Source organism: Peromyscus eremicus, chromosome 20 (genome assembly GCF_949786415.1).
Source record: "Peromyscus eremicus chromosome 20, PerEre_H2_v1, whole genome shotgun sequence".
NCBI lineage: Eukaryota > Metazoa > Chordata > Mammalia > Rodentia > Cricetidae > Peromyscus > Peromyscus eremicus.
This window is the reverse complement of record NC_081436.1, coordinates 30,405,694-30,476,384: the sequence shown is the minus strand read 5'-3', so window position 1 is coordinate 30,476,384 and position 70,691 is coordinate 30,405,694. Positions and strand designations below refer to the sequence as shown.

Genomic DNA, 70,691 nt, shown 5'->3' with positions numbered 1-70,691 from the left:
CTTCCTCCATTTGCCATCGCCTCCCGGTGACCCACAAAGGAGACAAACTGCTTAGTTAGTTCTCTGAAGTGTTCTGCAACCTGTAATTCTCCCTCCGCACAGAAAAGCTTTTCTTACCTCCCTTGTCTTTCAGAAAAGGTCCCTGGGAATTACAGATGGAGAAGTCTGAGTCAGCTTATTTGGGGGGGGGGGGTGAGGGTAGTTGGGGAGCCAACTTCCTTCCTTCCTCACCTTGGGGGGCGGAGGGCAGACTAAAGAACAGCTCAAAAGGCTTCCTGCTATGGATTTGAAGGAGAGCCAGGGAAGGGTATATGGGAGGATTTGGTGGAAGGGAAGGGAAAGGGAGTGATCTATAAGTTACAATTGTGAAGGGGCCCCAAAATAGCTTGACCACACAGCAGCCATTGACAGGCTTAGGGGCCTAGACATGGCTTCCAAGACAGGCTTACTGGCAGGCAACAACCAGATCCAGGAAAAGCCTTAAGCTGATACCACCCAGGGATCCACCCAGGGATGAGGAAATACCTAACATTCCAACCATTAGGTGGCCAGATGTCCTTGAGTCTAGCGCACACCTATTTTTGTGTTACTGATACCTTTAGACAATTGTCAGCCAATCAGGGTCCTGAACCCTGGAAATCCCCTCACCCCAACCTCTGCTATGATAAAAATCCCATCCTGCCTGGGATCAGGGCTCCCTGCTCTCACCACTGTGTCACACAGACAGAGGGACCACCCCGGAGCTTGAATAAAGGCTCTTTGCTTTTATATATGGGGTTTGGTCTCCGTAGTGGTCTTTTGGGGGTCCACAACCCAGGCATAACACAATCTCAAGAATAAGCAAAAAAAAAAAAAAAAAAAAAAAAAAGCCTCAACTCCCCCATAGTACCAGCTGAGGGAACTGGCTGCTGCTGAGCCTGGAACTGGGTTGTGAATGTATGCAGCTAGGACGAGGGGATATGTGCACAAGGGAGATTGGAAATCCCAGTGGGGTAGGATATTCCTGTGTTCACTTTAAAAGTAAACAGGGCTGAGCTGCCTCAAGAAGGGTCAGGGATGTCTTAATTCCATGGTATCATGATGGGGATGTCGCTTAGCCTATGCCCGGCAGGCACCACGGGGCTCATCTGATCCTTTATTTTGTTATTACTCCTGTTCCAGTCGTTGAGGATTAAATGAGGGATGAACCTGAGACCTTAAATGGAGCCTTTACGTAGAATCCCATTAAGCAAGTTAAATGACCCCGAAGTTCAGCCACCAAAATGGCACCTCATCAGCTGTGAATGATAAATGACCATCCATGTGGCTCCGTTCCCGTTAGTGCAGAGTTCGTTTGTAAGGGCGTGGCGTGGCTGTGACCAGGACACAGGTGATAAAGCTCACCGTGAGCACAATGGCTGCTCAGGACTCTGCAGTTCCCTCAACTCTTGCAACTAAAAGCCTCCAGCTCCTCAGATAGAATGACAGATAGCTTGTCACTTGTATCAGCCTGGGACCCAAAGTGCTGTGGTCTCGTTTGCTTGTTGTAAATGTCAGGCTTGGTTAATACTCTATGGTGCATCTGGATTCCTTATTTGGGAAACAAGCTTCAATCACTTTTGTGGCCTAATGGTTTTCTGTAATATCAGTTCATGGTATAATCCCAGTACTTCAGAGTAGCTTAATGAAATAGGTCCATATTCTCACCACCACCACCACCCCCATACCCTCTAAGAGTGAAGTACTGCTGTCTGAAGTTGAATCTGGCTTTGTCTGGTTGAGACTTGTTAAACCCAAGACTTGGGAGGAGAAAAAGCTAAGTCCATGATTGTCCAATTAAAGCAAGCTGTATTGTGGGGTGCACCAGAACTGACCAGCTGGATGCCTCACCCAAAGTTGGGATTTGAGAGAGCAGCCCCTGCGGGCCTCTTGAAGTCTCTCATAGGAGAAACAGGGTATTCACACAGGCTTAGAGGGTTGGTGGCTATGCACTGTTAGAGTACAATAGGAAGGGAGGGAATAAAGGCAAGGTATAGTGCTCCTGTTTGGTCTCATACTTAACTCCAAGCAATGAGAGGATATCATGGCAGGATCTGACCTTGTAGTCATACTTGTGGGTGCTGCCTTATGGATGAAATACCATTTGAGCTTAGCTTTGTTGCCTCTAGCCTTAGACATACTCCTATATTCTCTTCATTGCTTTCCTCTGTAGATCAGGGAGCCAAATCATTGAGGGCACGTGCATATGATGTCTGTTAGGGTCCTAGTTAATGGACTACAGTTACCGCATGGGCATTTTCTGATAAGGAGTCCCTGCACTCCCCATGGGTGGGTGGTGACTCTGAGGCCAGGGCACTTGTTGGAACACAGCCAGTGCAGGGCCATTCATAGTAGCCCTTGTTTCTATGCTCTGGAGAATCCTACTCATGGAGGGTTTCCCAGCTCATGCTTTCTGTAGAAGACACCCTATCATGACTGCCACTGGGCAATTCAGTTCTTTAGCTTCTGCTGGACTGGCCTCCTTAGTAGCTCCCGGTTCTTGATATCTCGTCCACACAGGTTTGCCTATTAGTCCCTTGATTTCCAGGAAAACACCTGGTCTCCAGGGCTTGAGCATGACAAAGGGGTGTTGCACTTGTGCCTAAGTGGCCCATCAGCACAGATGTAGCAAACAGGGGCTGCAATGTGGCATGTTGTTTGAGCAAGCTGGTAGAGTGGAGGCCAAAGCCTACAATGAAACATGGAGCCTCAGTGTCTACCCTCCCCCACATCTCTCCCTGGGTACTGAGCTTTGCTGTATACCCATTATCAGTGTATCGGATAGAACTCCACTGTGCTCAACAGGTAGCTTCAAAGAACATGGTTTCCTGTGCAGAGCCCTGATCGGCTTCCCCTTGGAGACACTGAGAATGGGGCCCAATGGCTGTGTAGACCTGTATGTGTGACAATCCTGTGCTTCTGTGTTGGCTCCTAGAGCTACTTCATAGTTTGAGAACAACGTTCGCAGGCCTGAGTGCATGACATTGCTAGATGTGAGGACTGGCTTTTCTTAGTGAAGACAGTACAGCTTCTTTCCAGGGGATGGATAGCTTCTCTGCATGGTTGCCCAGTGTTTGCCTTTCTAATTATAGACCCTGCAAGGAGACAGTGGCCAAGCTGTGACTCAAGGATTGGCTAGAACCATGAGTTTCTGGAAAAGCAAGATAAGAATGCGTGAGGCTCCAATTTGGACTCGAGTAATACCTACAAGAGGCAAACTTCCAGCACTTATAGGTGTGAAATTAACATGCCCTGATGCTTACTCTGAATCATGGAAACCTTAGGGCCTCCTGGGGGCGTAGTCATTTCAAAACACCCTGCTTACCCTTACCCCATTTCATGTTACAGCCCTGTGGGAGTCTCGTTATCTTGGAAGTAGGATCTCCACAGAGGAAAATCGCCCGATAGAATCCAGATTAAATATTCCCAGAGAAGTTGAGTAGAAAGAGTGGTTGTGGTAAGAAACTAGGTACATGGAACCAAATTTCTCCCAAGCCCTGAAGCAGCAAATGGCCTGCCGGGGTGAAGGACAACTTCACAGTACCACTGGTTTGACTTTCTGGCTCATATGCAGCTTCATTGCCTTTGATTAAGGCATATGTAGTGGGATCCTAAGTACGAATGTCCACAGCTGCCCAACAGAGTATGTAAAGGAGAGTCTACTCTCAGCCAGGTGGGGGATTATGACTGAGAGGAGCCAAGAGGGATTTAGAAGACTAGTGGACCCCAGTTAATCCCAGTGGCTCATGGTTACAGGGGCCTGAACATGAGACCTCTGGGGTGCGCCATTTCTGTTCACAGCGGCAAGGCTGAGGTGGGTGGGCTTACAGGATTTCATTCTCCCATCTTTGCTGCCCAGCCTGTCCCTTCCTACAGCTGCTGTACCAGCTGCCTCTTGTTCTCTCATCTCCTTGTGATCCTAGGAGTTTGTAGCTAGCAATGCATAGTTCTTTGAAAGACTTCATAGGCTGTGATTCTGAACTCGGATCTGCCAGAAAAGATGGCTTTAGAATTGCATTGGGAGAAATTTGAGTTGGCTTAGTCCATAGGGGAAAAAAAAGGAAGACCAGTTCCATGCTCACATTTTTAGATGGAAACCAGTTACCTAAGAAGCCTCAGCTGTCCACACAGAAGCAGATATGTTGCAGGCATATTCTGCTGCAGAGTCTGGAGTTGTTAGCATTCAGTGTGCAGCTAAAGGGGCGTGCAAGAGGGGAAAGCTCCCAGTTGGGTGGAGATGCTTGAATTTTATTTCCTGTTCAGTGAAGAAGCTAATCAGTGCCATTCTGCCTCTGGGTTAAAGGGACAGTAGTGGCTTCTGTATTTTGGAGGTTCAGGGATATGTCTGACTACAGGCTCTCCTCGGTGTGAGACCAAAGCTCCTCTATTTTTACAGGATAACAAGTTAATCATGTGATAGTGACTGTGTGACCACGGAATGGCCCAATTCTGGTCTTCATCATGATTGTTTAACCACAGAATGGCCCCACCTGAGGGGGAGCCAATGAGTAAAGGTAACAGGCAACCACCCCTCTTAGAAGTAAGATTAAACCACGATTTCTGGAAAGTCCCTGGAAATGAGCCAATCATAAATGTACATGTATGGAAATCCTCTGCTATTGTAATCTTGTAGTTTTTACCTTTAAAAGCTGTGCACAATTCAGGCTGGGCACTTCCTCCAGCCTCCACTGCATTGGATGTGTTGGATGAAGTCCCTGGCTAGGCTTGTATTGCTCCCAAATATCCTGAATTAAAGCCTGGCTTTTGCATTCCAGTATGCTCATCTTTGGTGGTCTCTCTGGGGGCCTTGATCTGGGCACAAACTCAGCCTGATGGAATGATAGCTCAATCTATACCTAGTGTTTGCAATTCTCTGATCTTTCCTCATCCATAATTAGCCTTAGTCTTAATACCTCCTCATAATGACTTATTGCTGTGAAACCAGGCAGGCTGAACCTGATGTGGTATGGTGGACTGTTGGGATGGAGCTTGTGTTGTATGTGCTAAGTTGCAAGCTGAAAGGGTTCTATACACCAATATTAAGTCTTTCTACCTTTCCACTGGTACAGTAATCCAAATCAAACCAAATTAAGAATGCTGGGTGGTGGAGGTGCACCCCTTTAATCCCAGCACTTGGGAGCAGAGTCAGGCAAATTTCTGAGTTAGAGGCCAGCCTGGTCTATAGAATGAGTTCCAGGACAGGCTCCAAAGCTTATAGAGAGAAACTGTCTCAAAAACAAAACAAAAAAGAATTAAAAGTCTGGGTTTAATGTGTAAAATGCTCCTGGATGAATTTTTTGGTCCTGAGAAGACTGAGAAAAGACTGAAAACCTACATGGCCCATTCTCCCAGGGGCAGTTTAACCTATAGGTATGGTCTTGAGCATCTCTGCAAGAGGTTTTCTGAGATGGGGCTGGGTTTGGAGACAGAGAGGGGGGAGAGGGGCTGAGGCAGAGATCCCACCTGAACAGAAGCTAGTTGGCATTCTTCATATGAGCCTTCTCTAGGAGAGGTTATTCTTCTGGCCATTCTTGGCAACATCCAAATTGATCTATGAAAGCACCTCATCATAGAATCAGTGGTGATGAGATTGCCTGCACAGGGAAGCATCATGTAGGCCTGAGTGTGTGCTCATATATATATGTGTGTGTGTATGTGTGTGTGTGTGTGTGTGTGTATGTGTGTTGCGGTAACGCCCGCGCTACCGCTACCTGTTCACCATGTCCGAGCGAGGGGCTGTGGATTAAAAAATAAGAGACAAGAGACAGCAAGTCATTCGCCACAGCAGAATGCTGAATGCCGTTTGTTGAAAGAGGGAGGAAACCTTAAATACAGGCTTACAGCACAATGGAGGATCCCCGGAGGGCAGAAGTTAGCTACCAAATGTTCTACATTCTTGCATCTAAGCTGTTTACACCAAATGCAGGATACAAAGAACCTCACGTGATCAGTTAGGTGAGAAGGAAACCAGCAGGGAATCAGAGGGAGGATATCTGGTCAAGGTCAGAAAGCAAGGCAGCAGCCACTCACAGTGGGGGGCCAGGGCCCACAGGTCCCCCCTTTTTACTAAAAAATGAGCTTCTGACTTAGGTTGCATGGGACATCAGCAGGTCACCTTACCCATCATGGAGACAACTGCCCAGGCCACACAGGCTCTCTGGCTTAGGTTGATGACTGCCTCCCAAGCATTACCTGTCTCTGAATACTCATTATTATACAGACTCAAACATGCGAGCTGTAGAGTAACTGTTGCTAAAGATCTCAAAGTGGTGCTGGGCTTGTAATCTGTGCGACACAGAAAAGACCAACAGAAGTCCTAACCCACCCATAGCCAGGAGGCTAAAGGCAATTGAGCCATTCTCTTCCTTAACGAGCCTTACTGTAAATTGGAGTCCTTGTAAAGTGGTATCCCATAGGCAAGCAGATCTTGAGTTTTATAAATTTTACAACCTTTAAAGCCAATTTAAATGTATAATTGAAGAATTAAATTTATCGTGCCCAATAGAATGAAAGATTAATTAACTGTGGTAGCTACTTTTGTTGTCAGGGTCTCCATTGTGCTAGCTGTAGTAACCAATTATGAAATGGCAATCCCAGAAACAATAGCAGCAGTGGCCACCACCGCTATAACAGCAACAAGGGCAACAGCGATGTCAGATTCTCTTCTGGAGCGTGTGAGCATCATCTGTGTCTAACTGCCACGGTCCACTGGCATGGACACAGTTCCAGGAACACGAACCACCAAGGCCCATTTTTTTTTTATCTCAGCACAACTTAGGCTGGCAGCTCTGTAAAAGAACAACTAAGAACCATAAAGAAAAAAAAAGGAAAAAAAAAAACAAAACAGCAAACAAGGAACAGAACTAATGGTCTCATAATGGCTACATTCAGGCTCACAAATTTTAAGGTATCTTCAAAAGAGGCTAGATGAATTTCAGGAGGCCAATAAATGTTGCACAGAGCCACTCCTGAAAAGTAGGTACTACACCAGCTTGAAGAGAAAATGAAAAAGGCTTAGCTGGCATGCTATTGTTAACAAATGAAGGTCATTGACCTTCAGAGTTATCCTTAATCTCCAAGGTGTCTGGGTGACACATTCTCAACATTTTTGAAAAAGGTTACCATACATTACATTTTGAAGAATCCAACGACATGGCTACAGTTCCTAGGCTTACATTAATGTTTGCCGAGGCTGGCCATATTGGGCTCTCAATCCCCATTGGCATCATAAGGGGAGAGTTTTTCATGAAGGCCCAATAGGTCTCTGCCATGTCGGGATTCAGCAGCAGCCACAGGGCGCACACAGCGCTCAGGAACCCAAAGAGGAACCTCATTGTCCTGCAGAAAGATACAAACAGATCCTCCGGGCCCACACCAACACCAGATCGGGTCCCCTCCAAGTGCCAGTAGAAAGATCCTTCCATCGCACCAGAGGATGATTTGTAACAGGAGCCCTCCAGTGCTTATCTGCAGCAGATACTCCAGCAGAATCCACCGATAAAAAATTTAAAATATATAAAACAAGGAAAAGAATAGAATGTGGAGAGGAGAGATGAGCCCATAGCTCCCCCCTTTTTACTTTAGCAATATATGTTTTTAAGGTACGATGGTCAAGGTCGGCAAGCAAGGCAGCAGTCACTCACAGTGGGGGGGCCAGGGCCCACATAAATATACACATAATGGTGTTGGTGCCTGTTTTACATGGGGGGTTGGGGAGGGAAGAGGCCCCTTTTTGAGAAATGGAAATCCTGAGAATGAGTTCCTGCTCACATAGGTCAACATGTAACATGGACTAGTTAGTGTTTTTCAGATGTATCACAGGAATAGCTTGTGACAGTTTCAGATGGCCTCTCCTGCTCTCTGCAGAAACAGCCCAGACTCCATCATTGAAGCACCTTGCGAAGGATGACTTTGGCTTCAGGATTTCAGTTCTGTTAACATACAGCTACAGTGTGTAAACACATCCTATACTGTGCAGATCTAATGGAACTGTTTAGAAGTGTGGGATGTGGGATCCAGGATCCCTTGGGCATCTTCAAGGCAAGATTCTTTTTTTTTTCTTTTTTCTTTTTTTTTTTTTTTGGTTTTTTGAGACAGGGTTTCTCTGTGTAGTTTTGCGCCTTTCCTGGAACTCACTCTGTAGTCCAGGCTGGCCTCGAACTCACAGAGATCCACCTGGCTCTGCCTCCTGAGTGCTGGGATTAAAGGCATGCGCCACCACCGCCCGGCATAAGGCAAGTTTCTTAACCATGTAAGAAACTTCTGAAATTCCCATCAGTCTAAATGAGAATGTATTAGTGAAGTATCTTTGCTAGTAGATGTTAAATGAATCTGTCTTTAGTCTACTTGCATGAGACAGGAACAGAACAGACTTGAATGTAATGAGTACCTGGCATTAAAAGGCTCTAGGAACTGCTTTAGGGAAGGCCAGTTAAATTGGCATCCAGCATCCAATAGGTTCACTCTTCTCAGACTCTTCGTTAATGGAATTCTTCTGACATTGAAAATTGGACAATGCATATGCTCTCCTAGGAACAGATTAACTTGAGTCAACAAAACAGGTTAAAAACTCATATATTATATTTATAATAAAATACTCTTAATTCTTATCAATTTAAGAAATTATGATTTTCTTCTTTATTTAAATAGGTATGTAAAAATGCCTCTATACTGTTCTTTAGACACTTTCTTCCAAAAAAAATTAAGTGCAGGGATGAACTGGTGGATAGAAGTTCAGACCCTCAGTTACAAATGCTTGCTGCTTTTTTTTTTTTTGGAAGTTTTATTAAAAACCATTTCTTGTTCTTTAAGTAAAGAACATTATACAAAGAAAATACATTGTGAAATACCCAGAGACATGTTTGTTTGTTCCCTCATGGAAAGCTGTGTCCATCCTAGGAGGAGGGGATTCAAACTAGAAGGTAGTCCCTGGTTATAGAGGTAGTCTCAGTTATAGCTCACCTCTTCCTGTCCACTAAACACATTGTAGAGCTTCAGCTGCCCTGAATAGGTACCAAGCATCAGGAACCTCTCCCGAGCAGAAAATGCACAACACATGAAGCCCCTCTCATCTTCAAGAGCTTCTCGGAACACTGAAATTGGACGAAATCTGCTGAAGATAAGGTGCCTATCAAAGCATCCTCCATCTACTCCTCCATATTTTGGAAACAATGCCCTGCGGTTTAGCCTAGAGGTAAAGTTGATTGGCGCTTGCTGCCTCTGTTTTGGCTCAGGACATTGGTGAGGAGTAAAGAGAGAAAAAGGTGGACAGGTGGCAATGGGGTTCTTGCAGTGAGCATGTTGTTCCCTAAGATGCTCTGTGATGATGCTGTCCAGTGTTGGTGGGGAAGGAAGACGTCTATCCTATTGTGTTTTTACAGCAGGGCTCTGGCTGTAAGCGCCTTGGTCTGACTTCTGCTGCGACACTTGAACTTTCCTGCCATTGCACAGTGATGGTCTCTCTCTCATAAAACTGATCCTGGCAATCAAAGTGGAGTTGCCTGCATATGATGGGCCAGGCAAAGCCAATGAATCCTGGGCTGCACAGGGCTGAAGATGGGCTGGGGGGGGGGGGGAGAAGGGACAGAAGCACCCACAGCAATATGACTGTCCAGTTGACTTGCAATGCCATTGGCAATCCAAGGAGTCCAGGGAAAAGAGACAGGAGAAGCAGCAGCAGTCACTGGGGTGAAGGCAGAAGAATGTGAGGCTGCAGTCATGGGCAAGTCAGCCCTCTCTGGTCAGCACAGTGGCTGTCTCTCCAAGCCCTTTAGAAATGAGATGGTTTCTTATCAAATTTTAATTTGCCAAATTCTGCAATATGAGTAACATCCATTTGCCATAGATGATTAGGAAGAAGACCTCGGGGTTTTACTCCTAAGTGAGGAACAGGAAAATATTTTGGACATACCCCACATCATTTAACTATTTGACAAGCTGCTTATTTGGTCAGATTGAATAGCTTTCTTAAGCTTTTGCTATTTTGATGATGAGGAGCATGTGACTGTTGAGCCATTTCCACTTGGGATAATGCTACTATCTTTGTTAACTTATCAGCCATTGCATTATCCTCAGCTAAAGGACCAGGAAGATTGGAGTGAGCTCTAATATGGCCCACAAAGCATGGCAGCTTTCTTTTGTGGAATAGCGTCTTGAATTTGTTGAAACATTTTGACTTGATTGTTGTTAGTTCCAATATTTTTACCAAAACTGTTATTATTCAAAGGAGTCAAGAACATAGATGTTCTTTCATGAAACAAATTCTTCATTAGCTTGCATTGAGAAAAAGCATTTTCAGGATTTAGTATTTTCACTTCATTAGCTTTAACTCCTAATATTATTAGCAGCTGTGATATTTAGCATTGATTTCTTATAAGAAACTTTCAGGTGAAGCAACTCTTTTGTAAGACAGCTAGATTGTCTGAAGTTTGTTTCCCATCTATAAAGCAGTCATTTCTTTTTGAATGCCTGTTTCCCTGTCTCCCTTATTAGATTTACAAAGGAATTACTCATTGCAGGCAGTTTGTTCAAAAGGCAAAGAACTTTTTTAATTTCAACCTAAGTTTCTTCATATCTAAGACAACGTTCAGTGTATAAACTGCTTTCCCTTGTTTTAAGGATTTTAAAGTGGCTTGTTTGCTCTTATAGGTAGCTTTTTGTCTGATCTGAGTTCTCAAGAGGTAAGATTAAGCTTTCTAGCATTGCTTTGAGAAGAAACTTCATTCTGAGCTGAAAAGTTTTTGGACAGTATCGCCATCTTTAGCGGAAATCCTACATTTCCCAGAATGCATTTCTCTTCATCAGCTCACTGTTAAGAGCTACCTTATGGACTCCATTTCCCATAGTTCTTTTGGGGTCCCTTTTTACTGGACTTGCTTTAGAAGTTTTTCCTTTTTCAACAAGAGATTTGAACCAAGAGTTTTAAGTTTTCAATTATGGGACATTGAACGATTTCTATTTTCTCCTCCTCTGGCTTTAACAGGTGTCTCTCCTTTATTTGATATTGGCCCCCTAATCAGAACTGCACCGGCCTCATTAGCCCGCATTGACGCCAGCTTTCCTGATAGCAACTTTCCTTGGGGCTGGTGTTTGCTTTAGCCAGTCAGTGAAAAACAAAAACATTTACAACAACTTTTTCATAGCTCCTTTAGAGAGATTTTCTCCCACTGATTTTATCCTCATTTTGCTTGTTCCTTTCCCCCCAGATGCAGAGCTTCAGATATCTCAGGCTGCTCTGTTTCTCTGCTAGCTGCCTTTGGAGGTAGGGGCTTCCCCCGCCCCTAATCTGCCTCAAGTTCTAGCAGCTTTGTCAGGTCATGCATTTTCTGGGGAGGAATCTGTCCATTCTCCATTTCTTCAGAGAATCAGTTCCCAGTTTGGTCTCAGTTTATCCCCTCTGCCCCAGAAACAGTTTTTGACACTACAGTGGCGGCTTTTCCTGCTACTGAAGGTAGGGGCTTTTTGTCCATTTCTGTTTTCGGGGTCTGTGTGGTTTGCATAAGGACTGCAAATCTAACAAGGAAGGTTTTTGCCATTTCTAAACTTCCATTAGGACAGGTGTTTTGCCTCATCAGGCCTTCACCTGGCCCAGTCCCCCAATGGGTTATGTTTTGGGTTTGGCTTTGCACAGCCAAGTGCAGACCATCTCAGACACCTGCACTCATGCCGTGGTCCTAATCATCCTCTCTATGCAGATCTACAGAGTAAAGTCATGAGGAACCTGAAAACGGACTCCCACAACACAGTTTACTGTAGATGTGAAGGCAATACAGACCACATCTTGGGGATTTGGGAAAGGACTGTGTTGTGATAGGGAGACACTCTAGTTTCCAGAGCGACCCAACAAAACGCCCCAGCTCTCTGTTCCTTGAATCTGCAGCACGCTGCCACTTGTATCCAGGGACTCAAGCTCTGCTGAAGAGCTGTGTAAACTTTGCTGCTCTGCAGGCTAACTCTCCCAGCAAGATGGCCTTCTGCCTCCTTGGGGAATGGGGACTCAGAAATCAGAACAGCTCTACAATTGCTTTGGACCATGAGCTTGTGAACTGGAATATATATATATATATATATATATATATATATATATATTAACAAAGACAGATGTGTAGTTTATTTTGTATTTTTTCTGAATAAATACACTTTACATTAAAGAAAGAGACCTTTGATTTGTAATTTCCACTGGGAAGACAGGGAAGGAAAAACAGACTTTTGAAAACTGATTCTCAAAGAGACAGGGAGTGAATTTATACCCCTAAAGTTCTCGACTCCACAAAACCAAAGTCCACACAACTACTGCCTGGCCATCAAGGAAGGGAGTTAGGCATCTTCCCAGTAGCAAGCCATGACTTCTATTCCTGCTCTGGCACAAAGAAAAACAGATTAACTTAAGTCAACAAAACAGTGTAAAAAATCATATATTATACTTATAATAAAATATTCTTAATCCTTATCAATTTGAGAAACCACAAATTTCCTCTTCATTTCAATAGGTATGTAAAAATGCCTCTATATTGTTCTTTAGACATCATTTTCTTCCAAAGAAAATGAAGTGCAGGGATAGATTGGTGGAAAGAAGTTGAGACCCTCAGCTATAAATGCTTGTTGGTTTTTTCTTTATTAAAGTTTTATTAAAAACCATTTCTGGTTCTTTAAGTAAAGAACATTATACAAAGAAAATACATTGAGCCGGGCGGTGGTGGCGCACGCCTTTAATCCCAGCACTCGGGAGGCAGAGCCAGGCGGATCTCTGTGAGTTCGAGGCCAGCCTGGGCTACCAAGTGAGTCCCAGGAAAGGCGCAAAGCTACACAGAGAAACCCTGTCTCGAAAAACCAAAAAAAAAAAAAAAAAAAAAAAAGAAAATACATTGAAAATACCCAGAGACATGTTTATTTGTTCCCTTGAGGAAAGCTGTGTCCATCCTAGGAGGAAGAGATACAAACTAGGACCTAGTCACTGGAGTCTTTATTAGTTATTTTATTTTGTGGTTGTTATTGTTTTCAGATGGACCCTCAGATTCCAGGGAGACTCTAAATCATACATACATACAATTCCTTAACAGATAGCCCAGGGAACAGAAAAAGGCAGGTTTTCTGAATCCATTCACTCAGTATCCCACGACTACCAAGGTTCTCTTCCAAGGGGGAACTGGCAAGTCACTCATTCAGAAATAAGATGATGTCATCTTCCAAATCAGAGTTGTCTGAGCTGTCCTCCACCAGGATCACTTCCAGTTCCTCCTCTGCATCAAAGTCTTCATCTTCCCCCTCCTCTCCCTCCTCGAGATGGCTGGCTAGCTCCTCATCAGAGGGAGAGAAGTCATTGTCCCCATCCTGTCCTGAGTTCTCAATGTTGTCAGCCTCCTCCATTTCTGACTCCAGCCGCCTGTCAGTGTCAAGAACCTCTCCATCATCAGTGTCATCATCATCATCATCATCATCATCATCATCATATTCATCATATTCATCCTCATCCTCTTCCTCCAGGTCTTCCTCTTCAGAGTCCTCCTCTTCATCTTCTTCCTCTGCCAGACGCTGCCTGCCCACTTCATAAAGCCTGCATACTGTGTCTATGTCAGGGGCATCCATACTGCCTTGATTCTCAATGACAGCAAGATAGCAATCTCTGGTGTCTGTACACAGGCCAAAGATGTTCCGTTTCACATCAATCGTTGCTATGGGTTTGTAATCAGTTGCATTAAATGTTCGGAAGGATGACCCAAAGGGGCTCCTCATCCTCTCTTCCAAAAAGTCATCTTCATCATCTGCCTGCAACCTTGCTCCATACATCACTGTCCCTGTGTGGTTAAACACCACATGACACTGATCCAGAGCAGGAACTGTGTGTAAAAGATGGAAAGTGCGAAGGTCCCAAATCTCTGTGTTGATGATGACCTCCAGCCCATTGGGATGGAAAACACCACTGAGATTCCTGTTGAACTTGTCAAACTTGTGGATGGCCTGTGCAGAGTGGACATCCCAGAGGACCCCATCATTTAAGACAAGATCATCTGTAGGATTAAAGGTGGCACAGTTCCTCATGTAGTTGTTGGCAAGATCTGGGTTAAACAGAGTCAACAGCTTGGTGCCAGTCTCAATGTCATAAATATGGGCAATGTCTCCTTTGGTGCCTATGACCTGATCCTGAGAGTACTTACTGAACTCAACATAATGATCTTCTGGGAAGGAATGCTTCCTATCAAACACTGACCTCATCCCCCAAAGTGCAGACAAAGGCTGGCTCCAATTGGCAGATGTCAGAAGTAAGGACCCATCCCTGGAAGGTTCAAGGTGTGTGATGGCTGAGTTGTGACAGTTATAGCTGGCCTCTTCCAGTCCACTAGATACATTGTAGAGCTTCAGCTGTCCTGTATAGGTACCGAGCATCAGGAACCTCTCCTGGGCAGAAAATGCACAACACGTAAAGCCACTCTCATATTCATGAGCTTCCCGGAACACTGAAATTGGACGAAATCTGCTGAAGATAAGGTGCCTATCAAAGCATCCGCCATCTACTCCTCCATATTTTGGAAACAATGCCCTGCAGTTTACCCTTGAGGTAAAGTTTCTTGGTGCTTGCCTCCTCTGTTTTGGCTCAGGACACTGGTGACGAGTAAAGAGAGAAAAAGGTGGACAGGTGGCAATGGGGTTCTTGCAGCGAGCATGTTGCTCCCTAAGATGCTCTGTGATGATACTGTCCAGTGTTGGTGGAGAAGGAAGTTGTCTATCCAATTGGGTTTTTACAGCAGGGCTCTGGCTGTTAGTGTCGTGGTCAGACTCCTGCTGCAACACTTGAACTTTCCTGTCATTGCACAGTGATGCTCTCTCTCTCATAAAACTGCTCCTGCCATTAAAAGTGGAGTTGCCTGCAGATGATGGGGCAGGCAAATCCAATGAATCCTGAACTGCGCATGACCGAGGATCAGCAGGATGAGCAGAAAGGGCAGAAGCACCCACAGCTGCATGGTTGGCCAGTCGACCAGCAATGCCATTGACAATCCGAGGAGTCTGGGGAAGAGAGGCAGTAGAAGCAGCAGCAGTCACTGGGGTGAAGGCAGAAGAATATGAGGCTGCAGTCATTGGCAAGTCAGCCTCTCTGGTCAGCACAGTGGCTGTCTCTCCAAGCCCTTTAGAAATGAGATGGTTTCTTATCAACAGGAGCAGTTCTTTCTCAGGGAAGGAGATCCTTGACTGGGCAACAATACCTGCTTTCTGTAGTTGGGCCAGTGACACATCAGTTCCAACCAGAAGAGGCTTTCCTGATACTCGCTCAATGAGCTCAGCTGCATAGTTACAGAACTTGACATGGTTGCTGTGCTTGTCCTGCAGCACTGGCTCCTTCATCAGCTGTTGAATGTGGCAGCTACTAAAAAGGGGCAATTTGCTGATAATCTGTCCAACAGTGCTACTTCGAGACAAGCCCACTAGGGCCTTGCAGGCCAGGGCCCTGATCTGGTCTGCATCTGTGATGGGCATCTTGATGGACAAAAGGGACAGAAGCACCTTGATGCCATCATTGCACTGGACCACATTCCACATCTTGGCCAGGGTATGCTCACTGCTCTTGGGTGTCTGAAACAGCATTCTCTGAGGAGTTCCAGAGGTAAATTTACCAATACTGGACATTCCGTTATCTGGGCCACATACACAATTGATGATTACTTGAAGGGCTGACTTCTGAATTTCACCATCATGGATAAAGTATTCACCTTCAGCCACTCCCAAAATAATGCTGATACCTACAGTGGATACAGTAGAGCCATGCTCATCCAAGACCTTCACCGACTCTGCCAATTGGAGCTGGATTTTTGGCACCACAGTGAGGATAGCCAGGACATCCAAAGCAAAGCGCACAGTGTCATTCCTTGCATAATAGGTCTTCCACTTGCAGGCAATGGAAATAAGCTGCAACAAGAGCTGCACACAGGAAAGCTTGAGGAAGACTTCAGCAGGTTCCCAATACAGCAGAGCTGGGCCATATTCTATCAAAATCTCCATCATTTCCACAATCTGTTCACGAGTGTATGAGCATGCCTTGTATGGAGGTGGAGGGTGCACAAGAATAGCACCCTCAGTCCTCTGAAGTGACTGCTTGACTTGTTCCAGTTTAATGGCCAAATGAGCCTCAAAATACTTTCGCAGAGCCATGCAGGTGTGTTTGCCTCTTTGGCAAGCAGCAAGGATTTTATCATCACTCACATGTGCACCCTGGTCTTCCATATTTAAAATCTCCAAAGTACTGATCAAGTTCACTAGGCGACGCAGACCATCATAACGGTCAAAGAGCTCCAAGACAGCCCGGAATGAGAAGCAAACTGAGAAAAACATTGTAGCATGGTGGCATCCTGAAGCATGAGAACATTCCATTAACCATAGGGCATAGTTCACCACATCAGATAGAACACTGTAGGGATGCATGCAAACTCTTTCCATAGCATCCTGGTTGGAGGACAGGTAATACAAGCACTTAGATACACCAGTTGCAGCCATAGAAGGCCGAGGAATTTCCAGTAATTTCTGTACTCCACCATGTGCAACAAAGTCTATGGCAAATTTGTTATGCATCAGGAGAGATGCTAGGTGCTTGAGTGCCTCAAAAGTAAGCAGGACATCATTAGTCTGTTTCAGATCAATATAAAACATCATCAATTCTCGGCATCCAAGTTGCATGAATATGGGAAGTAACTCCTGATACTCTCCTACAGGGGTCAGGTACTGGAAAAGAAGCCTTTGTTCAATAGTGGGAGTCAGTGGATAGAGGGTATAATTGGTGCCAATCACCCAGGGGGACATTTCTGACCAGCTGCTATTTGACAGCTCAGCAAACACACCACCTGCCTCAGAAGGTGAGAAACCCAACTTCTGCTGGGCCCTTCTAACATTCTCTCTGTCACCATGCTTTGCAGATCCTGAGGCTTCCTCAGGCTTAGTTGCTGCGTTTACTCTACAACTGGCCTTCTGACTTAATTCCAGAGGAAAGGAATTTTCCATATCTCTAGAAGTTTCTTGCTCTCTATTCACAACCTCTACTGCAGTGTCACCATAGTCCATATCCACAGCTTCCTCATCCAGAGGTAAAGGAGGCTCTGATGAAAGCTTCTGTGGACTAGGACACTCACCTTCCTGCCGCAAAGCCACTTCCTGAACTTGGAGCTCTCTCAGTCTGCGAAGCACTATTGCCACCAGCTGTGAATTTTCATCTCTGTAGCTTGCAGCAATCTCTTCATTTTCCATAGCACCTCCCAACAGTGCTGTAGAATATGTCCTCAGTGGCTGATCAGCCTCTTGGGCCCAGCTGAAAAGATTTTCAACAATCCTTTCCTCTTCTTGAAAGACAACTGCAGTTTCTAGACCTGGCAGTATGTCCAGTAGCAGTCTGCAGGCTGCAGTATTTAAAGGGGCCTCTCTGCTTGTCATCACATACCCGTTCATCAGTGCATTCATGAAATCATCATTCTTGGAGAATACTCTCAGCAAGTGGCCCAGCATACACTCTGGATCAGCTCGACCAGGATGTTGATCATCAAATGGGTCTGGATCTCCTTTATGATATTCTTCAGTTTCTTTTTCAATTAATTCTGACATCCTTGTAAGGATAGGTACCATATCCTGCCCACTGCCATGGTCCTCTTCCCACTGCTCCAGCAGGGCAATGAGCTCAGCTTTGGAGTCCACATGTACCACTACTGTAGTCATGGCTTGTCCCAGCTTAAGGCTCAAGAACCATCAGAATGGCAGGACTGGTCCACTTCTGCTTTCAGCAAGTCCAGGGATCACGGTTGTTTGGAGCAGGTGGTAGTCAGCAGCTGATCCTTAGATGTGTCTTTTAGCCAACAGGAAGTCTACTAAGAGAAATAGAGACATTACAACTTGTATTTACATCTTAAATCATCTTCTGAGCCTACATGGCATTGGGGGCAGATTTACCAGGACAGCTGACAGGTCTAGTAGATGAGAGGCTTTCCAGGAGGCCTCTCTACTTGCTTGCTACATTTCTCAGCTTGGAAGTTCACTCTGATAGTCTGAAAACTGAAGACAGCCTCAGAGCCATGGAATGTCTCAAGGTACATGCCTCATGTAGGCCCTCATGGCAGGAGTTCCTGAGTGAGGTTCCAGCTTTAGAAGTAGGGTGTGTGGTGTGAATATTGCTGGGCTGTCCAGAAAATGTTAATCCCACCTATCAAATATAAGACCACTACCACAATTTCAGGCTAGATCTGAAGCAAGTTTTAATTAAATACCAGCCAGGTGGATGGCCTCTGCTCAGGTTCACACCCAGGTTCCCAGGAAATGGCCTGGAACATTTTCTTATCCCTTTATGAGCTATAGGTATGGATGAATATGGCTGCACCTTTGCCACCCTTTAAAATTGACATTGTTCACAATGTGTGTGTCAGGAAATATTCATCATTACAAGGCTCATAAGCACTGAACTTGCAAGATGGGTCCTTGAGAGCCACATCTGCACTGTGCTGGAGAGGTCATCTGTCACTTTTTAGAGGCCAAAGAAATTAGAAATACAAGGGTAAATCTTGTCTTTTCTCAACACAGTTTGACTGGAAGAGCACTTAGAGGTAATTAAGATTTTAGGAACAAATGAGGTAAATACATTTCAAAAAGCTTAGTCTACATGGATAGTTCTAAAATCCTTAGAGGTAAGTTTGAGACAAATGTTTAGCCTCTGTAAAAGGTTGTACTATAGTCTATTGAAGCACAGAGGAGCTCCGTTGATATGTTCAGTTTTTTGTTTGTTTGTTTGTTTTCTTTTAACCTTTTTTCCCTGACAGGATTTCTCTGTGTAGTTTTGGTTCCTTGTCTGGATCTTGATCCTTATATCAAGCTGGCCTCAAACTCTAAGAGATCCTCTGGCTCTGCCCCTTGAGTGCTGGAATTAAAGGCATGAGCCACCTCTGCCCTGCTTTTCCTTTATTTTATGTTCCAGCAAGTTTCCTTCATTCTCCCAGCCACTCCCATTTACCACCCACACACCATCCCTAGCTAGCTCCCCATCCATCCACTCCTCCTGTCTCCATTTAGAAAGGGGCAGACCTCCTAAGGGCTTGCACATAGCATGACACATGAAGTTGTAGTAGTGGAAATGAATCTTAAATGGTCATATTAAATAAAAATTCAGGTCTCGGTATTGGGGTGAAATCTGAAAAGTCAGAGAATCAAAACTAGCCCCAGCTTTAAAAAAAGAAAAAGTCACACAGAGAAATCCTGTCTCTAAAATCAAAAAATAACACAACAACAAATAAATAAATAAATAAATAAATAAATAAATAAATAAATAAATAACACAGAACCAGATACTGGAGTGAAGAACTGAGAGATCAGAGGAATAGGACAAGCCACAGCTAACCTCACCCCAACAACTCCTCTTAGGATCCTGTTTCCAAGAATCTTCACATTGTGAAACATTCTGAGCTTCAAAGCCTCTAGTTCCTGGTCTTCATACCTTACATACTTCTCTGTTTCCTGACATCACTTCCTGGGATTAAAGGTGTGTGTCACTATGCCTGGCTGTTCCCAGTGTGGCCTTGATCTCTGACTCCAAAGTGATAGGATTAAAGGCAGGTGTGCCACCATTTTCTGACCTCTGTCTAATCTAGTGTCGGTTCAGTTCTGGGACACCCAGATAACTTTTATTAGGGTACACAATTTATTGGGGATATGAAGGCAATACAGACACCATCTTAGGGTAGGACCACCTGCTTTTCTCTGTTCCAGAAAGGACCTCAGGAATGTGCCATGACAACTCAGAACAGATACAAGGCAGTATGCTCCTACAGACATTCTGTGGGAGGTTTATGGCCCTTGAAGATACCTAGATAATCCTGCTGAGCTGCCCAGATGATCCTGCTCAATAAGTTGTGGATTACAAGGCTTGTAAGCACTGAACTTGCAAGATGGGTCCTTGAGAGCCACATCTGCACTGTGCTGGAGAGGTCATCTGACACTTTTTTGTTTGTTTGTTTGGTTTTTCCAGACAGGGTTTCTCTGTGTTGCTTTGCACCTTTCCTGGAATTTGCCTTGGAGACCAGGCTGGCCTCCAACTCCCAAAGATCCGCCTGCCTCTGCCTCCCGAGTGCTGGGATTAAAGGCGTGTGCCACCACTGCCCAGCTGACACTTTTTAGAGGCCAAAACAAATTAGAAATACAAGGGTAAATCTTGCCTTTTCTCAACACAGTTTGACTGGAAAAGCACTTAGAGGTAATTAAGATTTTAGGAACAAATGAGATAAATACATTTCAAAAAGCTTAGTCTACAGGGATGGTTCTAAAATCCTTAGAGTTAAGTTTGAGATAAATACTTAGCCTCTGTTAAATGTTGTACTATAATCTATTGAAGCACAGTGGAGCTTCGTTGATATATTCAGGTTTTTTTTTGTTTTCTTTTAATCTTTTTTCCCTGACAGGATTTCTCTGTGCAGTTTTTGTGCCTCTCCTTGATCTTGCTCCACAGATAAATCTGGCCTTGTACTCAAAGACATTCGCTGGCTCTGCCCCTTGAGTGCTGGGATTAAAGGCATGTGCCACCTCTGCCTGGCTTTTCCTTTATCATATGTACCAACAAGTTTCCTCCCTTATCCCTGCCAGTCGGATTTACTACCCACCACACCATCCCCACCTAGCTCTCCATCCATCCACTCCTCCTGTCTCTATTCAGAAAGGGGCAGGCTTCCTAAGGGCTTGAACATAGCATGGCACCTGAAGTTGAGATAGTGCAAGATGAATCTTAAATGGTCATATAAATAAAAAACACAGATCTCAGTAGTGGGGTGAATTCTGAAAAGTCAGAGGAGCAGACAAGCCACAGATAAAAAAACAAAAACAAAAACAAAAAAATTCACAGGAAACACTGTCATCAAGTACAAACAAACAAAAAACAAAAAACAAAAAAAAATTAATCAATCAATCAATATGACGGAATCAGATATTGGGGTGAACAAATGTGGGATCAGTAGAATAGGACAAGCCACAGCTAACCTTACCTCAACAACTCCTGATCAGATCCTGTTTCCAAGAATCTTCAGACTGTGAAAGATTCTGAGTTCTCACCACAACGGATCTTCCTGAACTGCTGCTACAAAGCCTAAAAGCTCGAAAGCCTCTAGGTTCCTGGTCCTCATGCCTTATATACCTTTCTGCTTTCTGACATCACTTCCTGGGATTAAAGGCGTGTGTCTTTCCGAAGCAAAGCATGAGATCTTCAGTTCTGGGATTAAAGGTGTGTGCCAGCACACCTGGCTCTGTTCTCAGTGTGGCCTTGAACTCACAGAGATCCAGAAAGATCTCTGCTTCTTGAATCAGAGGATTAAAGCCGTGTATGCCACCATTTTTCTGTTGATCAAAGTCGAAATTGCCACCAATTTCTCGGCCTCTATGGCTATCTAGTGACTGTTCTGTTTTTAGACCCCAGATAACTTTATTAGGGCACATAATATATCGGGGGTCACAATATCACCACAAGGTAGGACTTAGCTCCTCCCCCTTCATCAGGCTGGACAAGATAATCGAGCATGTGGAACAGGTTCCCCCAAGCTTGCTAACAGCCAGTGGCAGGTCCTAATCTCACTGTTAGGAGCCTTACAAACAGACCAAGCTACAAAACTGTCACATGCAGAGGGCCTAGGTCAGTCCCATGTAGGCTCCCTAACTGTTGGTCCGGAGGCCATGTACTCCCATGAGTTCAGGTTAGTTGTTTCTGAGGCTTCCTGTCATGACTTTTCCCCTGCCCCAACCACACCCTCGCTGCTGATACAAACCCCCTGTCTCTTTCCTAAGGACTCCCAGAGCTTTGGCTGTGGATCTCTGCATCTGCTTCCATCAGTTACTGGGTAAAGGCTCTGTGATGACAATTAGGGTGGTCACCAATCTGATTACAGTAGATGGCCAGTTCAGGTACTCTCTCCACAATGGCTAGGGATTTTAGCTGGGGTCATCACTGTGGATTCCTAGGAGTTTCCTTGGCACCAGATTTCTTCCTAGCCCTCTGTCTGGCCCCCAAACTGCCTCCTGCATCCATTCTGACCAAATTGCTCCCTCTAGGTCCCATCCCCTCAATACCTCCCTCCACTGCCCCCAATTTACTCAGGACATCTCTTCTACTTTCCCTTCCCAGAGAAATCCATGCATCCTTCTTTGGGCCCTTTTGTTATCTAAGCTCTCTGGGGCTGTGGATTGTAGGTTGGTCATCCTGTAATTTATTCCTCATATCCTCTTAGGACTGAATACATGTCATATGCCAGTCAAGGAATGGACTTTGCTATCAGGTTGAAATCAGAAAGGCAAAGAAACAAAGTTTCCTTTCCTGCCCTTTATATAGGCTTCTAGCAGAAGTGATTCCAGATGTGGTGGCCATTCTTAGTGCTCAATTTGACCCTACAGATGTGGGGGGAACAAAACAAACGGGGAGAGTAACCTTTCAGAGATGCTCTTGTCCTACACTAGGAAGGCTTCCTATCAGCCTTTTTGTGCCATCTGAACTCTCTTCATCTCTCTTTTAGCTTATCTGAGGATGTGTCTGTGGGCACTGGCTCTAGATCATGCCTGTGACATTTCTTGTCCTGTTGGATTATGGGAATGAGTTCTTTATCTGCTCCCCTACCTTTCTGTCATTGTCTTGACCCCTGTATTTGACAAGTGACCTGAGAACTCTGAGGAGTGTTTATCCTACTCTCCAGTCTGTGTCCCTTTGGCTCTGAGGACTGCAGGCACGTTCTTTCTGCCCATATGTTTAGGCCTCCTTGCCAGGGTCATGTATTCAAGTTACTAAAACTGACCACTGCCTCCACTATGCAGCATATTCGTCAAGTGACAGACTGAGATGGAGGTGTCCTTGTCTACTCTGTCCTGCTTTGCACTGGCCTTGTGATATTCCTTCAGGTTCTGGAAGACCCTTGTAGCCTACCAAGGACAGTAGTGACTATAAAAAGGACAGTGGATGCTGTGAACCTGCAGAATGAGTCTGGGGGTGGCGAATCCATTTGGACTTTGCACTGGGCTCTGGGGCACACCTTGAGCAATCTGGGGCCCTGACATGGCCAGCAAGTTCAGGCTATGCTCTGTGTGGAAAGCCGGAAGGGCAGAGTTGGGGGAGCACAGGGGCCTCAAGGAGCTCAAAGTGTCCCTGAACCAGGCAAGGGCTGCTGGAGAACTAAGTGCCCCTCCAGGTTCACAGCTGAGGAGTGGCCTACAGGTCTGTGCACCCAGCCACGAACAGGTTGTCCCTTCCAGTGTGCCACTCTTGAGTACTTGAAAATCAGAATTTAGCATCAGTCTTCTGTCCCCATGGTGCTTGCTTTCTCCATCCTCTTTGTCTCCCTTGCTGATGGGTGGGGCACCCAAGACCTGCCCTGGGGCTAAAACTTGATCAATGTTTGGCTCCAAGTGTGGGGCAGCTTTGTTACAAGGCTAACCAACACTCTCTTGTTCATGGTACAGGGCTGATGCAAATCTAGAGTTATTCTTGTTATGGTATATACATGCATTTCTGTTCTTGTTTAAAATATTGTAGCTTTACAATATATTCTAGACTACTGAGGGAAATCACAAGAAGGACTTTGGTAAGAGTTTGTATGTTTAAAAAAGAAAAGGAAAATTGGAACTTGTCTGGAGTAAAAGTCTTGAGGGATCAAAGTAACTGACTGAGGGTACATGGAAGGTTGTAGAAAGTCTGAGGGGGTGTGATGTGAACTTTGTTTGTTGGGCTTTCTTATACCTGCAAATACTGAATTTAAAGGTTAATTCTGTTTGGTTTTCATTTTTAAAATAGCTGATGATTCTGTTATGCTTATGTTAAAGATGGAGATATATTTATGTATGTGTGTGGCTGTGTGTGTGTATGTGTGTGTGTGTGTGTGTGTGTGTGTACATGTATGTGACGTGTATTTAACTAATATGTGTAAGTTAGCTTTAATTGTATGTATGTGTGTGTAACTTGAATCCAATTGAGTGTATGTGTGCAAGTAATTATTGTTTAGAAAAACACACTTTAAACAGCAACTACGTGGCTTTCCTCCATCTTGGCTGGTAACCTCATGGGCAGACATCTCTTACTAAGGTTACAAAGATCCATTCAGGTTAACAAAAGCTAACTTAGTGATTTACACCTAAGTACTTATGACTTTATCAAGTGTACAACACCATGGTTTTACAGAATTTAAGTAGATGACATCATATGTCTAATAAATAAGGTATATGATTAATATTAAAGTAAAACATCAATACTTTTATACACAGGAATTTACTTTGTTCTTGAAGCTAAACTTTGTAATTTAAGATTTACCCATGTAAAATGAGAATGGTTTTAAAGACATGGAAGGATCCTAAGAAACAGCTGAGGTGTGTAATGTATGGCAGGGCTACAGTTCCAAAGAGTCCAGTTGCAATGGTGGACCTTAGCAGTTTTGGAAATGTCAGTGCCAGGTGATTATTGCCAGAAGCACCAGCCACAATGAAATGGAACAGGCTGGAATCTAGAAGACAGGCGATATATGCTGCTATGTGTAGGGTCAAATAAATGATCCAAGCTTGCAAGGAAAAGAAGGTAGTTTATTGTTGACATTGCGGAAGTCATTTGAGAACATTTTTTAAAATATTTAAGTTTATAAGGCTGTGGGACATTTTCAGTTTATAAAATGCTCCATATTGTTAGTATTTGGACTGAAAATAAAAGACTAAAAATTAGAGTCACAGCTATAAGCAACAAATACTAACCACAACCTGGGATGTTCATTTCTTGTGCTGCAACAAGACAATAACCTATGCAGTCTGGCAAAGGGCTTGAAACAGCTTCTGGCTCCATGAGTTTTGACCCTTTGGGAGTTGAAAAATCTTTTTACAGGGGTAGCCTACGACCACCAGTAAGTCAGATGTTTGCATAGAGATTCATAACAATGGCAAAACTGAAGTTATGAAATAACATTGAAAAAGGTGGGAGCCAGGGCCTTGGAGAATGTTTCTCCTTACCCAAGGTACATTCAGGCTTAAGAATGTTGTCTAGCCTCCTTGTATTTGCTAAGTTTGTTAAGCTCAACCTATTTGGATAAACTGATTCACATATGTGTTTTATACTGATATTTTGCTTTTGTAAGGCTACTTATTGTAGATTGTTAGAGAACAAAAGTAAATAGTCAGTCATAAATAATCAAGTTTTTCCATTGTAATCATGCTAAGTACTGATGTAATTGACTATAGGGATTACAGCTTTACTCAGTGCCTTGCATAAGTTTTCAGGTTTGAGCTTAAAACAAGTAGCTTGAAACAAAGTCTGTCTATTCAGACATACCTGGACAGCCCTCATACTCAAGAGATCTGCAGAATATGGCATGTAAACACTGATCAAAAAGTTTATTATATCAGACAGATTTCCAGATCCCAGTAGTGACCCAGGGTCTCCAAAGAAGTTTATGTAGGAGGCACCATAATGTCTCTGCCTGAATTAAGACAACACTGACCACAGGGAAAGATGTCCCAATGCAACTCCTACTGCCAGGACTCAGCCCTGACTGTGGACAAGAAGCAGGACACTGGAATTGATTGCACCACTTTGCCTGGACAAAGTAACAGTCTTCCATGTCCCTGTTCCACTGGAATAAAAACTCTGCCTTATATGTCTGATGGTGAAAGAAAATATATACTGTTCTGACTGGTACCTCCAATGCAATGGAGACCTAGAATGGACTTGTCTCTGTCATTTATAGGATTGGAAGCTGCTTGGTCTACACTCAGATATAATTTATCCTTCTCAGAACTCTGATAGCACTGATGGCTAGGCTAGCTATGACTTTGTCAGCTTGACAGCATCAGACAACCAGATTCTTCTACAAGACTATAGCCAATTTGTTAGCTCACTTTTCAGAAAATGTTCTGAGATATGAAAGTTTAAATAAGTCATAAAGGTTCAAATATAAATCTAAGAAAGGTCTGAGGATATGAAAGCTTCTAAGCTTTGAGGATCTCCAAAAAAATAATTTTAGAAAAAAAATAAGGTTCAGATTGTTCTCCTGTTGTAAGATACAACAGTTTAGAGCTTAACATTTACATTCAGTAGAGTTCTGATAAGCTGGTAGAGCAATGACTACTGACTGTTCAGCCACAAGCCCAATATTTTAGACTTATTTTAGATTTCATCTAAATATAAAGCTAAAAGTGCTTCTCATCAGGCCACTAATCTCTCCCCTGGTTCTCTGGACAGAAGGAAAATGTCCTTACATTAACCAAAATCTGTAGTTCTTGTTGGAGCTCAAATATATGAGTCCACTCCTACTGTTTTACAGATGCCCATTAGCTTCTTTGCCTATGTTATCGTTTTCAGGACAGATAGATAATACTAATGTATTTAAATTTTTATGTCATTTTGTAAAATATCTTGTGTAGGCCTCAGAGGATAAAAAGAGTCATAAAACTTGGATCCACTTCAGATAGGTCAGAAAGACCCCAGATAAGTACAGCTTATTCCTAAGGGTGATATTTTCTATCTCCTGGTCTTGGGACTCCTGTTCTTTCCAATTACTAAGGATATGGGCTTAAGTATTCCAAATAAGTTCCTAAATTTTAACTTCTCCTCCTAGTTTAAGTTTGTCTCAACAGATTTCTACTTGTCTGGTGGATGCCTCCAAGTTTCAATTGCTGACTCCACTGCTCCAGATGACTGTGAGCTCTGGACTTGCTGAAATCTGATGTAGATCAGCCCAGGCAACATGATTGTTCCCTGTCTCTACAGGGTCAGAGAGCCACATGCTTCTGACAAATGCCCAATTGCCCACCTTTGAACAGACTTTCATCTTTTTGGGACCCTGACAATGGCCGCCAATGCCAGCTTAAAGCAGTACCAGAAGAGAATACCTTGTCTCATGTTTCCTGTTCAGAAAAGGCTGAAATGCTGGGTAAAAAACAAAAACAAAAACAAAAAAAAACAACTCAATGACATAGAGACAAGATGGCCAACTATACTTGGCCATCGATAGAGATGGATACTTACTAGCTAACTGTCCACAACCCATGATTGGGTTCCATTAGTGACATGAGAAGGGTGACATGTGAGACCAAAGCTCCTCTATTTTGACAGGATAGCAAGTTAATCATGTGATGGTGACTGTGTGACCATGGAATGGCCCAATCCTGACCTCCATGGTGATGGTTTAACCATAGAATGTCCCCACTTGAGGGGAGCCAATGAGTAAAGGTGATGGAATCCAACTGTCTTTGAGCAGATTATACCACCATTTCTGGAAAGTCCCTAGAAAGGAGCCAATCAGGTATGTACATGTATAGAAATCCCCTGCTCTTTGAATCTTGTGGTTTTTGCTTTGAAAGCTGTGCACAATTCAGGCTGGTCACTTTCTCCAGCCTCCACTGCATTGGATGTGTTGAATGAAGTCCCTGCCTAGGCTTGTATTGCTCAAAAATATCCTGAATTAAAGCCTGGCTTTTGCATTCCAGTATGCTCGTCTTTGGAGGTCTCTCTGGGGGTCTCGATCTGGACACAACACTCAGCCTGATGGAATGATAGCCCAATCTATACCTAGTGTTTGCAATTCTCTTGTCTTTCCTCATCCATATTTGGCCTTGATCTCAATGCCTCCTCATAATGACTTATTGCTGTGAAACCAGGCAGGCTGAACCTGATGTGGTATGGTGGACTGTTGGGATGGAGCTTGTGTTGTATGTGCTAAGTTGCAAGCTGAAAGGTTTCTATACCCCGATATTAAGCTTTTTCACCTTTCCACTGGTACAATAATCCAAATCAAACCAAATTAAGAATGCTGGGTGGTGGTGGGGCACACCTTTAATCTCTGCACTTGGGAGGCAGAGCCAGGCAGATTTGTGAGTTAGAGGCCAACCAGGTCTATAGAATGAGTTCCAGGATAGGCTCCAAAGCTTACAGAAAGAAACTGTCTCAAAAACAAAACAAAAAAGAATTAAAAGTACAGGTTGTACTTTAAAAAAAAAAAAGTCTTGGATGATTTTTGGTCCTAAGGAGACTGAAAAAAAGAGTAAAAAGCTACATGGCCCATTATCCAAGGGGCAATTTAACCTGTAGGTGTGGTCTTGAACATCTCTGCAAGAGGTTTTCTGAGATGGGGCTGGGTTTGGAGACAGAGTGGAGTGGAGGGCTTAGGTGGAAATCCCACCTGAACAGAATCTAGTTGGCATTCTTCATATGAGCCTTCTCTAGGAGAGATTCTTCTTCTGGCCAGGCTTGGCAAAATCCAAATTGATCTATGAAAGCACCTCATCATAGAATCAGTAATGCTGAGATTGCCTGCACAGGGAACCTTCATGTGAGGCCCAAGGGTGTGGTCTACAATATATATACATATATATGTGTGTGTGTGTGTGTGTGTGTGTGTGTGTGTGTGTGTGTGTGTGTTGGTGCCTGTTTTACATGGGGGCTTGGGGAGGGAAGAGGCCTCTTTTTGAGAAATGGAAATCCTGAGAATGAGTTCCTGCTCACATAGGTCAATGTGTAACATGGACTAGTTAGTGTTTTTCAGATGTATCACATGAATAGCTTGTGACAGTTTCAGATGGCCTGTCCTGCTCTCTGCAGAAACAGCCCAGACTCCATCATTGAAGCACCTTGCCAAGGATGACTTTGGCTTCAGGATTTCAGTTCTGTTAACATACAGCTATAGTGTGTAAACACATCCTATACTGTGCAGATCTAGTGGCAACTGTTTAGAAGTGTGGGATGTGGGATCCAGGATCCCTTGGACATCTTCAAGGCAAGTTTCTTAACCATGTGAGAAACTTCTGAAATTCCCATCAGTCTAAATGAGAATGTATTAGTGAAGTATCTCTGCTAGTAGAGGTTAAATGAATCTGTCTTCAGTCTTCTTGCATGAGATGGGAACAGAACAGACTTGAGTGTAATCAGTACCTGGCATTAAAAGACTCTAGGAACTGCTTTAGGGAAGGCCAGTTAAATTGACATCCAGCATCCAATTGGCTCACTCTTCTCAGACTCTTCATTCTATGGAATTCTTCTGACATTGAAAAACTGAACAATGCATATACCCTCTGAGGATCAGTTCTTTTAGCCTTACAGATCTGACACAGCACCATGTCAAATTCTGTCCTTTCAGACCATGTGTCCTTTTGTACTTGGGGTGAGGGAAAAAGGGAGTAAAAATGTAAATTAGCAAGAAAGTACACTGTCTGTAACACGAATCTATTATTTCATAAATCACACTTTATTATTCCCTCTAAGAGGACTCTCCAAACTAATAAAAAATAGAAATATATAGATATACATTGAGAATTATATATGTCAACACAAGAAAATTCAGGTCACTGTCCCAGCATCTCTCTAAGAGAAATCACAGTGGTGCAGTTCCAAGGTCAGGGGCAGCAGCAGCATGCCTCTCCCACTCCCATCTCACACAACATGCTCAAGTGGTATGGGCTTCAGACCATGATAATGGTGAGGAGGACAGATGTGGTGACTAGAAGCATTCGGGACAGCAAGGTTGCTACCTCCTGTCTGACATGTGACTGGATTTCAATTGACTGGGTCATGAGTTGCCAAGTACATCAGAGATTCTCCAAATCCACACAGACATTCTTCCAATTCTGACCTGAAGTTCTGAGTCTCCATGAAATCACTCGTGTCTGGTCCAGAGCCAAGGAAGTTCACTTTCTCACAATTCCTAGTCCTTTCTTCAGCTCCAGACACAGAGCTGTTTTCCTCCAAGCAAGGGATGGAAGATTCCAGAGAGCAGCAAGGAAGGCAGAGCCTCCCTGCCTGATTACTGGAAGCCAGGCTTGATGTCTCACCCCTGTAATCATAGCACATGGCAAGAGAATCACTGAGCCTGGGATACACAGTGACTTCTGGGATAGCCTGGCCAACAGAGCAAGACCCTGTCTCCAAAACACACATGGGGGTGGGGTGAGAGAGTAAAATGAGGATGAGGAGAAGCCGCTGTCAAGGTGGAGTGTGGAGGGAAAAATTAAACACTGGCTCAGCATTCCAGTCTAAGGAAGGACTGATCATCCGGATGTCAGATTCCACCTGTCCTCCCAGTCTTCCTTGGGTTTGGTTTTTCAATCCCCTTTTCTTTTTTTTTTTTTTTTTTTTTGGTTTTTCAAGACAGGGTTTCTCTGTGTAGCTTTGCGCCTTTCCTGGAACTCGCTTTGGAGACCAGGCTGGCCTCGAACTCACAGAGATCCGCCTGCCTCTGCCTCCCGAGTGCTGGGATTAAAGGCGTGCGCCACCACCGCCCGGCTCAATCCCCTTTTCAAAACCAGCCACCTTGCCAGTATCTTCCTGGAGGCACGATTCACGATTACTTGGAAATGTGAGGGGTGGCATTTCTCTCCAGGGAGGTGGAGATGGGCAGATTCAGACTTCCTCCTTGAAAAACGCATGGATTCAGCAGGACCCTCTCAGCAGACTCCCTCCAGCGAATAGGAATGTGGCTTTCCACGACCAGTTATATTTCTCAGCCATGCCTAGCTCTCCAAACAAGTCCCACCCCCACCTACTGAGCCCTCTTCCTTGTGCTTATAATCTATGGCTCCTCTACCAAGTCCTGGGAGAACTAACTATATTCCAGGCTCTAGTCAGACCATCATTCCAAGAAGTTCCCAGAAGGGTGCTCCCACACAAAGGTTGCAAGGTGGATGACCCCCTCTGCTGTCAGCTCTAATCAAATGCTGGTCAGAGATTCAAGGCTGCTCTGATGGCTATTGTCGTCTTTATTAACACACCGACTCCTGGCTTCTGCCAGCCCCAGATCAAAGTTGCAGGGCATGCTTGTTTCTAACATGATGAGGGATACAAAGTCATCAGCTCAGCAGGGATCTTGAGGCCCAGGTGCAGAAAGAAGTGAGAATGAGGTTCTGGGCTGATAAATCAATGCCATGATTCTTGTGGTTGATCCAGTGGGATCCTGGTAGCCTGGAAGATATACTTGGCAGTAGTCTTTTCTTCCTGCCGCCTTCCATGACCCTTCAGGTTTCAAGGGAATCAAGTCCTGTGATTTAATCAAGGAAGTCACTAGTAGTTACCTGGCCTGTAGGCAAAGCAGGTTGTCTTCATAAAAGGCTGCTACTAAAATGATACAGTAAGGACAAGGCCAAAAGGACCTCACCGACTTCTCTGTGATCTCATGCCCCCAGGAAAGAAGTGTCTTCCCCCTTCCAGTGCAGTTTCCATCACAGCCCAGGAGAGGGACTTCCTGCAGATCTTGGGCTTCTTCACAGGCTGCAGATAGGGGTTATCCATGATGCTCCCCTTTCTGGTCCAGCTGCCAGACAAGGAGGAGTTCTCCTTCTCAGCTCCGGAATTCTTGGTGCTGATAGGAAGAGTGATGTTCTCTGTGTCTGACTCCTCCATCTGCTGGATCTCCAACTCGGGGAAGCAAGGCTGTGAGGCAGGGGATGGGGAAAGGTCTGGCAGCAATCAAGGGGAAAGTGCTGACATCATCCTTGAAAAGACTCTGGGTCTTGCCTGTCTTGGCCATGAAGCAGGTGAGTGCTCGCTCCACATCTCGCCTCTGAGATGCAGCATTCTCTCTCAGGACCTGGTAGTCAGACACTGGTTCAAAGTATGTGGGGGTTTTGATGTAGGTGTGGGGATCTGGAAACTCAGAAAATGACTGGGGATGTGTGGTGGGTGGGGTCTGTTCTGTCCTGCAGAGAGGGCCTTGGCTGTCACTGGCTGATTGGTCACCAGAGGTGCAGTGATGACCACCCTCTGAGACCATTTTGCATAAGCAGGACGAGTGTCCACTTTCGACCAGTGTGACCAGGACATCCGACAACGTGGGCTGGGTCCTGGCTGTGTGCTCACAGTAAGACTTGACACTTCTCTGACTTCTGAAATGTAGCTCTGTAGCATCTCTGTCAATGTTTCCACAGATGCTTTCTCAGTCCTCTCAAATCTTTCCTCGGTCAGCAAGGAACTCACAACCACTTGTAGAGTCCTCCTCCAGGCCAGATGGTAGTTATCAGCAGGCTTAGTGGACTGTTGGCTTTCTGATCTCATTCTGGAGCCTCTAGGCCCAACCACTTTGCTGGCCATCTTGCTCTTGCCTACTGCCCTGGAATAGGTATCTAAAAAGGACCAGGAGGTGGTGGTACACTCCTAAGAGAGTCAGGAGGATCTCTGTGAGTTTGAGGCCAGCCTGGGCTATAGAGTGAGTTCCAGAAAAGGCAACAAAGCTACACAGAGAAACCCTGTCTCAAAAACACAAATCAAACAAAAAATTAAAAATAAAAAAACTCGAAACCAGATATTTGGGTGAAGAACTGAGAGATCAGAGGAATAGGACAAGTCACAGCCAACCTTACTTCTACAACACCTGATTGAATCCTATTTACACAAATCTTCAGACAGTGAAAGATTCTGAATCCTGAACCAATGGATCTCAGCTGAACTGCCTCTAGTTCCTGGTCCTCATTCTTAGAACTCTCTGCTGCCTGAAGTCACTTCCTGGGTGTGTGTCTTCCCCAAGCAGGATATGTGATCTCAAGTGCTGGGATTAAAGGTGTGTGTCACCATGCCTGGCTGTTCCCTGTATGGCCTTGACCTCTGCCTCCAAAATGATAGGATTAAAGGCCTGTGTGCCACCATTTTGTAACCTCTGTCTAATTTAGTGCTGTTCTCTGACCCCCAGATAAGTTTTGGTAGGGTACACAATTGATTGGGGATGTGAAGGCAATACAGATCCCATCTTAGAGATTTGGAAAGGACTGTGTTGTGTTAGGGAAAACTTCTAGTTTCCAGAGGGACCCAAGTAATCCCCCAGCTCTCTGTTCCTTGAGTCTGCAGCAAGCTGTCACTTGTTTCCAGGGCTCAAACTCTGCTCAAGAGCTGACTAAACCCTTTTGCTTTGCAGGCTAACTCTCCAAGCAAAATGGCCTTCTGCCTCCATGGGGAATGAGGACTCAGAAGTCAGAACAGCTCTACAATTGCTTTGGACCATAATCTTCTGAACTGGAATATTTTTTTTTTTAACAAAGATAGACTTATCGTTTATTTTGTATTTATTTTAAATAAATACACTTTACATTAACAAAAAAGACCTTTGATTTATAATTTCCACATTGTGAAGAAAGGTAAGGAAATAAAGACTTTTGAAAAACTGAATCACAAAGAGGGAGTGACTTTATAGCCCTAAAGTTCTCGACTTCACAAAACCAAGGTCCACACAACTATTGCCTGGCCACCAAGGGAGAGACTTAGGCATCTTCCCAATAGCAGGCCATGCCTTCTATTCCTATTCTGGCCCAAAGGAAAACAGATTAACTTGAGTCAACCAAAGAGTTTAAAAAATCATATATTATATTTATAATAAAGTATTCTTAATTCTTATCAACTTAAGAAAGCACAATTTTCCTCTTTATTTAAATATGTTTGTGAAAATGCCACTATATTGTTCTTTAGTCATTTTCATCTACTGAAAATGAAGTGCAGGGATAGACTGGTAGAATGGAGTTCAGACTCTCAGTTACAAATGCTTGTTACTTTATTTTTTCTTTTGAAAATTTTATTTTAAAAATTTCTTTTTCTTCAAGGAAAGAACGTTATACAAAGAAAATACATTGTGAAATACCCAGAGACATGTATATTTGTTCCCTTGGGGAAAGCTGTGTCCATCCTAGGTGGAGGGGATGCAAACTAGGAAGTAGTCCCTGGAATCTTACTTAGTAATTTATTTATTTTGTGCTTGTTATTGCTTTCAGAAGGGCCCTCAGATTCCAGGAGACTCTAAATCATAGTCCTCAAATGCAGGGAATACAGTTCCTCAACATATATCCCAGGGGTCAGCAAAAGGCAGGTTTTCTGAATCCATTCACTCAGTTTCTCTCACCTACCAAGATTCTCTTCCAAGTGGGGACTGGCAAGTCACTCATTCAGAGATAAGATGATGTCATCTTCCAAATCAGAGTTGTCTGAGCTGTCCTCCACCAGGATCACTTCCAGTACCTCCTCTGCATCAAAGTCTTCATCTTCCCCCTCCTCTCGCTCCTCTAGGCTTGCTAGCTCCTCATCAGAGGGAGAGAAGTCATTGTCCTCATTCTGTCCTGAGTTCTCACTATTGACAGCCTCCTCCATTTCTGACTCCAGCCGCCTGTCAGTGTCAAGAACCTCTCCATCATCAGTGTCATCATCATCATCATCATCATCATCATCATCATATTCATCCTCATCCTCTTCCTCCAGGTCTTCCTCTTCAGAGTCCTCCTCTTCATCTTCTTCCTCTGCCAGACGCTGCCTGCCCACTTCATAAAGCCTGCATACTGTGTCCATGTCAGGGGCATCCATACTGCCTTGATTCTCAATGACAGCAAGATAGCAATCTCTGGTGTCTGCACACAGGTCAAAGATGTTCCGTTTCACATCAATCGTTGCTATGGGTTTGTAATCAGTTGCATTAAATGTTCGGAAGGATGACCCAAAGGGGCTCATCATCCTCTCTTCCAAAAAGTCATCTTCATCATCTGCCTGCAACCTTGCTCCATACATCACTGTCCCTGTGTGGTTAAACACCACATGACATTGATCCAGAGCAGGAACTGTGTGTAAAAGATGGAAAGTGCGAAGGTCCCAAATCTCTGTGTTGATGATGACCTCCAGCCCATTGGGATGGAAAACACCACTGAGATTCCTGTTGAACTTGTCAAACTTGTGGATGGCCTGTGCAGAGCGGACATCCCAGAGGACCCCATCATTTAAGACAAGATCATCTGTAGGATTAAAGGTGGCACAGTTCCTCATGTAGTTGTTGGCAAGATCTGGGTTAAACAGAGTCAACAGCTTGGTGCCAGTCTCAATGTCATAAATATGGGCAATGTCTCCTTTGGTGCCTATGACCTGATCCTCAGAGTACTTACTAAACTCAACATAATGATCTTCTGGGAAGGAATGCTTCCTATCAAACACTGACCTCATCCCCCAAAGTGCAGACAAAGGCTGGCTCCAAGTGGCAGATGTCAGAAGTAAGGTCCCATCCCTGGAAGGTTCAAGGTGTGTGATGGCTGAGTTGTGACAGTTATAGCTGGCCTCTTCCAGTCCACTAAATACATTGTAGAGCTTCAGCTGCCCTGTATAGGTACCGAGCATCAGGAACCTCTCCTGGGCAGAAAATGCACAACATGTAAAGCCACTCTCATATTCATGAGCTTCCCGGAATACTGAAATTGGACGAAATCTGCTGAAGATAAGGTGCCTATCAAAGCATCCTCCATCTACTCCTCCATATTTTGGAAACAATGCCCTGCAGTTTACCCTTGAGGTAAAGTTTCTTGGTGCTTGCCTCCTCTGTTTTGGCTCAGGACACTGGTGACGAGTAAAGAGAGAAAAAGGTGGACAGGTGGCAATGGGGTTCTTGCAGCGAGCATGTTGCTCCCTAAGATGCTCTGTGATGATACTGTCCAGTGTTGGTGGAGAAGGAAGTTGTCTATCCAATTGTGTGTTTACAGCAGGGCTCTGGCTGTTAGTGTCGTGGTCAGACTCCTGCTGCAACACTTGAACTTTCCTGCCATTGCACAGTGATGCTCTCTCTCTCATAAAACTGCTCCTGCCATTAAAAGTGGAGTTGCCTGCAGATGATGGGCCAGGCAAATCCAATGAATCCTGAACTGCGCATGACCGAGGATCAGCAGGATGAGCAGAAAGGGCAGAAGCACCCACAGCTGCATGGTTGGCCAGTCGACCAGCAATGCCATTGACAATCCGAGGAGTCTGGGGAAGAGAGGCAGTAGAAGCAGCAGCAGTCACTGGGGTGAAGGCAGAAGAATGTGAGGCTGCAGTCATGGGCAAGTCAGCCTCTCTGGTCAGCACAGTGGCTGTCTCTCCAAGCCCTTTAGAAATGAGATGGTTTCTTATCAACAGGAGCAGTTCTTTCTCAGGGAAGGAGATCCTTGACTGGGCAACAATACCTGCTTTCTGTAGTTGGGCCAGTGACACATCAGTGCCAACCAGAAGAGGCTTTCCTGATACTCTCTCAATGAGCTCAGCTGCATAGTTGCAGAACTTGACATGGTCGCTGTGCTTGTCCTGCAGCACTGGCTCCTTCATCAGCTGTTGAATGTGGCAGCTACTAAACAGGGGCAATTTGCTAATAATCTGTCCAACAGTGCTACTTCGAGACAAGCCGACTAGGGCCTTGCAGGCCAGGGCCCTGATCTGGTCTGCATCTGTGATGGGCATCTTGATGGACAAAAGGGACAGAAGCACCTTGATGCCATCATTGCACTGGACCACATTCCACATCTTGGCCAGGGTATGCTCAATGCTCGTGGGGGTCTGAAACAGCCTTCTCTGAGGAGTTCCAGAGGTAAATTTACCAATACTGGATATTCCGTTATCTGGGCCACATACACAATTGATGATTACTTGAAGGGCTGACTTCTGAATTTCACCATCATGGATAAAGTATTCACCTTCAGCCACTCCCAAAATAATGCTGATACCTACAGTGGATACAGTAGAGCCATGCTCATCCAAGACCTTCACCGACTCTGCCAATTGGAGCTGGATTTTTGGCACCACAGTGAGGATAGCCAGGACATCCAAAGCAAAGCGCACAGTGTCATTTCTTGCATAATAGGTCTTCCATTTGCAGGCAATGGAAATAAGCTGCAACAAGAGCTGCACACAGGAAAGCTTGAGGAAGACTTCAGCAGGTTCCCAATACAGCTGAGCTGGGCCATATTCTATCAAAATCTCCATCATTTCCACAATCTGCTCACGAGTGTATGAGCATGCCTTGGATGGAGGTTGAGGGTGCACAAGCATAGCACCCTCAGTCCTCTGAAGTGACTGCTTGACTTGTTGCAGTTTAATGGCCAAGTGAGCCTCAAAATACTTTCGCAGAGCCATGCAGGTATGTTTGCCTCTTTGGCAAGCAGCAAGGATTTTATCATCACTCACATGTGCACCCTGGTCTTCCATATTTAAAATCTCCAAAGTACTGATCAAGTTCACTAGGCGACGCAGACCATCATAACGATCAAAAAGCTCCAAGACAGCCCGGAATGTGAAGCAAACTGAGAAAAACATTGTAGCATGGCGGCATCCTGAAGCATGAGAACATTCCATTAACCATAGGGCATAGTTCACCACATCAGATAGAACACTGTAGGGATGCATGCAAACTCTTTCCATAGCATCCTGGTTGGAGGACAGGTAATACAAGCACTTAGATACACCAGTTGCAGCCATAGAAGGCCGAGGAATTTCCAGTAATTTCTGTACTCCGCCATGTGCAACAAAGTCGATGGCAAATTTGTTATGCATCAGGAGAGATGCTAGGTGCTTGAGTGCCTCAAAAGTAAGCAGGACATCATTAGTCTGTTTCAGATCAATATAAAACATCATCAATTCTCGGCATCCAAGTTGCATGAATGTGGGAAGTAACTCCTGATACTCTCCTACAGGGGTCAGGTACTGGAAAAGAAGCCTTTGTTCAGTAGTGGGAGTCAGTGGATAGAGGGTATAATTGGTGCCAATCACCCAGGGGGACATTTCTGACCAGCTGCTATTGGACAGCTCAGCAAACACACCACCTGCCTCAGAAGGTGAGAAACCCAACTTCTGCTGGGCCCTTCTCACATTCTCTCTGTCACCATGCTTTGCAGATCCCGAGGCTTCCTCAGGCTTAGTTGCTGCGTTTACTCTACAACTGGCCTTCTGACTTAATTCCAGAGGAAAGGAATTTTCCATATCTCTAGAAGTTTCTTGCTCTCTATTCACAACCTCTACTGCAGTGTCACCATAGTCCATATCCACAGCTTCCTCATCCAGAGGTAAAGGAGGCTCTGATGAAAGCTTCTGTGGACTAGGACACTCACCTTCCTGCCGCAAAGCCACTTCCTGAACTTGGAGCTCTCTCAGTCTGCGAAGCACTGTTGCCACCAGCTGTGAATTTTCATCTCTGTAGCTTGCAGCAATCTCTTCATTTTCCATAGCACCTCCCAACAGTGCTGTAGAATATGTCCTCAGTGGCTGATCAGCCTCTTGGGCCCAGCTGAAAAGGTTTTCAACAATCCCTTCCTCTTCTTGAAAGACAACTGCAGTTTCTAGACCTGGCATGATGTCCAGTAGCAGTCTGCAGGCTGCAGTATTTAAAGGGGCCTCTCTGCTTGTCATCACATACCCGTTCATCAGTGCATTCATGAAATCATCATTCTTGGAGAATACTCTCAGCAAGTGGCCCAGCATACATTCTGGATCAGCTCGACCAGGATGTTGATCATCAAATGGGTCTGGATCTCCTTTATGATATTCTTCAGTTTCTTTTTCAATTAATTCTGACATCCTTGTAAGGATAGGTACCATATCCTGCCCACTATCATGGTCCTCTTCCCACTGCTCCAGCAGGGCAATGAGCTCAGCTTTGGAGTCCACATGTACCATTACTGTAGTCATGGCTTGTCCTAGCTTAAGGCTCAAGAACCATTCACAATGGCAGGACTGGTCCACTTCTGATTTCAGCAAGTCCAGGGATCACGGTTGGTTGGAGCAGGTTGTAGTCAGCAGCAGATGCTTAGATGTGTCTTTTAGCCAGCCAACAGGAAGTCTACTAAGACAAACAGAGACGTTACAACTTGTATTTACATCTTAAATCATCCTCTGAGCCTACATGGCATTGGGGGCAGATTTACCAGGACAGCTGACAGGTCTAGTAGGTGAGAGGCTTTCCAGGAGGCCTCTCTACTTGCTTGCTACATTTCTAAGCTTAGAAGTTCTCTCTGATAGTCTGAGAACTAAAGACAGCCTCAGAGCCATGGAATGTCTCAAGGTACATGCCTCATGTAGGCCCTCATGGCAGGAGTTCCTGAGTGAAGTTCCAGCTTTAGAACTAGGGTGTGTGATCTGAATATTGCTGGGCTGTCCAGAAAATGTTAATCCCACCTATCAAGTATAACACCACTACCAAGTTTCAAGCTAGATCTGAAGCAAGTTTAATTAAATACCGGCCAGTTGGATGTCCTCTGATCAGGTCCACACCCAGGTTCCCAGGAAATGGCCTGGCACAGTTTCTTATCCCTTTATGTATGGGTGAACATGGCTGCACATTTGCCACCCTTTAACATTGACATTGATCCCAAATGTGTGTGTCAGCACAATATTCATCATTACAAGTCTCATAAGCACTGAACTTGCAAGGTGGGTCCTTGAGAGCCACATCTGCACTGTGCTAGAGAGGTCATCTGACACTTTTTAGAGGCCAAAGAAATTAGAAATACAAGGGTAAGTCTTGCCTTTTCTCAAAAGAGTTTGACTGGAAAATCACTTAGTCTTAATTACAATTTTAGGAACAAATGAGGTAAATACGTTTCAAAAAGATTAGTCTACAGTGATTAGTTCTAAAATCCTTAGAGGTAAGTTTGAGACAAAAGTTTAGCCTCTGTAAAATGTTGTGCTATAGTCTATTGAAGCACAGTGGAGCTCCGTTGATATGTTCAGTTTTTTGTTGGTTTCTTTGTTTGTTTTCTTTGAACCTTTTTTCCCTGACAGGATTTCTCTGTGTAGTTTTGGTTCCTTGTCTGGATCTTGATCCTTATATCAAGCTGGCTTCAAACTCAAAGAGATCCTCTGGCTCTGCCCCTTGAGTGCTGGAATTAAAGGCATGTGCCACCTCTGCCAAGTTTTTCCTTTATTTTATATTCCAGCAAGTTTCCTTCCTTCCACCAGCCTCTCCCATTTATCACTCCCCACCCCATCCCCAGGTAGCTCCCCATCCATCCACTCCTCTTGTCTCCATTCAGAAAGGGGCAGGCCTTTTAAGGACTTGAACATAGCATGACACATGAAGTTGAGGTAGTGGAAATGAATCTTAAATGGTCATATTTAATAAAAAATTCATGTCTCGGTATTGGCGTGAAATCTGAAAAGTCAGAGAATCAAAACAAGACTAAGCTTTAAAAAAATGCTACACAGAGAAACTGACTTGAAAGTAAAAAAATAATGAAAACAACAATATATATACATACGTACATACATACATACATACATACATACATACATAAATAAATAAATAAATAAATAGCACAGAACCAGATACTGGAGTGAAGAACTGAGAGATCAGAGGAATAGGACAAGCCACAGCTAACCTCACCCCAACAACTCCTCATCGAATCCTGTTTCCAAGAATCTTCACATTGTGAAAGATTCTGAGTCCTCACCAGAATGGATCTCAGCTAAACTGATGACAAAAATCCTAAAAGCTTCAAAGCCTCTAGTTCCTGGTCTTCATACCTTACATACTTCTCTGTTTCCTGACATCACTTCCTGGCATTAAAGGTGTGTGTCACCATGCCTGGCTGTTCCCAGTGTGGCCTTGATCTCTGACTCCAAAGTGATAGGATTAAAGGCAGGTGTGCCACCATTTTCTGACCTCTGTCTAATCTAGTGTCGGTTCAGTTCTGGGACACCCAGATAACTTTTATTAGGGTACACAATTGGGGATATGAAGGCAATACAGACACCATCTTAGGGTAGGACCACCTGCTTTTCTCAGTTCCAGAGGGACCTCGGGAATGTGCCATGACAACTCAGAACAGATACAAGGCGGTATGCTCCTACAGACATTCTGTGGGAGGTTTATGGCCTTTGAAGATACCTAGATAATCCTGCTGAGCTGCCCAGATGATCCTGCTCAGTAAGTTGTGGATTACAAGGCTTGTAAGCACTGAACTTGCAAGATGGGTCCTTGAGAGCCACATCTACACTATGCTGCAGAGGTCATCTGACACTTTTGTTTGTTTGGGTTTTTGTTTTGTTTTGTTTTTCCAGACAGGGTTTCTCTGTGTAGCTTTGCACCATTCCTGGATCTTGCTCTGTAGACCAGGCTGGTCTCCAACTCCCAGAGATCTGCCTGCCTCTACCTCCCAAGTGCTGGGATTAAAGGCGTGTGCCACCACTGCCCAGCTGACACTTTTTAGAGGCCAAAAGAAATTAGAAATACAAGGGTAAATCTTGCCTTTTCTCAAAACAGTTTGACTGGAAAATCACTTAGAGTTAATTAAGATTTTAGGAACAAATGAGGTAAATACATTTCAAAAAGCTTATTTTACAGTGATTGGTTCTAAAATCCTAAGAGCTAAGTTTGAGACAAATGTTTAGCCTCTGTAAAAGGTTGTACTATAGTCTATTGAAGCACAGTGGAGCTCAGTTATTATAGTCAGTCTTTTTTTTTTCTTTTAACATTATTTCCTTTTACCTTTTATTTATTTATTTTTTTTTTTTGAGACAGGGTTTCTCTGTGTAGTTTAGGTGTCTCTCCTGGATCTTGTTCTGTAAACCAGGCTGGCCTCGAACTCACAGACTGGCTCTGCCTCCCATGTGCTGGTTTTAAAGGAGTGTGCCCCCACTGCCAGGCTCTTCCTTTATTTTATGTACCAACAAGTTTCCTCCCTTGCCCCTGACACTTCCATTTGCCACCAGCCACCCCGCTCCCCATCCATCCACTCCTCCTGTCTCCATTCAGAAAGGGGCAGGCCTCCTAAGGGCTTGAACATAGCATGGCACCTGAAGTTGAGATAGTGCAAGATGAATCTTAAGTGGTCATATAAATAAAAAACACAGATCTTAGTATTGGGGTGAATTCTGAAAAGTCAGAGGAGCAGACAAGCCACAGATAAAAAAACAAAAACAGAAAACTACACAGGAAACACTGTCATCAAGTACAAACAAACAAAAAACAAAAACCAAAAAATCAATCAATCAATCAATCAATCAATCAATATGACGGAATCAGATATTGGGGTGAACAAATGTGGGATCAGAGGAATAGGACAAGCCACAGCTAACCTTACCTCAACAACTCCTGATCAGATCCTATTTCCAAGAATCTTCAGACTGTGAAAGATTCTGAGTTCTCACCACAACGGATATTCCTGAACTGCTGCTACAAAGCCTAAAAGCTTGAAAGCCTCTAGTTCCTGGTCCTCATGCCTTATATACCTTTCTGCTTTCTGACATCACTTCCTGGGATAAAGGCGTGAGTCTTTCCGAAGCAAAACATGAGATCTCCAGTTCTGGGATTAAAGGTGTGTGCCACCACACCTGGCTCTGTTCTCAGAGTGGCCTTGAACTCACAGAGATCCAGAAAGATCTCTGCCTCTTGAATCAGAGGATTAAAGGCGTGTATGCCACCATTTTTCCGTTGATCAAAGTCGAATTTGCCACCAATTTCTCGGCCTCTATGGCTATCTAGTGACTGTTCTGTTTTTAGACCCCAGATAACTGTATTAGGGCGCATAATATATCGGGGGTCACAATATCACCACAAGGTAGGACTTAGCCCCTCCCCCTTCATCAGGCTGGGCAAGGTAATCCAGCATAGGGAACAGGTTCCCCAAAGCCAGCTAACAGCCAGTGACAGATCCTAATCTCACTGTTAGGAGCCTTACAAACAGACCAAGATACAAAACTGTCACATGCAGAGGGCCTAGGTCAGTCCCATGTAGGCTCCCTAACTGTTGGTCCGGAGGCCATGTACTCCCATGAGTTCAGGTTAGTTGTTTCTGAGGCTTCCTGTCATGACTTTTCCCCTGCCCCAACCACACCCTCGCTGCTGATACAAACCCCCTGTATCTTTCCTAAGGACTCCCAGAGCTTGGCTGTGGATCTCTGCATCTGCTTCCATCAGTTACTGGATAAAGGCTCTGTGATGACAATTAGGGTGGTCCCCAATCTGATTACAGTAGATGGCCAGTTCAGGTACTCTCTCCACAATGGCTAGGGATTTTAGCTGGGGTCATCACTGTGGATTCCTAGGAGTTTCCTTGGCACCAGATTTCTTCCTAGCCCTCTGTCTGGCCCCCAAACTGCCTCCTGCACCCATTCTGGCCAAATTGCTCCCTCTAGGTCCCATCCCCTCAATACCTGCCTCTGCTGCCCCCAATTTACTCAGGACATCTCTTCTACTTTCCCTTCCCAGAGAAATCCATGCATCCTTCTTTGGGCCCTTTTGTTATCTAAGCTCTCTGGGGCTGTGGATTGTAGGTTGATCATCCTGTAATTTATTCCTCATATCCTCTTAGGACTGAATACATGTCATATGCCAGTGAAGGAATGGACTTTGCTATCAGGTTGAAATCAGAAAGGCAAAGAAACAAAGCTTCCTTTCCTGCCCTTTATATAGGCTTCTAGCAGAAGTGATTCCAGATGTGGTGGCCATTCTTGGTGCTCAATTTGACCCTACAGATGTGGGGGGAACAAAACAATCGGGGAGAGTAACCTTTCAGAGATGCTCTTGTCCTACACTAGGAAGGCTTCCTATCAGCCTTTTTGTGCCATCTGAACTCTCTTCATCTCTCTTTTAGCTTATCTGAGGATGTGTCTGTGGGCACTGGCTCTAGATCATGCCTGTGACATTTCTTGTCCTGTTGGATTCTGGGAATAATTCCTTTATCTGCTTCCCTATCTTTTTGTCATTGTCTTGACCCCTGTATTTGACAAGTGACCCGAGAACTCTGAGGAGTGTTTATCCTACTATCCAATCTGTGCCCTGGAGTCTGAGTACTGCAGGCATGTTCTTTCTGCCCATATGTTTAGGCATCTTTGCCAGGGTCATGTATTCAAGTAACTAAAACTGGCCACTGCCTCCAATATGCAGCATATTTGTCAAGTGACAGACTGAGATGGAGGTGTCCTTGTCTACTCTGTCCTGCTTTGCACTGGCCTTTTGATATTCCTTCAGGTTCTGGAAGACCCTTGTTGCCTACCAAGGACAGTAGTGACTATAAAAAGGACAGTGGATGCTGTGAACCTGCAGAATGACTCTGGAGGCGGCATATCCCTTAGGACTTTGCACTGGGCACTGGGGCATGCCTTGAGCAATCTGGGGCCCTGACATGGCCAGCAAGTTCAGGCTATGCTCTGTGTGGAGAGCCGGAAGGGCAGAGTTGGGGGAGCACAGGGGCCTCAAGGAGCTCAAAGTGTGCCTGAACCAGGTAGGGGTTGGTGGAGAACTAACTGCCCCTCCAGGTTCACCACTGAGGAGTGGCATACAGGTCTGTGCAGACAGCCACGGACAGGGTGTTTCTTCCAGTGTGCCACTCTCCAGTACTTGAAAATCGGAGGTTAGCATCAATCTTCTGTCCCCATGGTGCTTGCTTTCTCCATCCTCTTTGTCTCCCTTGCTGATGGGTGGGGTACCCAAGACCTGCCCTGGGGCTAAAACCTGATCAAGGTTTGGCTCCAAGTGTGGATGGAATGCCACTGCCTATGGCTGCTAAGCTACCGCAGCTTTGTTACAAGGCTAACCAACACTTTCTTGTCTGTGGTACAGGGCTGATGCAAATCTAGAGTTATTCTTGTTATGGTATATACATGTATTTCTGTTCTTGTTCAAAATATTGTAGCTTTACAATATATTCTAGACTACTGAGGGAAATCACAAGAAGGACTTTGGTAAGAGTTTGTATGTTTAAAAATGAAAAGGAAAATTGGAACTTGTCTGGAGTAAAAGTCTGAGGGATCAAAGTAACTGACTGAGGGTACATGGAAGGTTGTAGAAAGTCTGAGGGGGTGTGATGTGAACTTTGTTTGTTGGGGTTTCTTATACCTGCAAATACTGAATTTAAAGGTTAATTCTGTTTGGTTTTCATTTTTAAAATAGCTGATGATTCTGTTATGCTTATGTTAAAGATGGAGATATATTTATGTGTGTGTGTGTACATGTATGTGACGTGTATTTAACTAATATGTGTAAGTTAGCTTTAATTGTATGTATGTGTGTGTAACTTGAATCCAATTGAGTGTATGTGTGCAAGTAATTATTGTTTAGAAAAACACACTTTAAACAGCAACTACGTGGCTTTCCTCCATCTTGGCTGGTAACCTCATGGGCCGACATCTCTTACTAAGGTTACAAAGATCCATTCAGGTTAACAAAAGCTAACTTAGTGATTTACACCTAAGTACTTATGACTTTATCAAGTGTTCAACACCATGGTTTTACAGAATTTAAGTAGATGACATCATATGTCTAATAAATAAGGTATTTGATTAATATTAAAGCGAAACATCAATACATTTATACACAGGAATTTACTTTGTTCTTGCAGCTAAACTTTGTAAATTAAGATTTACCCATGTAAAATGAGAATGGTTTTAAAGACATGGAAGGATCCTAAGAAACAGCTGAGGTGTGTAATGTATGACAGGGCTATAGTTCCAAAGAGTCCAGTTGCAATGGTGGACCTTAGCAGTTTTGGAAATGTCAGTGCCAGGTGATTATTGCCAGAAGCACCAGCCACAATGAAATGGAACAGGCTGGAGTCTAGAAGGCATGCTATGTATATGCTGCTATGGGTAGGGTCAAAAAAATGATCCAAGCTTGCAAGAAAAAGAAGGTAGTTTATTGTTGACATTGCAGAAGTCATTTGAGAACATTTTTTAAAATATTTAAGTTTATAAGGCTGTGGGATATTTTCAGTTTATAAAATGCTCCATATTGTTAGTATTTGGACTGAAAATAAAAGACTAAAAATTAGAGTCACAGCTATAAGCAACAAATACTAACCACAACCTGGGATGTTCATTTCTTGTGATGCAGCAAGACAATAACCTATGCAGTCTGGCAAAGGGCTTGAAACAGCTTCTGGCTCCATGAATTTTGACCCTTTGGGAGTTGAAAAATCTTTTTACAGGGGTAGCCTAGGACCACCAGTATGTCAGATGTTTGCATGGAGATTCATAACAATGGCAAAACTGAAGTTATGAAATAACATTGAAAAAGGTGGGAGCCAGGGCCTTGGAGAAGGTTTCTCCTTACCCAAGGTACATTCAGGCTTAAGAATGTTGTCTAGCCTCCTTGTATTTGCTAAGTTTGTTAAGCTCAACCTATTTGGATAAACTGATTCACATATGTGTTTTATACTGATATTTTGCTTTTGTAAGGCTACTTATTGTAGATTGTTAGAGAACAAAAGTAAATAGTCAGTCATAAATAATCAAGTTTTTCCATTGTAATCATGCGAAGTACTGATGTAATTGACTACAGGGATTACAGCTTTACTCAGTGCCTTGCATAAGTTTTCAAGTTTGAGCTTAAAACAAGTAACTTGAAACAAAGTCTGTCTATTCAGACATACCTAGACAGTCCTCATACTAAAGAGATCTGCAGAATATGGCATGTAAACACTGAGGAAAAGTTTATTATAGCAGACAGACTTCCAGATCCCAGTAGTGACCCAAGGTCTCCAAAGAAGATTATGTAGGAGGCACCATAATGTCTCTGCCTGAATTAAGACAACACTGACCACAGGGCAAGATGCCCCAATGCAATGCCTACTGCCAGGACTCAGCCCAGACTGTGGACAAGCAGCAGGACACTGGAATTGATTGCACCCCTTTGCTGGACAAAGTAACAGTCCTCCATGTCCCTGTTCCACTGGAATAAAAACTCTGCCTTATGTGTCTGATGGTGAAAGAAGATATATACTGCTCTGACTGGTACCTCCAGGGATACTTACTAGCCTACTGTCCACAACCCATGATTGGGGTCCATTAGTGACATGAGAAAGATGACATGTGAGACCAAAGCTCCTCTATTATGACAGGATAGCAAGTTAATCATGTGATGGTGACTGTGTGACCATGGAATGGCCCAATCCTGACCTCCATGGTGATGGTTTAACCATATAATGTCCCCACCTGAGGGGATCCAATGAGCAAAGGTCATAGAATCCAACCATCTTTGAGCAGATTATATCACCATTTCTGGAAAGTCCCTAGAAAGGAACCAATCAGGTATGTACATGTATAGAAATCCCCTGCTATTTGAATCTTGTGGTTTTTGCTTTTAAAGCTGTGCACAATTCAGGCTGGTCAATTTTTCCAGCCTCCACTGCATTGGATATGTTGGATGAAGTCCATGCCTAGGCTTGTATTGCTCAAAAATATCCTGAATTAAAGCCTGGCTTTTGCATTCCAGTATGCTCATCTTGGGAGGTCTCTCTGGGGGTCTCCATCTGGACACAACACTCAGCCTGATGGAATGATAGCCCAATCTATACCTAGTGTTTGCAATTCTCTTGTCTTTCCTCATCCATATTTGGCCTTGGTCTCAATGCCTCCTCATAATGTCTTATTGCTGTGAAACCAGGCAGGCTGAACCTGATGTGGTATGGTGGACTGTTGGGATGGAGCTTGTGTTGTATGTGCTAAGTTGCAAGCTGAAAGGTTTCTATACCCCGATATTAAGCTTTTTCACCTTTCCACTGGTACAATAATCCAAATCAAACCAAATTAAGAATGCTGGGTGGTGGTGGGGCACCCCTTTAATCCCGGCACTTGGGAGGCAGAGCCAGGCAGATGTGTGAGTTAGAGGCCAACCAGGTCTATAGAATGAGTTCCAGGATAGGCTCCAAAGCTTACAGAGAGAAACTGTCTCAAAAACAAAACAAAAAAGAATTAAAAGTACAGGTTGTACTTTAAAAAAAAAAAAGTCTTGGATGATTTTTGGTCCTGAGGAGACTGAAAAAAAAGAGTAAAAAGCTACATGGCCCATTATCCAAGGGGCAGTTTAACCTGTAGGTGTGGTCTTGAGCATCTCTGCAAGAGGTTTTCTGAGATGGGGCTGGGTTTGGAGACAGAGGGGAGTGGAAGGCTTAGGTGGAAATCCCACCTGAACAGAAGCTAGTTGGCATTCTTCATATGAGCCTTCTCTAGGAGAGATTCTACTTCTGGCAAGGCTTGGCAAAATCCAAATTGATCTATGAAAGCACCTCATCATAGAATCAGTGGTGATGAGATTGCCTGCACAGGGAACCTTCATGTGAGGCCCAAGTGTGTGTCTACAATGTATATACATATGTGTGTGTGTGTGTGTGTGTGTGTGTGTGTGTGTGTGTGTGTGTGTGTTGGTGCCTGTTTTACATGGGGGCTTGGGGAGGGAAGAGGCCTCTTTTTGAGAAATGGAAATCCTGAGAATGAGTTCCTGCTCACATAGGTCAACGTGTAACATGGACTAGTTAGTCTTTTTCAGATGTATCACAGGAATAGCTTGTGACAGTTTCAGATGGCCTGTCCTGTTCTCTGCAGAAACAGCCCAGACTCCATCATTGAATCATCTTGCCAAGGTTGACTTTGGCTTCAGGATTTCAGTTCTGTTAACATAGAGCTACAGTGTGTAAACACATCCTATACTTTGCAGATCTAGTGGCAACTGTTTAGAAGTGTGGGATGTGGGATCCAGGATGCCTTGGGCATCTTCAAGGCAAGTTTCTTAACCATGTGAGAAACTTCTGAAATTCCCATCAGTCTAAATGAGAATGTATTAGTGAAGTATCTTTGCTAGTAGAGGTTAAATGAATCTGTCTTCAGTCTTCTTGCATGAGATGGGAACAGAACAGACTTGAGTGTAATCAGTACCTGGCATTAAAAGACTCTAGGAACTGCTTTAGGGGAGGCCAGTTAAATTGACATCCAGCATCCAATTGGCTCAACCTTCTCAGACTCTTCATTCAATGGAATTCTTCTGACATTGAAAAACTGAACAATGCATATGCTCTCTGAGGATCAGTTCTTTTAGCCTTACAGATCTGACACAGCACCATGTCAAATTCTGTCCTTTCAGACCATGTGTCCTTTTGTACTTAGGGTGAGGGGAAGAAGGGAGTAAAAAAGTAAATTAGCAAGAAAGTACACTCTCTGTAACACGAATCTTTTTTTCATAAATCACACTTTATTATTCCCTCTAAGAGGACTCTCCAAACTAATAAAAAATAGAAATATATAGCTATACATTGAGAATTATGTATGTCAACACAACAAAATTGAGGTCACTGTCCCAGCACCTCTCTAAGAGAAATCACAGTGGTGCAGTCCCAAGGTCAGGGGCAACAGCAGCATGCCTCTCCCACTCCCATCTCACACAACATGCTCAAGTGGTGTGGGCTTCAGACCATGACAATGGTGAGGAGGACAGATGTGGTGACTAGAAGCATTCGGGACAGCCAGGTTTGCTACCTCCTGTCTGACATGTGACTGGATTTCAATTGACTGGGTCATGAGTTGCCAAGTATATCAGAGGTTCTCCAAATCCACACAGACATTCTTCCAATTCTGACCTGAAGTTCTGAGTCTCCATGAAAACACTCGTGGTCTGGTCCAGAGCCAAGGAAGTTCACTTTCTCACAATTCCTAGTCCTTCCTTCAGCTCCAGACACAGAGCTGTTTTCCTCCAAGCAAGGGATGGAAGGCTCCAGAGAGCAGAAAGGAAGGCAGAGCCTCCCTGCCTGATTACTGGAAGCCAGGCTTGATGACTCACACCTGTAATCATAGCACATGGCAAGAGAATCACTGAGCCTGAGATACACAGTGACTTCTGGGATAGCCTGGCCAACAGAGCGAGACCCTGTCTCCAAAACACACATGGGGGTGGGGTGAGAGAGTAAAACGAGGATGAGGAGAAGCCGCTGTCATGGTGGAGTGTGGAGGGAAAAATTAAACACTGGCTCAGCATTCCAGTCTTAGGAAGGACTCATCATCCGGATGTCAGTTTCCACCTGTCCCCACCACTCTTCCTTGGGTTTGGTTTTTCAATCCCCTTTTCAAAACCAGCCAGCTTGCCAGTATCTTCTTAGAGGCACAATTCATGATTACTGGGAAAAGTGAGGGGTGGCATTTCTCTCCAGGGAGGTGAAGATGGGCAGATTCAGACTTCCTCCTTGAAAAATGCATGGATTCAGCAGGACCCTCTCAGCAGACTCCCTCCAGCGAATAGGAATGTGGCTTTCCATGACCAGTTATATTTCTCAGCTAAGCCTAGCTCTCCAAGCAAGTCCCACCCCCACCTAACTAAGCCCTCTTCCTGGTGCTTATAATCTATGGCTCCTCTACCAAGTCCTGGGAGAACTAACTATATTCCAGGCTCTAGTCCGACCATCGTTCCAAGAAATTCCCAGAAGGGTGCTCCGACACAAAGGTTGCAAGGTGGATGACCCCCTCTGCTGTCAGCTCTAATCAAATGCTGGTCAGAGATTCAAGGCTGCTCTGATGGCTGTTGTCATCATTAGTAACACAGGGACTCCTAGCTCCTGCCAGCCCCAGATCAAAGTTGCAGGGCATGCTTGTTTCTAACATGATGAGGGATACAAAGTCATCAGCTCAGCAGGGATCTTGGGGCCCAGGTGCAGAAAGAAGTGAGAATGAGATTCTGGGCTGATAAACCAATGTCAGGATTCTTGTGATTGATCCAGTGGGATCCTGGTGGCCTGGAAGATATACTTGGCAGTAGTCTTCCCAGCAGGGATAGGGCAGAGGACCCTTTTCTTCCTGCCGCCTTCCATGACCCTTCAGGTTTCAAGGGAATCAAGTTCTGTGATTTAATCAAGGAAGTCACTTGTAGTCACCTGACCTGTAGGCAAAACAGGTTGTCTTCATAGAAGGCTGCTACTAAAATGATCCAGCAAGGGCACAGCCAAAAGGACCTCACTGACTTCCTCTCTCTGATTTCATGCCCCCAGGAAAGCAGTGTCAGGTCAGCAGAGGGACTTCCTGCAGATCTTGGACTTCTCACAGGCTGCAGATAGGGGTTATCCATGATGCTCCCCTTTCTGTTCCAGCTGCCAGACAAGGAGGAGTTCTTCTTCTCAGCTCCGGAATTCTTGGTGCTGATAGGAAGAGTGATGTTCTCTGTGTCTGACTCCTCCATCTGCTGGATCTCCAACTCGGGGAAGCAAGGCTGTGAGGCAGGGGATGGGGAAAGGTCTGGCAGCAATCAAGGGGAAAGTGCTGACATCATCCTTGAAAGACTCTGGGTCTTGCCTGTCTTGGCCATGAAGCAGGTGAGTGCTCGCTCCACATCTCGCCTCTGAGATGCAGCATTCTCTCTCAGGACCTGGTAGTCAGACACTGGTTCAAGGTATGTGGGGGGTTTGATGTAGGTGCGGGGATCTGGAAACTCAGGAAAATGGCAGGGGATGTGTGGTAGGTGGGGTCTGTTCTGTCCTGCAGTGAGGGCCTTGGCTGTCACTGGCTGATTGGTCACCAGAGGTGCAGTGATGACCATCCTCTGAGACCATTTTGCATAAGCAGGAAGAGTGTCCACATTGAACCCCATTTCAACCAGTGTGACCAGGACATCCCACAGTGTGGGCTGGGTCCTGGCTGTGTGCTCGCAGTAAGACTTGGCACTTCTCCGGACTTCTGAAATGTAGCTCTGTAGCATCTCTGTCAATGTTTCCACAGATGCTTTCTCAGTCCTCTCAAATCCTTCCTCTGTCACCAAGGAACTCACAACCACTTGTAGAGTCCTCCTCCAGGCCAGATGGTAGTTATCAGCAGGCTTAGTGGACTGTTGGCTTTCTGATCTCATTCTGGAGCCTCCAGGCCCAACCCCCTTTGCTGGCCATATTGTTCTTGCCTACTGCCCTGGAATAGGTATCTAAAAAGGACCAGGAGGTGGTGGTACACTCCTAAGACAGAGTCAGGAGGATCTCTGTGAGTTTGAGGCCAGCCTGGGCTACAGAGTGAGTTCCAGAAAAGGCAACAAAGCTAAACAGAGAAACCCTGTTTCAAAAAACAAAACAAAAATAAAATAAAAATAAAAAACTCGAAACGAGATATTTGGGTGAAGAACTGAGAGATCAGAGGAATAGGACAAGCCACAGCCAACCTTACTTCCACAACACGTGATTGAATCCTATTTACACAAATCTTCAGACAGAGAAAGATTCTGAATCCTGACCCAATGGATCTCAGCTGAACTGCCTCTAGTTCCTGGTCCTCATTCTTAGAACTCTCTGCTGCCTGAAGTCACTTCCTGGGTGTGTGTCTTTCCCAAGCAGGACATGTGATCTCAAGTGCTGGGATTAAAGGTGTGTGTCACCATGCCTGGCTGTTTGTTCCCTGTGTGGCCTTGACCTCTGCCTCCAAAGTGATAGGATTAAAGGCCTGTGTGCCACCATTTTGTAACCTCTGTCTAATCTAGTGCTGTTCTCTGACCCCCAGATAAGTTTTGGTAGGGTACACAATTGATTGGGGATGTGAAGGTAAACAGATCCCATCTTAGAGATTTGGAAAGGACTGTGTTTTGTTAGGGAAAACTTCTAGTTTCCAGAGGGACCCAAGGAATCTCCCAGCTCTCTGTTCCTTGAGTCTGCAGCAAGCTGTCACTTGTTTCCAGGGCTCAAACTCTGCTCAAGAGCTGACTAAACCCTTTTGCTTTGCAGGCTAACTCTCCAAGCAAAATGGCCTTCTGCCTCCATGGGGAATGAGGACTCAGAAGTCAGAACAGCTCTACAATTACTTTGGATCATAATCTTCTGAACTGGAATATTTTTTTAACAAAGACAGATTTATCGTTTATTTTGTATTTATTTTAAATAAATACACTTTACATTAACAAAAAAGACCTTTGATTTATAATTTCCACATTGTGAAGAAAGGTAAGGAAATAAAGACTTTTGAAAAACTGAATCACAAAGAGGGAGTGACTTTATAGCCCTAAAGTTCTCAACTCCACAAAACCTAGGTCCACACAACTATTGCCTGGCCACCAAGGGAGAGACTTAGGCATCTTCCCTATAGCAGGCCATGTCTTCTATTCCTGGTCTGGCCTAAAGGAAAACAAATTAACTTGAGTCAACCAAAGAGTTTAAAAAATCATATATTATATTTATAGTAAAGTATTCTTAATGCTTATCAATTTAAGAAATCACAATTTATCTCTTTATTTAAATAGGTATGTGAAAATGCCTCTATATTGTTCTTTAGTCATTTTCTTCCACTGAAAATGAAGAGGAGGGATAGACTGGTGGAATGGAGTTCAGACCCTCAGTTACAAATGCTTGTTGCTTTATTTTTTCTTTTTAAAATTTTATTTAAAAAATTTCTTTTTCTTCAAGTAAAGAACTTTATAGAAAGAAAATACATTGTGAAATACCCAGAGACATATATGTTTGTTTCTTTGGGGAAAGCTGTGTCCATTCTAGGTGGAGGGGATGCAAACTAGGAAGTAGTCCCTGGAATCTTCCTTAGTAATTTATTTATTTTGTGCTTGTTATTGCTTTTAGAAGGGCCCTCAGATTCCAGGGAGACTCTAAATCATAGTCCTCAAATGCAGGGAATACAGTTCCTCAACATATATCCCAGGGGGCAGCAAAAGGCAGGTTTTCTGAATCCATTCACTCAGTTTCTCTCACCTGCCAAGGTTCTCTTCCAAATGGGGACTGGCAAGTCACTCATTCAGAGATAAGATGATGTCATCTTCCAAATCAGAGTTGTCTGAGCTGTCCTCCACCAGGATCACTTCCAGTTCCTCCTCTGCATCAGAGTCTTCAACTTCCCCCTCCTCTCGCTCCTCTAGGCTTGCTAGCTCCTCATCAGAGGGAGAGAAGTCATTGTCCCCATCCTGTCCTGAGTTCTCACTATTGACAGCCTCCTCCATTTCTGACTCCAGCCGCCTGTCAGTGTGAAGTTCCTCTCCATCATCAGTGTCATCATCATCATCATCATCATCATCATCATCATCATCTTCATCCTCATCCTCTTCCTCCAGTTCTTCCTCTTCAGAGTCCTCCTCTTCATCTTCTTCCTCTGCCAGACGCTGCCTGCCCACTTCATAAAGCCTGCATACTGTGTCCATGTCAGGGGCATCCATACTGCCTTGATTCTCAATGACAGCAAGATAGCAATCTCTGGTGTCTGTACACAGGTCAAAGATGTTCCGTTTCACATCAATCGTTGCTATGGGTTTGTAATCAGTTGCATTAAATGTTCGGAAGGATGACCCAAAGGGGCTCCTCATCCTCTCTTCCAAGAAGTCATCTTCATCATCTGCCTGCAACCTTGCTCCATACATCACTGTCCCTGTGTGGTTAAACACCACATGACATTGATCCAGAGCAGGAACTGTGTGTAAAAGATGGAAAGTTCGAAGGTCCCAAATCTCTGTGTTGATGATGACCTCCAGCCCATTGGGATGGAAAACACCACTGAGATTCCTGTTGAACTTGTCAAACTTGTGGATGGCCTGTGCAGAGCGGACATCCCAGAGGACCCCATCATTTAAGACAAGATCATCTGTAGGATTAAAGGTGGCACAGTTCCTCTTGTAGTTGTTGGCAAGATCTGGGTTAAACAGAGTCAACAGCTTGGTGCCAGTCTCAATGTCATAAATATGGGCAATGTCTCCTTTGGTGCCTATGACCTGATCCTGAGAGTACTTACTGAACTCAACATAATGATCTTCTGGGAAGGAATGCTTCCTATCAAATACTGACCTCATCCCCCAAAGTGCAGACAAAGGCTGGCTCCAAGTGGCAGATGTCAGAAGTAAGGTCCCATCCCTGGAAGGTTCAAGGTGTGTGATGGCTGAGTTGTGACAGTTATAGCTGGCCTCTTCCAGTCCACTAAATACATTGTAGAGCTTCAGCTGCCCTGTATAGGTACCGAGCATCAGGAACCTCTCCTGGGCAGAAAATGCACAACATGTAAAGCCACTCTCATATTCATGAGCTTCCCGGAATACTGAAATTGGACGAAATCTGCTGAAGATAAGGTGCCTATCAAAGCATCCTCCATCTACTCCTCCATATTTTGGAAACAATGCCCTGCAGTTTACCCTTGAGGTAAAGTTTCTTGGTGCTTGCCTCCTCTGTTTTGGCTCAGGACACTGGTGACGAGTAAAGAGAGAAAAAGGTGGACAGGTGGCAATGGGGTTCTTGCAGCGAGCATGTTGCTCCCTAAGATGCTCTGTGATGATACTGTCCAGTGTTGGTGGAGAAGGAAGTTGTCTATCCAATTGTGTGTTTACAGCAGGGCTCTGGCTGTTAGTGTCGTGGTCAGACTCCTGCTGCAACACTTGAACTTTCCTGTCATTGCACAGTGATGCTCTCTCTCTCATAAAACTGCTCCTGCCATTAAAAGTGGAGTTGCCTGCAGATGATGGGCCAGGCAAATCCAATGAATCCTGAACTGCGCATGACCGAGGATCAGCAGGATGAGCAGAAAGGGCAGAAGCACCCACAGCTGCATGGTTGGCCAGTCGACCAGCAATGCCATTGACAATCCGAGGAGTCTGGGGAAGAGAGGCAGTAGAAGCAGCAGCAGTCACTGGGGTGAAGGCAGAAGAATGTGAGGCTGCAGTCATGGGCAAGTCAGCCTCTCTGGTCAGCACAGTGGCTGTCTCTCCAAGCCCTTTAGAAATGAGATGGTTTCTTATCAACAGGAGCAGTTCTTTCTCAGGGAAGGAGATCCTTGACTGGGCAACAATACCTGCTTTCTGTAGTTGGGCCAGTGACACATCAGTGCCAACCAGAAGAGGCTTTCCTGATACTCTCTCAATGAGCTCAGCTGCATAGTTGCAGAACTTGACATGGTCGCTGTGCTTGTCTTGTAGCACTGGCTCCTTCATCAGCTGTTGAATGTGGCAGCTACTAAACAGGGGCAATTTGCTGATAATCTGTCCAACAGTGCTACTTCGAGACAAGCCCACTAGGGCCTTGCAGGCCAGGGCCCTGATCTGGTCTGCATCTGTGATGGGCATCTTGATGGACAAAAGGGACAGAAGCACCTTGATGCCATCATTGCACTGGACCACATTCCACATCTTGGCCAGGGTATGCTCAATGCTCGTGGGGGTCTGAAACAGCTTTCTCTGAGGAGTTCCAGAGGTAAATTTACCAATACTGGACATTCCGTTATCTGGGCCACATACACAATTGATGATTACTTGAAGGGCTGACTTCTGAATTTCACCATCATGGATAAAGTATTCACCTTCAGCCACTCCCAAAATAATGCTGATACCTACAGTGGATACAGTAGAGCCATGCTCATCCAAGACCTTCACCGACTCTGCTAATTGGAGCTGGATTTTTGGCACCACAGTGAGGATAGCCAGGACATCCAAAGCAAAGCGCACAGTGTCAATCCTTGCAAAATAGATCTCTGAATTACGGGCGATGGAAATAAGCTGCAACAAGAGCTGCACACAGGAAAGCTTGAGGAAGACTTCAGCAGGTTCCCAATACAGCAGAGCTGGGCCATATTCTATCAAAATCTCCATCATTTCCACAATCTGCTCACGAGCGTATGAGCATGCCTTGGATGGAGGTTGAGGGTGCACAAGAATAGCACCCTCAGTCCTCTGAAGTGACTGCTTGACTTGTTCCAGTTTAATGGCCAAATGAGCCTCAAAATACTTTCGCAGAGCCATGCAGGTATGTTTGCCTCTTTGGCAGGTAGCAAATATTTTATCTTCACTCCCGTGTACATCCTGGTCTTCCATATTTAAAATCTCCAAAGTACTGATCAAGTTCACTAGGCGACGCAGACCATCATAACGATCAAAAAGCTCCAAGACAGCCCGGAATGTGAAGCAAACTGAGAAAAACATTGTAGCATGGCGGCATCCTGAAGCATGAGAACATTCCATTAACCATAGGGCATAGTTCACCACATCAGATAGAACACTGTAGGGATGCATGCAAACTCTTTCCATAGCATCCTGGTTGGAGGACAGGTAATACAAGCACTTAGATACACCAGTTGCAGCCATAGAAGGCCTAGGAATTTCCAGTAATTTCTGTACTCCGCCATGTGCAACAAAGTCTATGGCAAATTTGTTATGCATCAGGAGAGATGCTAGGAGCTTGAGTGCCTCAAAAGTAAGCAGGACATCATTAGTCTGTTTCAGATCAATATAAAACATCATCAATTCTCGGCATCCAAGTTGCATGAATGTGGGAAGTAACTCCTGATACTCTCCTACAGGGGTCAGGTACTGGAAAAGAAGCCTTTGTTCAATAGTGGGAGTCAGTGGATAGAGGGTATAATTGGTGCCAATCACCCAGGGGGACATTTCTGACCAGCTGCTATTGGACAGCTCAGCAAACACACCATCTGCCTCAGAAGGTGAGAAACCCAACTTCTGCTGGGCCCTTCTCACATTCTCTCTGTCACCATGCTTTGCAGATCCTGAGGCTTCCTCAGGCTTAGTTGCTGCGTTTACTCTACAACTGGCCTTCTGACTTAATTCCAGAGGAAAGGAATTTTCCATATCTCTAGAAGTTTCTTGCTCTCTGTTCACAACCTCTACTGCAGTGTCACCATAGTCCATATCCACAGCTTCCTCATCCAGAGGTAAAGGAGGCTCTGATGAAAGCTTCTGTGGACTAGGACACTCACCTTCCTGCCGCAAAGCCACTTCCTGAACTTGGAGCTCTCTCAGTCTGCGAAGCACTGTTGCCACCAGCTGTGAATTTTCATCTCTGTAGCTTGCAGCAATCTCTTCATTTTCCATAGCACCTCCCAACAGTGCTGTAGAATATGTCCTCAGTGGCTGATCAGCCTCTTGGGCCCAGCTGAAAAGATTTTCAACAATCCCTTCCTTTTCTTGAAAGACAACTGCAGTTTCTAGACCTGGCATGATGTCCAGTAGGAGTCTGCAGGCTGCAGTATTTAAAGGAGGCTCTCTACTTGTCATCACATACCCATTCATCAGTGTATTCATGAAATCATCATTCTTGGAGAATACTCTCAGCAAGTGGCCCAGCATACACTCTGGATCAGCTCGACCAGGATGTCGATCATCAAATGGGTCTGGATCTCCTTTATGATATTCTTCAGTTTCTTTTTCAATTAATTCTGACATCCTAGTAAGGATAGGTACCATATCCTGCCCACTGCCATGGTCCTCCCACTGCTCCAGCAGGGCAGTGAGCTCAGCTTTGGAGTCTACATGTACCACTACTGTAGCCATGGCTTGTCCCAGCTTAAGGCTCAAGAACAATGAGTTGGACTGGTCCACATCTGCTTTCAGCAAGTCCAGGGATCACGGTTGTTTGGAGCAGGTTGTAGTCACAGCTGATGCTTAGATGTGTCTTTCAGCCAATAGGAAATCTGCTGAGACAGATAGAGTGATTAGAACTTGCATTTACATTTTACATCAGCTTCTGAGCCTCCCTGGCATAGGGGGCAGAGTTACCAGGTCAGCTGCCAAGTCCAAAAGATCAGAGGCTTTCCAGTAGGCCTCTCTACTAGCTTGCTGCATTTCTCAGCTTGGAAATTCACTCTGATAGTCTGAGAACTGAAGACAGCCTCATAGCCATGGAATGTATCAAGGTACATGCCTCAAGCCAGGAGTTCCTGAGTGAAGGTCCAGCTTTAGAATTAGGGTATGGGGTCTGAATATTGCTGAGCTGTCCAGAAAATGTTAATCCCACCTATCAAGTATAAGACCACTACCACAGTTTCAAGCTAAATTTGAAGCAAGTTTCAATTAAATACTGGCCAGTTGGATGGCCTCAGCTGAGGTCCATACCCAGGTTCCCAGGAAATGGCCTGGAACATTTTCTTATCCCTTTAGAATCTGAGCTATAGGTATGGATGAATATGGCTATACCTTTGCCACCCCTTTAACATTGACATTGATCACAAATGTGTGTGTTGGCACAATTTTCATGATTACAAGACTCATAAGCACTGAACTTGCAAGATGGGTCCTTGAGAGCCACATCTGCACTGTGCTTGAGAGGTCGTCTGACACTTTTGTTTGTTTGGTTTTGTTTTTTGTTTTTCCAGACAGGTTTTCTCTGTGTAGCTTTGCACCTTTCCTGGATCTTGCTCTGTAGACCAGGCTGGTCTCCAACTCCCAGAGATCCGCCTGCCTCTACCTCCCAAGTGCTGGGATTAAAGGCGTGTGCCACTACTGCCCAGCTGACACTTTTTAGAGGCCAAAAGAAATTAGAAATACAAGGGTAAATCTTGCCTTTTCTCAACACAGTTTGACTGGAAAAGCACTTAGAGGTAATTAAGATTTTTAGGAACAAATGAGGTAAATACATTTCAAAAAGTTTAGTCTACAGGGATGGTTCTAAAATCCTTAGAGCTAAGTTTGAGACAAATGTTTACCCTCTGTAAAATGTTGTGCTGTAGTATGGAAGCACAGTGGAGCTCCGTTGATATGTTCAGTTTTTTTGTTTTGTTTTGTTTTGTTGTTGTTATTGTTGTTTTCTTTTAACCTTTTTTCCTGACAGGATTTCAATGTGTAGTTTTGGTGCCTGTCCTGAATCTTGCTTCTTATATCAAGCTGGCCTAGAACTCAAAGAGATCTGCTGGCTCTGCCCCTTGAGTGCTGGGATTAAAGGCGTGTGCCACCTCTGCCTGGCTTTTCCTTTATTTTATGTACCAACAAGTTTCTCCCTTCCCCCAGCCACTCCTATTTACCACTCCCCACACCATCCCCACCATGCTCTCCATCCATCCACTCCTCCTGTCTCCATTCAGAAAAGAGCAGGCCTCCTAAGGGCTTGAACATAGTATGGCACATGAAGTTGAGGTACTGTAAGATGAATCATAAATGGTTATATTAAATAAAAAACTCAGGACTCGGTATTGGGGTGAATTCTGAAAGGTCAGAGAATCAAAACAAGACCCAGCTTTAAAAAAAAAAATCTACCAGAGAAACCCTGTCTCAAAAATCTAAAAATAACAATGACAACAACAATAAATAAATAAATAAATAAATAAATAAATAAATAAATAACACAGAACCAGGTACTGGAGTGAAGAACTGAGAGATCAGAAGAATAGGACAAGCCACAGCTAACCTCACCTCAACAACTCCTCCTAGGATCCTGTTTCCAAGCATCTTCACATTGTGAAAGATTCTGAGTCCTCACCAGAATGGATCTCAGCTAAACTGATGATAAAAAACCTAAAAGCTTCAAAGCCTCTATTTACTGGTCCTCATGATTTATATACTTTTCTGTTTCCTGACATCACTTTCTGGGATTAAAGGTGTGTGTCACCATGCCTGGCTGTTCCCAGTGTGGCCTTGATCCCTGCCTCCAATGTGATAGGATTAAAGGCAGGTATGCCACCATTTTCTAATCTCTGTCTAATCTAGTGTCTGTTCAGTTCTGTGACACCCAGATAAGTTTTATTAGGGTACACAATTTATTTGGGATGTGAAAGCAATACAGACCCCATCTTAAGGTAAATGCTGTCCTCATTTCCAGAAAGGACCTCAGGAATGTGCCAGGATAACTCAAAACAGATACAGGGCAGTATGTTCTTGCAGTAATTCTGTGGGGGGTTTATGGCCCTTGAAGATACCTAGATAATCCTGCTGAGCTGTCCAGATGATCCTGCTCAGTAAGTTGTGGGTTACAAGGCTTGTAAGCACTGAACTTGCAAGATGGGTCCTTGAGAGCCACATTTGCCCTATGCTGGAGAGGTCATCTGACACTTTTTAGAGGCCAAAAGAAATTAGAAATACAAGGGTAAATCTTGCCTTTTCTCAACACAGTTTGACTGGAAAAGCACTTAGAGGTAATTAAGGTTTTAGGAACAAATGAGGTAAATAAATTTCGAAAAGCTTAGTCTACAGTGATTGGTTCTAATATCCTTAGAGCTGAGTTTGAGATAAATGTTTGGCCTCTGTAAAAGGTTGTACTATAGTCTATTGAAGCACAGTAGAGCCTCGTTAATATATTCAGTATTTTTTTCCTTTTAACATTTTCTTTTCTTTTCGAGACAGGGTTTTCTGTGTAGTTTAGGTGTCTGTCCTGAATCTCGCTCTGTAAACCAGGCTGGCCTGGAACTCACAGAACCAACAGAGATCTGCCTGGCTCTGCCTCCCAAGTGCTGGTTTTAAAGGATTGTGCCCTCACTGCCAGGTTTTTCCTTTATTTTATGTACCAACAAGTTTCCTCCCTTCCCCTTGCCACTCTCATTTACCACCCCCCACCCCATCCTCACCCCACTCCCCTTCCATCCACTCTTGCTATCTCCACTCAGAAAGGGGCAGGTCTCCTAAGGGCTTGAACATAGCATGGCACATGAAGTTGAGATAGTGCAAGATGAATCTTAAATGGTCTTATTAAATAAAAAACTTGGATCCGGGTATTGGGGTGAATTCTGAAAGGTCAGAGGAACAGAACAAGCCATTGTTTAAAAAAACAAAAACAAAACAGAAAACAAAAAACTACACAGAGAAACCCTGTCACCAAGAACAAACAAATAAAAAACAACAACAAAAACAACCAATCAATCAATCAATCAATCAATATGACGGAATCAGATATTGGGGTGAACAAATGTGGGATCAGAGGAATAGGACAAGCCACAGCTAACCTTACCTCAACAACTCCTGATCAGATCCTGTTTCCAAGAATCTTCAGACTGTGAAAGATTCTGAGTTCTCACCACAACAGATCTTCCTGAACTGCTGCTACAAAGCCTAAAAGCTCGAAAGCCTCTAGTTCCTGGTCCTCATGCCTTATATACCTTTCTGTTTTCTTTCATCACTTCCTGGGATTAAAGGTGTATGTCTTTCCCAAGCAAGACATGAGATCTCCAATGCTGGGACTAAAGGTGTGTGTCACCACGCCTGGCTCTATTCTCGGTGTGGCCTTGAACTCACAGAGATCCAGAAAGATCCCTGTCTCTTGAATGATAGGATTAAAGGCGTGTGTGCCACCATTTTTCTGGCCTCTATGGTTATCTAGTGACTGTTCTGTTTTCTGACCCCAGATAACTTTATTAGGGCGCACAATATATTGGGGAACACAATATCACCACAAGGTAGGAACTAGATCTTCCTCCTGAATCATGCTGGGCAAGGTAATCAATCCAGCATGGGGAACAGGTTCCCCAAAGCCAGCTAACAGCCAGTGACAGGTCCTAATCTCACTGATAGAAGCCTTACAAACAGACCAAGCTACACAACTGTCACATGCAAAGGGCCTAGGTTGGTCCCATGTAGGCTCCCTAACTGTTGGTCCAGAGTCCATGTACTCCCATGAGTTCAGGTTAGGTGTTTCTGTGGCTTCCTGTCATGACCTAGACATCCCACACCCCCCTCTGCTGGTACAAACCCCCTGTCTCTTTCCTCAGGATTCCCAGAGCTTGGCAGTGGATCTCTGCATCTGCTTCCATCAGTTACTGGATAAAGGCTCTGTGATGACAATTAGGGTGGTCACCAATCTGATTACAGTAGATGGCCAGTTCATGTACCCTGTCCACTATGGCTAGGGATTTTAGCTGGGGTCATTACTGTGGATTCCTACAAGTTTCCTTGGTACCAGATTTATCCCTAGCCCTCTGTCTGCCCCCCAAGCTGCCTCCTGCACCCAGTCTGCCCAAATTGCTCCCTCAAGGTCCCATCCCCTCATTACCTCCCTCCACTGCCCCCAATTTACTCAGGACATCTCTTCTACTTTCCCTCCTTAGGGACATGCATGCATCTGTCTTGGGCCCTCTTTGATATCTACCCTCTCTCGGGGCTGTGGATTGTAGGTTGGTCATCCTGTACTTTATTTCTCATTTCCTCTTATGAGTGAATACATGTCATATGCCAGTGAAGGAATGGACTCTGCTATCACAGTTGAAATCAGAAAGGCAAAGAAACAAAGCTTCCTTTCCTGCCCTTTGTATAGGCTTCTAGCAGAAGTGATTCCAGATGTGGTGGCCATTCTTGGTGGTCAATTTGACCCTACAGATGTGGGGGGAACAAAACAAAGGGAGAGTAACCTTTCAGAGATGCTCTTGTCCTACGCTAGGAAGGCTTCCTATCAGCCTTTTTGTGCCATCTGAACTCTCTTCATCTCTCTTTTAGCTTATCTGAGGATGTGTCTAAAGGCACTGGCTCTAGATCATGCCTGTGACATTTCTTGTCCTGTTGGATTATGGGAATGAGTTCTTTATCTGCTTCCCTACCTTTCTGTCATTGTCTTGACCCTTGTATTTGACAAGTGACCTGAGAACTCTGAGGAGTGTTTATCCTACTCTCCAGTCTGTGTCCCTTTGGCTCTGAGGACTGCAGGCATGTTCTTTCTGCCCATATGTTTAGGCCTCCTTGCCAGGGTCATGTATTCAAGTTACTAGAAATGGCCACTGCCTCCTCTATGCAGTGTATTCGTCAAGTGACAGACTGAGATGGAGGTGTCCTTGTCTACTCTGTCCTGCTTTGCACTGGCCTTTGTGATATTCCTTAAGGCTCTGGAAAACACTTATTGCCTACCAAGGACAGTAGTGACTATAAAAAGGACAGTGGATGCTGGGAACCTGCACAATGACTCTAGGGGCGGAAACTCCCTTTGGAGTTGACATTTTGATATCCTAAAGTGGCAATGGTGTCAACTCATGTGTCCTCAGTAATGGTCTTGCCTTGGCAGCCTTTTTTAAGACATGATGTATGCCTTTCTGGAAAAACCCGCTACAGATTATTGGCTGAGCAATCTTGACTTGGATGCTGTAGTCTGAGCAAGGGTATCTAGAGGTAAAAGGGATTGTTGATTAGATTGTGGGTTGGTTTAACTTTAGGCCTCATCTCATTTGAAATAATCCCCATGGAGGAAGTGTACAACCGGGCCCTGCCTATCAGACCACAGCCTCCCCAGGAAAATGAACTTGTAGTCCTTTGCGTATATAGGTCAGTACTGTCTTAATACCATCTTAACCACAGAAGCTGTGACAACTGAGAAGGTGAATAGGGATCCTACTTGATGGTGTGCACAGGCTGTGGCAGTGTACGTAAACTGAGAATACACACTTATCTGAGATTCCAGACACACTCCTACACATCGTTCCCAGCTTCACGTAGTTGGGAGCCCGTTTTCAGGTTCCTCATGGCTTTACCCAGCAGGTCTGCATAGAGGGGATGATTGGACCATGGGCCTGAGTCCAGGTGTCTGAGATGGTCTGCACTTGCCTGTGCTGGGAGGAGGTCTTTTGCTCCACCCCTTGGCGTTTATATAAATACCCTAGGGCAGAGACAGTCAGGGCCCGTTGGAATGGGTTCCAGGCTACCTTGAGCCTATCCTGTATTTTCTATCTCTTTATTTCCACAGTCAAAATCCTTCTAGTATTGCCTGCTGCTCTCACTCAAGAAAACTCTGGGGAACTGTGGGGTTGGTGGGTAAATGCCCCGCAGAATGTCGCCATGAACAGGGGCTAAAGACAAAGGAAATGGGGACGAAAGACCAAAAAAAAAAAAAAACCCTAAAAAAACTAAAGGAAAATATTAGTAGTTCTACAGAGTTTTTGATGAAAATATCGAGTTAGGCCCTGCATATATTAATAAGGGTGGTGGTGGGTGTGGTGTGGTGGGGGGGGATGGAGGGGGGGGATGGGTGGGGGGGATGGGTGGGGGGTAGTTTATCAAGAGAAGAGGAAAAAACGGACTGTGAAGGATGTCCGATGCTACAGCACAACAAATCTCCTCTATAAAGATCTGTGAAAAATAAGGTAGTGTAGGAAAATGTAGGAAAAACTTAGAAGTGTAAGATCGTGTAGAAAAAACTTAAGGCAACTAGATAGAAAAGCTCTTCAATTTTCTAACTTTGGAGGCTATGAATGCAAACTGAAGGAAAAAAAATTTTGTGCTTTATGGGTAGTAAAAAAAAACTCCTCTTTGAGCTTATGGGGCAGAAAAGTTTTCTGTGGAAGCTTTTTGGCCTGGGGCAGCTAAAATACTAAGTCTAAGCAGGAGAAAGTGATTTCTCCTTGAGGCAAAAATTCGGGTGTAAGAAGCCAAAAAAGCCTAAAGTTCAGAAGTTTTGGGAAAAGTTGGTCTTTCTCTTGAAGGGAAAAAATCTCAAACTAAAAGCTTTTCTTGGAAAACTTCGAAAACTCCAAAAAGCCTTAATCTTTCTCTATTGGGAAAAATTTAATCTCTAAAAAGCCTTCCAGAGCTTTGTTTTCCTTTGGTGCGGAAAAACTAGAATCACATGAAGATACTAGTATGGGGACCACCTGTGATTAGTTCTAAGGGAAAACCTAAGTTCTGTCTTTCAAGCCAGAAAAATCCTCCCTGCAATGAGGGAGGTAGGGCTTGATTTCCTAAAAACCTTTTAGCTCTTTTCAAGCTAGTAAAAAGCAGAGGGTCAGAGTGCCCTGAGGGAAAAACGCTTGGGAGAGTGTGGGTAACGAGCTACAGAGAGCCCAATAGAGCAGGAAACTTTTTCCCTAGGAAAAGCAAAGTCAAGCCTTTTCAGTTACAGCTGAGCTGAGGCATCAAGGGTTTTGCGCTTCTAACAGCCAGGTGAAAGGGAGCTCTTAATTGCCCTAACGCAAAGATTCCCTGAAGTGATGAGCTGAAATCTTCTGTTAGCATTGTATCCTTGCTTCTAACCAACAACTGAGAAGCAACTGGCTAGTACCTCCAAGTTTGGGTGCATTCCGGGGATACTAGAGTTCCTGAAGTTGTGAACTTCCTGGGGCACAGAGCTGAGGCAGGAAGGTGCAGGACCCTGGGGAAGATTGCAAATGAACAAAGCGAAAGCGGTGCGAACAGCATAGTTGCCCGCTTTCCTGCAAGTCCCGGGTTGATAGGTCCACAGCTGCCGAAAGATCTGAGAAAAGCTTTCCTATCCGAGAAAAAAGACCTTTCTGGGAAAGCAGTAAAGCCAAATTGTGTTTGCAGTTGAGCTGCTGCGTCAGGAAAGCCGTCTGGGGTTAAGAGCCCAGTCAGGGTAGAACGGAGAACTAACAAGGAGTAAAGTTCTTTTCTATCAGAAAGCATCTTTGAGAAAAGCTTTTTCTACTGACTCCGGGTTAGGTGAGGGAGTGTAGCCCTGAGGGGTTGACTGCCTCAGGTGATAAGCTCTGAGAAAGAGCATCTACAAATGAAAACAATCCACTGGGTAATTGGGTCAGGTGAAGGCCTGATGTGAGCTTAGAGATGGCAAAAACCTCCCTTGACTTATGAACACAAACCTCACAGACCCCCAGAACAGAAACGGACAAAAAGCCCCTACCTTCAGTAGCGGGAAAAGCCGCCACTGTAGTGTTGGAAAATGTTTCTGGGGCAGAGGGGATAAACTGAGGCCAAACCGGGAATTGTCAGGGAAGAAAGACTCTGAAGAAACAGAAGGGGCAAATTCCTCCCCAGAAAATGAAAGTTGCTAAGAGTGTGAGGCAGATTCTAGCTCTAAAGGCAGCTAGCAGAGGAACAGAGCTGCAGCCTGAGATATCTGGAAGCTCTGCATCTATCGGGGAAGGAACAAGCAAAATGAGATATAAAGATCAGTGGGAGAAAATCTCTGAAGGAGCTATGGAAAAGCTGTTGTAAATGTTTTTGTCTTACACTGACTGGCTAAGGCAAACACAAGCCCCAGGGAACTTGGTAAAAGGAATGCCCGACTCAAAGCATGCTAACTAGGCAGGTGCAGTTCTGATCCGGACCAGTGTCAAATGAAGAAAGACACCTGTTGAAGCCAGCTCAGACCAGAAATTTCCCAATGTCCCGTAATTGAAAACACAAAAAGCTTGGTTCAAACCTTCCCGGGCAAAAATTTTGAAAGTAAACCCAGTAAGAGAAGCGGAAGTTGACTCCCAGACCCAAAAAGAACTATGGGAAATGGAGTCCATAAACTAGCTCCTAACAGTGAGTCCATGAAGAGAAATGGATTCTGGGGAATGTAGTTTTTCCAGCTAAAGATGGCGATACTGTCCAAAAACTTTTCGGCTCAGAATGAAGTTTCTTAAAGAAATGCTAGAAAGCTTAGTCTTACCTCTTGAGCTCAGATCAGACAAAAAGCTACCTATAAGAGCAAACAAGCCACTTTAAAGTCCTTAAAACAAGGGAAATCAGTTTAAACACTGAACGTTGTTTTAGATATGAATAAACTTAAAGATTAAAAATGTTCTTTACCTCTTGAACAAACAGCCTGCAACGAGTGATTCCTTTATTAAATGTAATACATACATATAAAAAGAAACAGGCATTCAAAAAATGACTGCTTTTTATAGATGGGAAACAAACTTCAGAAAATGTAGCTGTCTTACACCTGAAAGTTCCTTATAAAAAACAACGCTAAATATCACAGCTGCTAATAATAACACCAGGGTTAAAGCTAATGAAGTGAAATGATGAAAATGCTTTCTCTGAGTAAGCTAATGAAGGATATGTTTCATGAAAGAACATCTATGTTCTTGACTCCTTTTGAATAGTAGCAGTTTTGGTGGAAATACTGGGCTAATAAAAATCCAAACATCACCAGGGTTAAAGAACTCATGGCAAACACAGCTTTTAAACTAAGGGGGAAATTTTTTATTAGAGTTTGAGTATAAAAAGCAACTAAGTCAACCTTCCTGATACTAAGGTTCCATCTTGCAGTCTGGGGATAGTAGGAGAATAAAGAGGCTTCCAGACTGCTGAGGGGTTTGAGAAAATTGTACCTAAGTTTTAGCAATGTTTTCAGACCTGTTGAAAGCTGCAGGTCTGGAACCTCACTCCAGTATAGACAACTATTTTCTGTTGGGAAATTGACAGTTATGGAATGACTAAGCAATTCAGAAACAATATTTCTTACAAGGTTCTTTTCTCTTTTCCTTTTTGGGTTTGCTGTAAACTGACATAGCTCTCAATAGTTGTTATAAAACATCTGAAATGCATAACAGAAGTCACTAAATCCCAGAGTTAGGAGAGCCATTTAAAGAATTAAAGAATTGTTTTTCAAGAACTTTTAGAATGATAAGCTCTGAACTTTAGAAATGATTTGCGTACTTCCTGTCTAGTTAAGAGAATCTAAGATAGTGATGATTAAGAGTAAGAAGAATTATTGTCTTAGAAAATGTTAAACCTCTTCTAAGTGTTAAGAAATCTTTAGGTGTTTGCTATGTTAGATATATGCTGTAGAATATAAGCTTGTAAGAAATATATGCTAATGGTAGCCCTAGAGTTTGCTTAATAGTATGTGTGTAAAATCGATTGATAGAATTTAAGACATGTAGTAACAAGCTTATAAGAAGTAAAAACATGTAGAAAATGGCCATGATGTAAGTTTAAGAAGTAAAGATCTAAGGTAGTTCTATAATCTTGTAAGAAGTATGTAAGTTTAAGAAGTATAAATAAAAGTAGATGTGAATGTTTTATGTGAGTTTGTAAAAGTGTAAATGTTAAGTGAGTCTATGCTTAATGTATATGGTGAAAGAACCTGAGATACAGAAGTTAGTATCCTAGTAGACTGCAAAGCAGGCAGTCTGAGTGGTTTCAAAAGCTCCAGAAGCCACTAAGCAGCTAAGAATGGCAGACACAGAACCAGCACAAGGCATCCACAGCTGAGATCCATGGAAAATCAATGAAACAAGAAAAACCTGAGCTAACAGCAAAAAACGGTGCGGTTTAAAATGTTACTATAACTAAAAAGATCTCTGGCTTGAGAACTGAACTAAAATTAACTGCAAAAAGTTTTGGTTGTAAAACATCTCTTCATATTTGGAAGTGGAAGTCTGATATCAGAAATTACTTTTTTTGAACTTTTTGAACTTAAAAAATAAAACTACAAAAATTGTTATGGATTTCTTCATATTTGGAAGGCCAGTACCAGAATTTATTTGAATTTTGGAACTTATGAAATGAACAATAGGGATTTCATTACAATGGGACAATTTTGAATTTACTTTATAGTGATTACCTAGAAACTTGTCTGGAATTTTGTGTTTAAAATTGAAACTGTTTAAATGAAGAAATTTATTGCTTCTACCCTAGACTCAAGATGCAGTTTTGTGTATGCATATATGCTGGTGATTTCATGAATTGCTCTGTGTTAAAAATGTTCTATGGAACAGTTTATGTAAAAATGGAATTGTAGAACTGGTTTTGTGTTACAAATGGAACTGTTTAAATGGAAAAGTTTGGGTTTTCTAACTAGGCTTGATTTTTGTTTTTTAATTATAAAAGGGAGAAGTAATATTCCTTAGTGTATTTAATTTTAAAAAATTTGAGTGGACTAATGTTATTAGGAAACTGCTTTTTGATGTTTTCAAAGTAATGGATATGAGTTTGTAGGAATTGTGTAAGTTTGGGTTTTTCTAACTAAGTTGGAGATTTTGCTTAAATTATAAAGAAAAGGAGGTCTGGGTAAATTAAAGTTGAATGTATGTTTGCAGAAATTATGTTAACCTATTGATATTAGCACCCTGATTTTGTGAGGTTAAGGAAATACTTGTTTGTGTATACATCAGAAGTTTTTCCTATGTTCTGTTAGCAAGAAAATTCAAGTGGTTCTATTAAAGTTGTAAGACTGAGAAAATTGTAACTATGTATAGCACTATTTGTTAGTTTAAATGGTTCTATTAAGAATTTGCTTTAAGTCCTAAGATTGAGAGAATTGTAACTATGTACAGCAATATTTGTTAACCTGTTAATGGTAATGATGAAATGAAGCTAAGGGATTCTTTAAGTTTGTAGTTGCCTTAAGAGTTTTTTGGTTTAAAGAGGGCTTGATGCAGCTAAAGACTGCTGTAGTCGTCACGTTGGCCCTAATTCAAAAAAATGTCATCTTTATCATCCTCTACTTCCATACTGGGAGGTGTAACAGCTATGGAAATTGCTATGAGCTCTTAAGTTATTTTTGATATATTAAGAAAGGGGGACCTGTGGGAGCCTATTTTTAGGTTCCTAGTGGCTTTACCCAGCAGGTCTGCATAGAGGGGATGACTGGACCACAGGGCCTGAGTGCAGATGTCTGAGATGGTCTGCACTTGGCTGTGCTTGTGGGGATGTCTTTTGCTCCACCCCTTGGCGTTTCTATAAATACCTTAGGGCAGAGACAGAGGTTCCAGGCCCTCTTGAGGCTATCCCGTATTTTCTATTTATCTCCACAATCTAAATTCTTATATTTCCTGCTGCTCGCCCTCAAGAAAACTCTGGGGAACTGTAGGATTGGTGGGTAGCCACCTCGCAATATAGGCTTAGGGCTAGAATAATAAACTAACAGAACCACTCTTCAGCTATATCTATGCAGCCATGGGGAAGTTTCCTCTATTCTGAGGAGAGCCCGTCCCCATGATGTAGCTGTTTTAGAGGCAATTCCTGCTCTTAAAACCACAAGTTCACAGAACTAGACCTGTAATCCTTACTTGGTTGTCCATTGCTGCCGAATATTGGTAGTAAATGTATGTTTCCTGAAGAAAAATTCACACAACATCATGATGTCCACTTACTGATCCTTTTTAAAAAACAAAACAAAAACCTAAAGCACCTCCTCCCACACACACTAAGAATGCTATGTAGAAAGTTTGGGCAATGTCCAGAGCCTTATGGACTTAGAGTCCTTGAGACTCTAAGATAAAATTTAAAATGAGCTATAAGGGTAGAAATAAATTTGTTCTAGCCCACCTTCTCTGGATATTTAGCTGTCTTACTGGCAGGTCTACTCAGTCTTTGGGTTTTTTTTTCTCCTTCACACTGTTTCATTTCTGTGCCAACCCTCTGGGACCACTGTAAAGCACCAGCCTGACCTAGAGTGTTGTAGAATATTTTAAGATGTGACATTTGTTTACACTATGGAACATTTGTTTTAATGATGTGCTGCATTCTTGTTTCACTTGTTTAACTCTGTGAAGCTGTGTTACTTGCCTGTTTAAAACCACCGGATTGGTCTAATGAAGAGCTTGAATGGCCAATAGCAAGGCAGTAGGGGCTGGCAGGCAGAGAGAATAAATAGAAGGAGCAAGAGAAGAGAGATCAAGGGGCGAGAAAAGGGGCCAGCCACCCAGTCACACAGCCAGACATGGTGTAAGAGTGGAAGACTACAGATGTAAGAAAAGGAAAAAGCCCAGAGGCAAAAGGTAGATGGGATAATTTAAGAAAAGCCAGCTTAGAAATAAGCCAAGCTAAAGCCAGGCATTGATAAGAATAAGCCTCAGTGTGATTTACTTGGAGCTGGGTGGTGGAACCCCTGAAAACTAAAGAGTAAAAAAAAAACTAGTGACAGTACAGTTAGCCCCCAACATTGTC

General features: G+C 43.9%; 4 protein-coding genes and 2 pseudogenes across 9 annotated transcripts in view; all 6 read right to left on the bottom strand.

The window, feature by feature from the left end:
- Positions 1-11,063, bottom strand: part of LOC131896393 (collagen alpha-1(XXII) chain-like) — a 206,000-nt gene extending 194,937 nt beyond the window's left edge. Inside the window, exons 1-2 of the mRNA XM_059247011.1 lie at positions 11,045-11,063; positions 8,980-9,110 (exon numbers count right to left, since the gene is read on the bottom strand). Of these exons, the coding sequence (XP_059102994.1) occupies positions 8,980-9,110; positions 11,045-11,063 (150 nt within the window). The remainder of the gene's footprint in view (positions 1-8,979; positions 9,111-11,044) is intronic.
- Positions 11,064-13,170: 2,107 nt separating this feature from the next.
- LOC131896969 (DDB1- and CUL4-associated factor 1-like) lies at positions 13,171-17,709 on the bottom strand. Of its 2 annotated transcripts, XM_059247815.1 has the most exons (2): positions 16,598-17,709; positions 13,171-16,438 (listed from the first exon to the last, which is right to left on the bottom strand). In XM_059247815.1, exons 1-2 carry the CDS (start codon positions 17,707-17,709, stop codon positions 13,171-13,173), a joined length of 4,380 nt encoding a protein of 1,459 aa, XP_059103798.1. The 2 variants fall into 2 exon arrangements, with proteins under 2 accessions (XP_059103798.1, XP_059103797.1); XM_059247814.1 differs by having other exon boundaries at positions 13,171-17,709.
- Positions 17,710-31,114: 13,405 nt separating this feature from the next.
- Positions 31,115-32,005, bottom strand: LOC131896392 (transcription initiation factor TFIID subunit 8-like; annotated as a pseudogene).
- Positions 32,006-33,877: 1,872 nt separating this feature from the next.
- Positions 33,878-38,404, bottom strand: LOC131896919 (DDB1- and CUL4-associated factor 1-like). Of its 3 annotated transcripts, none has more exons than XM_059247752.1 (2): positions 37,293-38,404; positions 33,878-37,133 (listed from the first exon to the last, which is right to left on the bottom strand). In XM_059247752.1, the coding sequence occupies exons 1-2, from the start codon at positions 38,402-38,404 to the stop codon at positions 33,878-33,880; spliced, it is 4,368 nt and encodes a 1,455-aa protein (XP_059103735.1). The 3 variants fall into 3 exon arrangements, with proteins under 3 accessions (XP_059103735.1, XP_059103734.1, XP_059103736.1); XM_059247753.1 differs by having other exon boundaries at positions 33,886-33,934; positions 34,206-38,404; XM_059247751.1 differs by having other exon boundaries at positions 33,878-38,404.
- Positions 38,405-50,342: 11,938 nt separating this feature from the next.
- LOC131896391 (transcription initiation factor TFIID subunit 8-like) lies at positions 50,343-51,323 on the bottom strand (annotated as a pseudogene).
- Positions 51,324-52,998: 1,675 nt separating this feature from the next.
- Positions 52,999-57,753, bottom strand: LOC131896804 (DDB1- and CUL4-associated factor 1-like). 3 transcript variants are annotated; one of them, XM_059247604.1, is made up of 2 exons: positions 53,506-57,753; positions 52,999-53,231 (listed from the first exon to the last, which is right to left on the bottom strand). In XM_059247604.1, the coding sequence occupies exons 1-2, from the start codon at positions 57,699-57,701 to the stop codon at positions 53,183-53,185; spliced, it is 4,245 nt and encodes a 1,414-aa protein (XP_059103587.1). In that variant the 5' UTR covers positions 57,702-57,753; the 3' UTR covers positions 52,999-53,182. The 3 variants fall into 3 exon arrangements, with proteins under 3 accessions (XP_059103587.1, XP_059103586.1, XP_059103585.1); XM_059247603.1 differs by having other exon boundaries at positions 52,999-56,433; positions 56,593-57,753; XM_059247602.1 differs by having other exon boundaries at positions 52,999-57,753.
- Positions 57,754-70,691: the final 12,938 nt, after the last annotated feature.

Bases quoted from the DNA above. Each gene is read 5' to 3' on its own strand.
- LOC131896919 (XM_059247751.1), bottom strand. From the start codon at position 38,404: ATGACTACAGTAATGGTACATGTGGACTCCAAAGCTGAGCTCATTGCC.
- LOC131896804 (XM_059247602.1), bottom strand. From the start codon at position 57,701: ATGGCTACAGTAGTGGTACATGTAGACTCCAAAGCTGAGCTCACTGCC.
- LOC131896969 (XM_059247814.1), bottom strand. From the start codon at position 17,709: ATGACTACAGTAGTGGTACATGTGGACTCCAAAGCTGAGCTCATTGCC.